At 33.1% G+C, this 72,089-nt stretch overlaps 1 protein-coding gene across 1 annotated transcript; it reads left to right on the forward strand.

The window, feature by feature from the left end:
* Positions 1 to 382: 382 nt before the first annotated feature.
* Positions 383 to 53,477, forward strand: LOC145263727 (NADH-ubiquinone oxidoreductase 75 kDa subunit, mitochondrial-like). Its single transcript, XM_080120700.1, has 20 exons — positions 383 to 471; positions 4,735 to 4,803; positions 13,932 to 14,026; positions 16,048 to 16,155; positions 17,375 to 17,451; positions 20,619 to 20,700; positions 22,178 to 22,242; positions 24,918 to 24,995; positions 26,316 to 26,501; positions 27,196 to 27,295; positions 30,420 to 30,569; positions 32,635 to 32,780; positions 34,229 to 34,357; positions 37,192 to 37,258; positions 38,208 to 38,270; positions 42,084 to 42,245; positions 46,829 to 46,982; positions 49,235 to 49,410; positions 50,585 to 50,719; positions 53,164 to 53,477. Exons 2-20 carry the CDS (start codon positions 4,743 to 4,745, stop codon positions 53,305 to 53,307), a joined length of 2,178 nt encoding a protein of 725 aa, XP_079976826.1. The 5' UTR covers positions 383 to 471; positions 4,735 to 4,742; the 3' UTR covers positions 53,308 to 53,477.
* The last annotated feature ends 18,612 nt before the right edge of the window (positions 53,478 to 72,089 follow it).

Raw genomic sequence — 72,089 nt, forward strand, 5'->3', positions numbered from 1 at the left:
ACAAGGTTAATGGTACAGCAAAGAGTTGTTTTCCATAAAATTTTATGAAAATTGTTGATGTTTCCAATATTACGAAGAAAAATGTTCAATTTCAGCATTGGAGTAAAATTTTACAGTTTTATAATACATCAATCATTATTTTTCATTTTTCATTATTTTATTATAAAATATATGTATATAAAATAATATTTTATATTTTAAAAATATTATTTCTAAACTTACTTGGCCTTATTGAATTTAAACCATTACCTTTAGCGAAAGTCATTTTTATTTAAATTGAATGTAAAATCAATATTTTTCTAATATTGATATTCATAATTTTGATATATATAGTTTTCTTTATTTATATTTTGTCAAATACGAAAATTAAAATGAATAATTACGTAACGATGTAAGAAAATTTAACTTATACGAAAATAAGACTACAAAAGTGGAATTCGTAAAACGTCAATTCTAAGGACGAATTCCGTGGTAAGTATTGAAAAAATGATTCAAGCGAAAGAAAGTTATTATTTATTAATATTTCTGTTTATTGTGTTATATTTGATTATTTCAACGAATATAAAAATGCATAAGTTCTTAATTCCGATAATTTAATAACGTCTTAATCAAGCTTTACATAGCCATAATTAGTGTTAGTTGTTTCTTAGTTCAAGGTGTCCTTTAACTGGTCTCATCAGAAATAACCTGACAGATTTATCATATTATTATTTTTTAAAATAGAATTTTTGAAAGTTAAATTTAATTATTGTTGTATTATTTTAGCATTAAATTATTAATTGAAAGAAATTGTTATAAAACTGTGACTAATTGATCTTAAGATGATGTTGTTTTAATCAATATTTATAAAGCTGTTGGATGCAAAAAGCTTGCAAAACTTCATCCATGAGGTTCTGCTACGAATGTTAAAGTCAGTTTAAATGACTTTCTATTCGACAGTTTAGTTTAAAGACCTCAACATCCCTTTCAAATTTCGTTGGGTAACGAAATAATTAATTTGCTTTTTTTTTTTTTTAAATTATTAACAAAAAATAAAATGGCTGACTTGTTTACGATGAAGCCGAAATGCATTCTTGTGGAGTTAATTTTTGGTTAGGATTTCTAAAATTTCATTTTACTTCACGCAGTTATATTTTTTATTTCAATAAATACTCGAATAATAGTTTTAAAAAACAACAAAAAAAAACTGCAAAATAACTTTGCTTGTAGATCGGTCTTTATGGTTGGGTACTTATGCAGGCAGAATACGGACTATGCGTTCTTTTGTTTTTTTTTTTAGTTTTTGTAGAATTTTCAAGTTAAATTTAAGTTTAACGGATCTTTTTATTAAATTAGGTGCAAGTACAGAATAGTTACAAAACGTCTCATCCCCATGCTAATAATGGGTTTCTAAATAACGCTATTAATTCAGCACGATCCGTATTTTGCATACGAACCCATGGCGGCCCATATTTCCTTGTTAAGCCCTGTCAGGTAATCAGTACACAGTATTTAACAGGCGAAAAATTGTAAAATAAACAAATAACGGGTTTGTATTACTGTACACATAGATTCGAAAAAGTTGTCAAAAAACAAATATATAACAAATAAATGTTATCAAAGGCAAGATAAGTTACTTTTCTACCAAACTGGATATATTTTTCGTGTTTTTATTCAATGTAACATGTTTATTCAGCTCGAAAACCATAGTGTTTACCGATGTATTGGAACATTCAAGATGGCGTCTTATTCTCTCTTTAACACGGTAAGTGTGGGAAAAGATGTTATAAATAAAAAACCGGATAAAATACTGTTAAAAACTCGCTCAATATATGTTACCGTGACATAGGTTGACATATATTCGGCGGGTTTTTAATAGTATTTTGTATAGTTTTTTTATTTATAACACCTTTTTCCATACTTACGGTGTTAAAGAGGGTGTGAGACGCCATCTTGAATGTTCCAATACATCGGTAAACACTGTATGTTTTTCGAGCTGAATAAATGTTACATTCAATAAAAGCACAAAAAATATATCCAATTTGGCAGAAAAGTAACTTCTCTTGCCTTTGATAACCTTTATTTGTTATATATTTGTTTTTTGACAACTTTTTCGAATCTATGTGTACAGTAATACAACCCCCAAATAACTTATAACAAATTCAGTATAATTTAATTCTTTACCGATCTGTATATTTTTACCGTGCTGAAATTATTTTTATTTTATTTCGTTTAAAAATGTCTCATGAAAAAACAAAAAAAAAAAAAACAAACAAACTGATGACTGCTTATTTAATTTTTGAGGGGATCGTGATACAAAAAAAAAAAAATGACTTTATCATTAACCATAAGTCCGAGTTCCACCCCCACAAACAATTATCTTAAAACTACACTTAATCTCCTAAGTTTAACGAAATCAACCTAAGTTAAACAATCATTTTGGTTTTAATGTGACAATAAGACATCCAAATATTAAAAACAAATCCTGAAAAAAATATACCTTTCATATATTTATACGAGACGCTAAAGAATTTAATTTCTTAATTTGCTATAAATTTTTTGATGCTTGTTAAGATAGTCGGCAGATCGATTTTTTTTAATATGTGGTTTAAAGCTACAACAACAGTACTTACTTGTCATGTCGAAAATAGTAATATATCCCAAAATTACGCAAATTCGAGTAAAAAATTATTTATAGTTAAAAGGGTACATTTTTACGACGTGCCCCGGCGTAAACACCTTAACCTTTCATGTTAAAAACGGCTTTCGGAATACCCCCCCCCCAACCTTGGAAGCTGTTCTTAACATGGGGAGGTTGGAGGGGGTATTTATTCCGAAAGCTGTTCTTAACATGGGGTGGTTGGGGTGTTTTATACTACGCTGGGGCAGGTCGTAAAAAAATACTGTTAAAAGTAATTTTTACGGAAAATTAGAGGAAATTGCATTTTCCCAGATGTACGAATACAGGAAACATACTTATCTCCCTTTTTGCCACTTTAATGGCAACGTTTTGTGATAGACTTTTTTGCCAATAGTGATAGACTTTTTTTTTTTTTTTTTTTTTTTACTAAAAACAATAAGTTGTTCTACACGATGAATTTTCGTAATTTTTGGATATATTACTATTTTCGCCATGACAATTAAGAAAGTATTGTTGTTTTTTGGTTAAAAATATATTTTTAAAAAATCGATCTGTCGACTCTATCTTAACAAGCACCATTATTTGTTTATGATTTGTCGACTGTTAACTATTCTGCACTTTAAGTACCTCTAACACGTGACAGATTTACCCCTCCCATATGTAACACGATGTAACTATAATCTAATTTAATATTATCATCATAACTTTTGTACTATTTAAAATGAGCTTCAAATAAACTATTAATATTTTTAAAACAAATTTTCAGCGTACGAAAATAATGAAAATGCAAGAATAAAATCGTGTTTACATTATTGAAACCTTGAAACAATGTTCTTATCTAGTGATCATTTTGAAAGCATAAATACACGTGTTTAAAAAAAAATATAGAAAAAAAAAAATCAACTAATTGTCAGATTTTCATTAAATTTTTTGATACTTATTCATTTTTTAATTAACTTATACAGGGTGTCCCAAAAAGATGTATACACACTCCTCAACTGTCTTTGCACTTGAACAGCGTTTTCATGCTTCCAGTAGCATTTTAAATTACTTTTTTTTTTTTCTTCAAAGGTTAGCCTGGCTGCTATCATTAAGATCGATGAGTTTAATCTGCAGCGAAAAAAAAACAAAAAACATCTGGTTTGAAATTATTTAAAGTAACTATGCATCTTTTTGGGACCCCCTGTATTTTAAAAGCAGTTTTTGGAAGTTTTTTTTTTTTTTTAAGATGCCCCCCCCCCCCATTTCATGTTACGAAAACTAAACAAAATTTCTCATCTATGTAACATATTGTGAAACTTTTTTTTTCCTGCAGATTGATATGGTCATCTTCCAGGGCTTTACATTGCAAGTGAAACGGTCGCATTTGCAACTGATTTTTTTTTTTTTTTTTTTTTTTTTTATTTATTCTCAAGTGGTGACTAGAAATAATAAAACCTTATCTTTTGACGATTGTATTTCTTTCACTGACAATCTTCCAAAGCTCATTACTGAGTGAAAAATATCTTTTCAACCTTTTATTTGCTTTTTTTTTTTTTTTTTTTAATATGAGCAAAGTCAAATTATTTAAACAATAAAAGACTTAATAGAATAATATAGTTTTTTTTTTTTTTTTTTTTTTTTTTTTTTTAAACAAACATTGTTTAAAAAAAACGCCTGAATAAATTTGAATGTTAATACCATCAAGTCTCAATATAAAATTTCGTGCATATTTAGAATTACACTTATTAAAAAATATATATATAGAAAATATTTTACAGTGTATGTACTTGTCACAGACCGAAGATTCCATTTTCTAAAAATCACGTAGGTTTGGCTAGTAACTTTTCTATTTGGTTAGTAAATGAAAATATTTAGTTGTCAAAGGTCAACTAAAGATAGATTTGTCTGTAGAGCCCTGACCGAGTACATAAAAGATGAAGTGTTGTATTGTAACAAATACTACACTTTACTCCTAGCCAAATGGCCAAGTAATCATTATTAATCAATTTTGGTAATTTGAGTCGCAAGTGTTTGTCAAATTTGAACATGTCTAAATTTAAGTAACATCGATTCATAATTAAATGTTTTTATGTTTTCATTTTTAATTATGGCTCATTTTAATTTTTTTTCAGCCATCGCCATGTTACGCCTCGTGTCTCTAAGGGCACTGCAGAGGCCAGGCAACTTTGTTGTTGCATCAAGTAAGTACACTTCTATTTCGATTGATGATGCCAGTTAGTATGACCTCACAATGCAATCAAAATCAATTGTTGATGCTGATGATAGCTACAAGTCCAGAATTCAACCTTAAAAAAAAAATACTGAAAAATCTTTGATGTATATACCCATCATGGAATGAAAATATTATATTCCAAAAATCATGTAAATTGATCATATAGTTTGTTTTTACTAAGAAAATCAAATTTTATAAGGGACTGAGATGTGGTCTTGATCCACCATGTTTAATAAACAAAGGGAGACAACTCAATTCGAACTACTGAGATCAAAATCAGCCTTGTAATGACTATGATTTACTATTACAATTGCTAAAAATCATTAAAAAATTATATATATATATATATATATATATATATATATATATATATTAATTTAGCAGTTTAGGTGATTTTTGGAATTTAACATCTTTGTTCTGTGATGGGTACGCACTTAATAAAGATTTTTCTGGATTTTTTTTTTTTTTTTTTTTTTTTAATTAGGTTGAACTCTGGACTTGTATCAAAAGGTGTATGTGGCTTGGTAACATTCATGAGAAGATGACACCAGCGCTGCCTGAGCAGCATCACTTCAGAAAAGCAAGAATAAGTTAAGGAATGTAAGTGCTGAAATTTGCAAAGTGGTTATTTTTGATGGTGTAATGCTGGATCTGGGAGTAGAGATGTCGGCTGTGAAGCTTTTTTTTTTTTTTTTTTTTTTTTTTTTTTTTTTTTTTTTTTTTACACGGTGGTCGCCACTTAGGGATAAGGGTTATTGCAAGTACAGTACGTTAGTGTGGAGATATAATAAAGAGTTTACTTAAGAGGGCGGTTCATTAGGAATTTGTTAACGTTTGACTTGAAGACATCCAAGTTGTAGTCAGGTGGGAAGGAGGCAGACTAAACAGAGTTCCACAGGCATGCAGTTCTAAGAAAGAAGCTTTGTTCATAGAATCCACGTTTTGATTTAGGCACAGATAAAGAGTGAGGGAAATTTTTCACAGTGGATTCAGCTAGACGGGTTTTTTGTGAAGGATTGACGAGGGGGGTATCAGAGATTGGAGTTCAGACGAGCACCTACCATGGAAATAACGATAAAACAAGGATAGGCTCGCAACGTCTCTTCTGTGGGAGAGAGGTTGCAGGGTAGAGAAAAGGGCATCCCCCACTAAGCCACGAAGTCTATTTTGTACTCTGTCAAGGCAGGATAGGCTATTTTTAGCAGCTCCTGCGCAGATATGGCAGCAGTATTCTATCCTTGGACGTACTTGGCTTTTATATAGATAGAGAATTGCATCAGTAGTGAGATATCTTCTGGGGCGGTAGAAGGATCCCACCATCTTTCCAGTGACCTTGGCAACAGACTTGATATACGTGTTCCATTTCAGATCAGGAGTAAAGGACAGACCCAGAAGCTTGTCAAAACACGGGGCTTCTCCTAGACAAGAGCCATCCATTTTAATTGATGCCAGATGAGGATCAGCTCCAAAAATTCCATCATTCATGTATAGGTAGGAGGAAAATAATCAGCAGGAAGAGTTCTACAAACCTACAGTTCTTGGAAAGAAGCTACTGTATAGGAAGCTATATTAGAATAAGGTATCAAAATGGTGAATTGATCGCAAAAACAACTAATGTAACTTAAGACTTTCTTTGAATATATTTCTGTCAAATTCTGGGAATCTGTACAAAATTTCAAACTGGACCTTTTATTTAATCCACAAGAATAGATTGTTTTTATATGATCCTATATGACTGACTAGAATACCGAAATAAAAATACAACACCATAACCTCTTTAAAGGTGACGTGTTGGACTATTAAAGTAGATATATTATTCCTAGGCATCATAAACCAACTAGGCTATGGTGTGAAAATTGGTATATATTGCAAAATTCCTTTCAATTTCAATCTGTGATAAAGCATTTATTTAGGTGTTAGGGTCTTTTCCAGAATTCTCCTTATATTAAATGGCAAAAATTAAAAAAAAAAAAAAAACTGTTTTATATACATACCCGTGACGCAACAAAAATATCATATTCCAAAAATTACATAAATTGATAAAGTAGTTTTACTAAGAAAATCAAATTTAATGAGTAAGAAAATTAGGACTGTTTCACGGTGCTCTTGAAGAAACAAGGGCAGATAACTCCACAATATTTAATACTTCAAACTTGTGAGATCAGCCTTGTAATCGTTAAAATTTCCCATTAATCACTTAAAATGCAACTACTTGATCAATTTATGTGATTTTTGGAATATAATGTTTTTATTTTGTCATGGATATGCACATCAAGATTTTTGTTCTTTAATATAGGAGAATTCTGGATAACCACTTGGGGTTATTGTGATAGAATTTGAATATAAATGAAATTTAATCTTTTTTATTCATAAATGTAAAATTCTTTCTCTTATGTCATTAATATTTTTTTAAAAATTAGTTTAAGTAAGATTATTATTTTCAATGATGAGCAGTTTATTGTTAATGTTTTTAAATAATGCACATGATATTGTGTATTTTTTATGCATATGAAATCAGTCCCATCTTAAAGAAAAAAGGGGCCACTTGTCAATATGGTTGGCTTAATATATGATTTTAAATTGTCTTTCAAAATAAAATGTCCAAATTAAAAACTTCATTGAATTAAATTTTTCTCCATTAAATTATGTTTCTATCTGTTTTGAAATAGTCCAAATCTGAGGGGTTTTTTTTTCTTTATTGATTTATTATTAAAAGACAAGTCATGCTTGATCTCTGTGCTATTAATCTAATATATAAAAGGCTATATGTCTGTTTGTTTTCATATTTTCAAACTCTATCTCCTCCAAAACTGAAAGTTGCAGCGTGGCACTAGGGGCCTCAAATGATTGAATTTTTTATGGACCGTTCTTTTATGGGTCTTTAGCTGGTTAAAATAGTCTTTAAGAGGGTCAAAAATGGGTCAAAATTGAAAAATCCTTATACATTTTGTACATTCATCTTAGTTCATATGCGTGTCATGTTGGTACAGTGGTAACGTCACCAGCTTTGAATGCCACATGTTTGGTTTCAATTCTAGCCGATGGCACTCAAATACTTTTTTTTTTTTTAACTTTTAAAATCATGACTCTATAATAATATCTACGAAATCTGGGCAAATTAAAATGTCATACTGAGTCATATTTTATGAGTGCCCCCCCCCCCGGTCATATTATAAAGTCTCAATACGTTAGTTGTTGAAATGAACCTTATATGAACACTGTTGCACTTTCATTATTTATGTTTGCATATTTAAAAATAACTTGTTTTTATTTATTTTTTTTGTTATTTTTTTATTTATTTATTTTATTTATTTTTTTTTGAGATCTTGAAATAAAAAATTTTACAGAATCTATAATTTATGCAAAATATTTGGAAAATTATAAAAGTCATAGTATTAGATTTCAGTTTCTTGTACATAAAATCCATTACAATTCAACTTTGAGTTCACTTTTTTAATGGATACATGGTATTTTTTTAAAAATATTTTAAATATATTGCAGTATTTACTACAGATTAATTGAAAACCGTTAATTTCTGGCATATTCTGATTCCTAGCACACAAAAAATATACTTATACAGAGTGTCCAAAAAGTCACTGAAGGATTTTAAACTTAGATAGATTCTTTATTTTTGATATCATTCTGTAAGTTTAACACAATTTGACTAAGACATTGGGAAAAAAAAAAAAAAAAATACAAAATTCAAACAATCTTTATTTATGTAAAATAATGTATTTTCAATGTTGCTCATTTTCAGCTTCGCATATTTGTGCTCTTTCCAAAACATTCATGTCAGATTGTAGAATCTTTGGATTGCGATTTAACTCCCTTATTTCGTTCCTGATGTTTTCCTTCAATTCTTGCAGGGTTTGGGTTTGTTAACATAGACTCTTACTTTAAGATATTCCCACAAGAAAAAGTCGGGGCTAGTCAAGTCTGGTGAATGTGATGGCCATTTGACATTACCATAGCAAGAGATAATGAGATGCTGAAAATGGGCAACATTTAAAAGACATGATGGTTTGAATTTTTTTTTTTTTTTTTTTTTTAAATAATTTCCCCATGTCTTAGTGGTCCTAGATATGACCTAAAACTATATCCGATGGTGAGGCCCCAGCTTGCGGGCTTTGGGGAGTGTGGAGCCACCCTTTAATTGCCATTACTCCCAGGTCCTCTCTGACCCGGAGTGGTACTACCTGTTAGGGTCCCAACTATGGGTTAAATAGAATCCGACTTAAAAAAACAAATATACTCCATTAAAAAATTGTTCCTCAAAATCAGTAGATTCGGCATTAAATAACCTGAAAAAGGTTGATATGCCGTAAAACAAAAACAACCAACCAACCAACCATGTCTTCGTCGGATTGTATTAAAATTACAGAAAGATATCATCATGAATAAAGAATTTAAGTTCAAAACCCTTCAGTGACTTTTTGGACACCCTGTATGACAAATTACATTGTTTAATCTTGTGTTTTAATAAAAATATATAACATTTTTACTGAAAAAGTAGTGCACGGTATAATCACTTTGACACACCAATTCCTGTTAGATTACTGAAGTTAAGCGATGCTGAGCTTTGTCAGTACTAAAATTATTTGGGTATAGCAGTTGTTGTATATGCTCTTCACTCATTTCGGCCAGGTATCTAGTTAACCTGGACTTCTTGCCACTGGAATCGGTCACTGTTGACCTAAGTGAGGTGTGGTTGGATATTGCACAACTTTTGTTTCACAATTACAGGCACAGCCATCCTTACCAGGGCTATCTATTATTATTCAAGGCTGAACAGAGGCTATGATGAGTATCAAAAATGTGACAAAACATATAGTCATAAAGATGGGGGGGAAAATATTTAAACCTGCAAAGCACAGAAATGGTCATAACTGCCTTTTATTAATCAGATTTTTAAAATCAAACAAAATAGTTTTTTTTTTTTCATCGTAAAACTCTTTCTATTTATGCCATTATTGAGATATTAGCAATATTTTCCATTTTTTTTTATAAACATTGCTAATTACGTCTTCGTGAAAGTTCATTAAATTTTTTAAAAAAACATTAAACAATAAACTGCTTGTCACTGAAAAGAGTAAACTAATTTAAAGTAACTTAGAAAAAAAAACAAGTGAAGCATTCATGGTCCCCCGTGAGTGCACAGTGAACGAGGCATATAAAAAATGACTAAGTTCAGCCCCCTCCCCCGATTTAGTCCCAAAAGTTCCCAGGGGACGTCAAATCCTGGTGAAAATGAGCAAACAGTGCAGTTTTAGGCATTAACATATGTAAATTTGAGTTTAGCACCATGCAAAACTGCTAAATAGACATACACAGAAAATTTTGGACAAATATAGTAAAATAGTCCTAAAAATGGAATGTTTTTATTAGCCCTAAAAGAGCTCCTGGGGCACCCCCAAGAGTTATTGCAAAGTATAGACAAACAAAATTATATAGAAATCGGTTAGTTACAACTTTTCAGAAAGTTTTATAAGAATCCAAGGCATCAATTTTTTTTTTTTTTTTGTAATAAGCACAAAAGTTTCACTTTTAGCCATTTTAACCCGAAAGGCATCCCTAGTGGGGGCAACTGGAGTTTTTCGGAAAATCCGTTCTGTTACGTTTTTACTCGTATCATGTTTAATGTTTATGCAAAATTTTAAAAAATCCAAGGCATAGTTATCGAAAAGTGTGGACGGACAAAGGTGAATTTACAGGTCCACCCTCCTTTTCTCTGGGGACCAAAAAACTAGAGAAAGATTTTTTCATATAGAAATAAAACCAGATTAAATTTCATTTACATTCAAACATTGACAAATTTTATTTATAAACAAGTAACATCATTTAATCTGTATAAAGAGTGAACTTTGGAAATAGTTTACTTAGTAAAAAAAAAATATATATATATATATATACAAATGCACAATTTTAATGTATATTTTTTATAACTACATAACACTCCAGAGTGAAAATTCAATATCAACATAAAAAATGAAGCCATTTAAAATGTTAATGAAAATAATTATTTTCAGTGATTGAAAAGAAATGCATCTTTTCTTTGTTTTGGAGCACAAATGTAACATAGCGTTTAGTTCTTTTCTTCTTTTTTTTTTTTTTTTTTTTATACATAGGCGTCACCACATTATCAAGGCTGAGGCCACTCAAGGATAAGGGTTAAAGAGTGTAGAGTAGTCAAAAGGACAATATAGTAATCGATAGTTATGGAAGTTCGGTAAATTTGTTAACTTAAGTATAACGGCTCATCAGAAACTTGTTCACGTTGGACTTGAAGACAACCATGTTATAGACGGCTGGAAAGCAGGAAAATGGAAGACAATTCCACAGGCGTGCAGTTCTAAGAAAGAAGCTTTGATCATGGAATCTACGTTTAGGTTTAAGCACAGATAAAGAGTGGGGGGAATTATTGATAGCGTTTTCAGCTAGGTGAGTGTTTCTTGTGGAAGTTTGGCGAGGGGGAACCATAGAACACTTACCATGAAAATAATGATAAAGCAGAGACAAACTCGCAACATCTCTTCTATGAGAAAGAGGTTGCAGCGAAGAGAAAAGGACATCTCCCACAAGACCACAAAGTCTATTTTGTATTCTATCAAGACAGTACAAGTCCTTTCTAGCAGCTCCTGCCCAGATGTGGCAACAGTATTCCATCCTTGGACGTACCTGGCTGTCATAGAGAATTGCATCAGCAGTGAGATATCTACTGGATTGATAGAAGGATCCGACGATTTTTCCAGCAGCCTTGGCAACAGATTTGATGTACGTATTCCATTTAAGGTCAGGAGTAAAGGTCAAGCCCAGAAGCTTGTCAAAACTTGAGGACTCCCCAAGACGAGAGCCATTCATTTTAATTGATGCCAGATGTTTTCATTTAAAACGATCTCGGCTAAATATACAAGGTAGAGAGCAAAGTAAAAATTGTAGGTTTTATATTTAAATTTTATTTTATTTTTTCAGTAAGATATAGAATTTTAAAAATGAAAATGTATTATTTGAACAAGGAATACACAACATTTAAAGTTCTTTCCTTAATTCATGGCTTTTCAATGTAAGGTTCATCTCTTCAGTAAAATATTTATTATGGATAAACATAATTTTGCTTTTCAGCACATAAAGAACATAAAAAAGGACATCATTTTAAGGTGATCCAACAGGAGAATTGGATTGAATAAGAAAAAAGATATGCATTTCAGGTACACAATTCAAATGGTGCCTGTGGAATTGAGATGAATGTTGTTTTTATGTTTCAAACTGGTTAATGATTCTAACATTGGAGGTAAAGCCCAAATTTGTGAAATCCAGAAGGAAAAACAAAGTTCCTTAGTGATAGTAGAAGCTTGGAGGTAATAAATCCCATTTGTTTTGGTATTATGCAGTCTGTTGAAAAAAGTTTTATTTTTATATGGCAAAATCCAACTGATCCATGTGAATTTTCAACTTGTAAAAATGGTCATCATGCATATGCAAATTTATATATAAATTTAAATTTAGGATAGTTGGATCAAAATTATTGTGTTTCTAAGAATGGGAATTAAAAAAAACTTTCATAAAACACAGCAAGCTGTTTTTTCTTTGCTTGGTGTTACAGCTTCTATCAAATGCAGTGAAAGTTATAATATTCCGATTTATAAACATGCTAAGCAAACAATTAAAAGATGAGAGGAGAAACGAAACCATAAAGGAGCAAAGTGGAAGTTCTTATTAGGGGGGGAAATCTGGCAAGGGGTAGAAGGACAACTGAGCAAATGAATATTAGGAGATGAACTTTACATCGAAAATACATGGATTAAGAAAAGAACTTTAAATGACATGAATTCCTTGTTCAAATAATAAATTTTTCTTTGAAAATTCTATATTTTACTGCAAAAAATTTAAATATAAGACCAATTTATTTATATATATATATAAACTCAATGTCTGTGCATTTCCTATAAAAGGCCTGCTACTACCAGATCAGGTTGTCTGACTTCTAAAATGCTGCATGCATAAAATGATTTAATGTTATTTTCCTTTTCGTTTGCAAAACTCAATCATGTTCTTCAGAAACAAAAACAATTTTTCTCTACAAAGCAACCAAACCAAACACCATGAATAAAAAACTTGAAGCATAGAACCTTTTCTGAAATTATTGGATTTGACATTAAATAACCTAAAAAGGGTTGATATGCCATAAAATAAAATTAATATCTAATATTTAAAATAAATTTATAAAGCAATTAACTTTTACCATTGGTAGTGATTGTGAATAAAGTAATCCAGTATCAAAATGTCTGAATACGGATTATTTTATTACGTCACTACTTATGCTAAAGTAAATTGCTTTAAACTTATTTTAAATATTCACATTTTTCTTTTAATACAAATAAATTATAAAAGAGTTGGTTAACCAATATAAATTGTTTTTTTATTAATTTACCAACTGTACTTATTTATTTATTTATTTTTTTTTTTAGTAATTTATATTACTAACAGTAATGCTTACTTCAATTCCTACTGGAATATGTCAAATTGAAACATGAATTCCGTAAATAAACATTCTATTATAGTTGTATTTTCCGTTTGATCGTTACCAGGAGTGGTGACGTCTCAAAATTGCCCATTCGTTTTTTTGTTATTCAGTATTTGTATTTTGAAACAGTTTATTGAAATAAAATGTAAAAAGCACATTATTGAAAATTATACAGATAAAAAATTTAAAAAATTAGTCTTTATTTGCATTTTTATGACAAAATTATAAAAAATAAGTTCGTTTTTTTTTTGTTTTTAATTTTAATGCTTTATGAAATTTTCTAATAAGTATGTTTATGAAATTATAGGAATAAAATAACAAAATTAATCTTTAGTGTTTTCAATAATCCTTAAAAGATGTTTTCACTAAAACTTTTAAAAAAAAAAAAAAATTTATGCACAAGGGCGATACAACAGATGTGAGAAAAAAAAAAAAAAAAAGGTGAAGTAACTATTTTTGGAGTAGTCACCGGTTCCAGTTATAGTAGCGCAGAAAATACAGGAAGGCTTTAGCTGACTATGACAAAACGTTTTCTTTACTTATATTATCTACTGTAATTTTACTTTCTTTGTTAGGTCGCTTCACCTCAACTAAACCTGCCCCTGAAAAAGTCGAACTGTTTGTTGATGACAAGCCAGTTTATGTAGATCCTGGAACTACTGTGTTGCAGGTAGGTATTTATGCGTTCTTTACTAACTTTATTATTTGCCTTACATTTATGATTTGATCTTTGTTTCTGAAAATTGCACCAGACAAGACATGAGGTTACTTGATGTAAGAAGCTAAAAATATACTACTTGACAGTTAAATCTAGCCAACAATAAGTGTTAGAGGAATTAAATTCCAACCCAGAAAACAGCAATTTTACCCCTCACATATTTCCTTTCACGGGGCTCTATAGATAAATTTATCTTAAGCTGACCTTTGACAACTAAATATTTTTGTTTACTAGCCAAAGCCACGTGAATTTTGGAATATGACATTTTTGTTCCATGACTAGTACATGCATCATAAAATTTTTCTCTATTTTTTTTAATAAGTGTAATTCTAACAATTCACCAAACTTTTATATTAAGATTAGAAGTTCTAAACATTTATATTTCTTCAGATGTTTTTTGAACAACCGTTATTAAAAAAAAAAAAAGAAAGAAAAAAGTATATTGTTCTGTTAACCCTTTTATTGTTTAAATAATTTGACTTTGTTCGATTTGCTAAAAAAAAAGTTGAAAGAAAAATTTTCACTCCGTAATGAGCTTTGGAAAATTGTTGGTGAAAAAAAAAAAAAAAGCGTTTTTATTATTATTTCTAGTCTGGTTGGAAAAATCAATCGCAAATGCGACTGTTTCACTCACAATGTAAAGCCCGGTTCAGAAATATTACTCATGAATGTGAAGATTAAAGGATAAAATAAGTGAAGCAAGTGTTAGTAGGATGTTGAAAGTAATCACAAGGTTTACTTTCTACTTTACTTTCTGAAAAAAAAAAAAAAAAACCTTTTTGAAGTCTTCATCTTGTGTCTTGGATGATTCTTAAGCAAGACCATTCCTATAACAGACCGAGATATCCAATATTTGGATTTTTACGACTGAAAATAAGATTTTCAGTCATTCAGCAGAAATCTATTTTTAACTGGTAAAAGTCCACTATTACTGCTCTGAGAAACATTCATTCTGAAAGGATATTCTAACACATCAAATTTATTTCAGCTGATATTCTATATTATATCGTAAAGTATATTTGAATTATAAGTTTATACTGTAAATAAATTGTTTATTCAAGAAATACCTTCTTTTTTTTCTGGCTGACAGGAAACCTCTTGGCCTGTTCTTTGTGACACTGTGATACTCCATTGGCAAGCCATTAAACCCAGACATTGTGTGCTGTGGATATCCTGGATATGACCTTAAACTATATCCAGTGGTGAGGCCCCAGCTTGCGGGCTTTGGGGAGTATGGAGCGCCCCCCCCCCTTTAATTACCATTGCTCTCGGATCCATTCTGACCCAGAGTGGTCGTACCTGTTAGGGTCCTAACTATAAGTTAAATAGAAACCGACTCGAAAACAACAATTATATTCTATTAAAAAAATTTTCTTCAGAATCTTTTGATTCGGCATTAAATAACCCGAAAAGGGGTTGATATACACACGTTAAAAAACATCAGTAAAGAGACTGAGACGAAAGATCAGAATGCTGAGTGGGTCGTCAGAATAGTATGAAAATCTTGAATGAAGCCTTAACATAAACAAAGGCAAATATATCTGTATGAAGTTGAAAGTTCCAGTATTGGGGGCACATGAAGGAAAATGAGAACCTGTGTGTAAAATAACGCACTTATAATAATGGCAATTTATTTCCATAAAATACTAACTTGACTTATCTGGCATTACCCAGGATGCGATGAAATCATTTTAGTTTTTAAAAATCTTTTACATAAGATAGTGAATTGTTACTAAATTCTTCAATCTAAAACATGCATTATTTCTCATTTTTTTTTTTTTTTGTTAATCTTTAGTTGATTACTAGCAAGCCACTGACGTTGCCTACTCTAATCTATCCTGCAAAGGATTCCACAGAAATTATCTTATATACACCCCAATTTGGATCTACCATTATTTTATATATTTTCCATTTATAAAAAATGTATTTAATTATTTTTTTATATGTACATTTTTTTTTTTTTCTTTTTTTAGGCTTGTGCAGCTGCTGGAGTTGAAATTCCTCGATTCTGCTTTCATGATCGTCTTTCGGTGGCTGGTAATTGTCGCATGTGTCTTGTAGAAGTGGAACGATCGCCTAAAGTGAGTTGGATTTTCTTAATTTCTTCAATTTTGTATAGAATTTTCAAATAAATTTTCATTGGGAAAATTCTCTAAAAAATTTTTAATAACTTTTACAAAAATATAATTTCATTGTTAGTTTTTTTTTTTTTTTTTTTTTGAACTGAAGCATAAAATGGTCCTACATTTTTATTAAAAATAATTATTTATAACACTGGAAAAGGAGTGATGCCATCCCCTATACTTTGGTGTAGTAACTAATGTAAAGGGAGCCTGTGGCTCACTCTAGACTATGGGTCTCCAAAGTTTTCAAAGGGAGGAGTCATATTGCTGATTTTTTTTTAGTTATGTGAACCAAAAAAAAAAAAATTACCTGAACATGTATTATACAGTTTTGCTCATTAATTTTGCTTTTTAGTGAAACTAGTTCTCAAAACTTCATTCTTTTAATCATTTTCTGAACAAAAAGAAAAACCACAACACTATTTTCAGATTTTCATTTAAAAAAAATTTTTCCTGACTATTTTTACATTTTCCATAAGAGCTCCACAGGCTGGATATCGCTTGTTTGGAGATTCCTGCTCTAGACTATGGTCGACCACTTTACATATTTAATAGTGGAAATGTTCTTATTTAATTTAATTGTGGATTGTTCATAGTTGAAGATGAGGATAACAGCCCGCAAATAAATAAATATATATACAGATTATTTATTCAAAGGAGTACAATAAAAAAAAAAATATGGAAATGTTCTGTTCAATGGTATTTTTTTATGTAATGGTTTCATTGAAACGACAGTGAAAAAGGAAGATGTCCTATAACAAATAACTGTACCCAATGTTTAACTTTATCTCCATCCAATAATCCATCCATCACGGCTGCAGCCGAGATTGAACTCACTACACAAATTTGTCGTGTAATTCAAATTTTGTCAGTAGCTGAATACTTGATGCTTCGCCAGGGCTATCAAGGGTATTTTTTAACGTGACGGGTTCCTACCACAGCTTAAGAGAGTCCCATCTACGCTCGAGAGAAGGATAGACCACGCCAGTTTCTGAACTTAGTATTTTACCTTGCGGTACATACAACACCTTGCTTTCCCAAATGGTCACCCATCTGGTACTGGCTAGGCTCAACATTGCTGCTTAACTTTGGTGATCTGGCAAGAACCGGTGTGTCAACGTGATTATGCCGTATAATTATATATAATTCTGAATCTATATTAATTTTCTGTTTGCAGCCGGTTGCATCATGTGCCATGCCAGTGATGAAAGGTATGAAAGTGAAAACAAACTCTCCTGTTTCCAGAAAAGCAAGGTGAGACCTTTTCGTTTCAATTTTATTAATTTACTTGTGCTGACACAAATGACAGTAACTTTTTTAGAAAAAAAGAATTTTTTTTTTTTTTTTTTTTTTTGTCATTGAACGTTCAATCTCTAGAAAAGTGTCACTTACCTAGTACTTTATCCGTTACACCACATATCGTTGTGGACAATTCTAATATGAATTTTTCTTTTACTCTTTCTGTTAGATAATAGCAGGGTTAAAAGTGTTAATTAACTATTATCTATCTATCGATAAGTGGACAAAATAGTTAGGCTAAGAATAGAAATATTGTTTTTGAAAAATAACTTTAGCTGAAAGTTAATCATGTAAAGAGTTAAGTGATATGTTTATAGATTTAGCTGCAGTTCGCTATAAACATAAGAATTTAGAAATCCAAAACAATAATTGATAAGCGACACTGTTCACGTCACATTTAGATAGGTGACCTGAGATCACGTTAAGGAGATGTATCCTTTAATCGGCTACGTCACCGGAACTGACACGTTAAAGACAAGAAGTTTAGTCAGTCTAGAAGTTTTCAGCAAACCAGTCGGAAGTGAGTGCCTGCTTTAGAACTCGGCCTAGAAGAAAGATGTAGAGACATGATGGCAGACTCCTGAGGAAACATGGGACAACTGGAATAAAATTTATATACAAAAAATATAAATGGTTGTCATGTGGTCCCTCAGAATCATTCAAGATTCCAGTGTGTTTCATGTTATGTTGTAAACCGTCGTATATGTATATTCCATTTCACACACAACAGTTGTGATCAACACAGAGAAAACGTGTCCTTATAAGAAAGGTATGGAGTCTTCTCTCAAATATTCTATCATCTAATATAAACCCCTATTCAACGTATACGTGTATTGATGCCCGCTATATAACAATTGTAGGTAACACTAAGAATACAATTGTGAATTACTTAAAACTTCTATATCACATGTCACATTTGGGTCGTCATCTAACCTTCAGCCTCTCTCCCATTGATGAAATGTTGCATCCCTCTGCCTGTTCTACAAGTGTTTTAATGGTCAATGCTCTTATCAACTACAAGCACTTGCACCCTTTCGACATAAATACCTCTGACAAACCCAACAAGCAGCTAAATCCCACCTCTACACAGTAGAGATCTCTAGGTGTAAGAAAGCCTTTTACTCCAATAGTTTCTTTCCCAGAACTGCTAGACTTTGGAACCCCCTTCTGGGATTCTGCTTCCCCAACTGTACTGACATGCAGAAGTTCAAGTACAATGTGAACAGACATCTTGCTGCTCATCTCCCTTCATTATGTCCCTGCAACTTATGTCCCCGATGGTAGCCCCCTACTTCAAAGTTACATTGTGCCTTGTTTGGGGTGAAAATTGAATCGTAAAAAATAAAAAAATAAATAAAAATGGTCATCGCTAATGAAATGAGAGCATGCTACTCTCGTAAATTAAATAAAGGGTCCTGTTTTAAATTCTGTCTGGATTGCAGTGTTCAGTAGAAAGTTTCTCGATCTCAACAAGATGCTCCTGAAGAAGGTTGGAGGTTACATTAGCTGAAATGTTGTATGAACACTACTCAAGCTGAGAACAGTAGTCCGAGTAATCAAAATATGCAAATTATCAGTCTTTATCTCAAAAGTTCAAAATCTGGAATATTTAAATTTTTAAATAGGAGGTTGTGCTCATATTATGTGTTTTAATAAACAAACACGTTAAAATACTCAAAGAAACTGAAATTTGAGGGATATTTAATAACTAGCAGAGTTACCTGGCATACCCTGGGCAGGAGTGTAACACATTTCTATTAAGATTTCTATCTATCTCTTTCTCTCTTTCCCCTCTCCCTTTTCTCACCCTCTTTCTTCTCAGACAACACGTTTTTACAGATTCCTCAAATTATGAGTAAGCTTAAGGAATTACAGTAATAAATAGTACCTAATCTGGATGGACCCCCCCCCCCTCCTTGAAGAAATCTGCACTAGTTTAGGGGCAAAGAATGAATTTTTTTTTTTCTAAATTTTAAATATTCATTCAGGGTAATGCCAACTAAGAAAATGCTAACTTTTTGGGTGCTTGTTTTGTCATTTTTTAGTTTTAGCTAGATATATACACAGACAACTGCCCTTTATATTATAGACTAGCGAGGGGTACCCGGCGTTGCCCTGGTGTTTTTCGGGGTATGTGAAAAAAACCCGAAGCGTTGACGACGCGCAGTTGGAAAATAGTAAAGTGTTATAAAACAAACAGGTGCACGTTTTTGATTGACGTGACGGCGATAGGTATTCAGCAGTAACGATTTTGTGCGGGACAGTTTTGAATAAATCGGTTTGTTTATTTTTAAAAACCCGCTCCCTGTTTATTAGGAGGAGCGAAATGAAAGCTACAGTCTGATATGACGAAGTCGACATTGAACAAACGTTACTTCGCTCTCTTAAAACAACTGGCTTTCGGCCTGTGGTTAGAGTCGAGTTTCGCTTTTTTTCATACTGAAAACCGAATGTAACGCGTGCCGATGCGGGGGAAATGTGGAATAATTAACGCTTGAAAGTCAATAAAATTAAATAGACAGGCGAGCTCCGTGGATAACTCTGAGATATTACAATTTATAGATGATATAAAAAGTTTTAAGAAGTTGTGAAGCGAGCAAGCGCTTCTCTGAAAGAAGCCTTTCGTGGACATCGAGGAAAAGCGAACATACATACACACATACATTTTCGCTTTTATATATATAGAAGATTGATGTCTAATTCTATTGTTAAAATTTCACAAAAATCTAAGGTACCTGAACTTTTTACCCCCCCCCCCCCTTTATTGTTCCCTTCAATTTCTTAAGTCCTCTTAAGCTTAAACTTTAAATTTTAGACATGTTCTATAATCAAAATGATGTAATGGATTTTAACTAGAATTGAAATAAAGATTCTAGATATGGTTCAGTAGCATTATATATTAATTTTAATCTTTGTAAGGCAACATGAAAGTAACGGTAAGCTGTTCTGTTTAGGGGATTAATTTTACCTGTCCTGGGGATGGGTATTTTTCCAGAATTTTATAAGTCTAAGTAGGATGTTTGTTCTATTGATTCCACAATTCTCGTTTGATCATTTATCAATGATAAAGCTTCCGTGAAGCAGTTATTAATCTTGTTTATATTTTTCATCATTCTTTTCAGGGAAGGTGTGATGGAGTTTTTGTTGGTCAATCATCCATTAGATTGTCCAATCTGTGATCAAGGAGGTGAATGTGATTTGCAGGTAAGAAATTTACCTTGTTCTCAAATTATTTAAACAATAAAAACTGTTAACAGTGCAATTTTATTTATTTTTTAATCTAAATGTTTTGGAAAAATCTATTCTTCAGAGATATTAACTCCTTCCATCAATGCTTTAAAATAATACTTTCATTGAAAAATTTCATTCATTTCAATGTCATGCTAGTCAAATGGTGTGCCTCTGCTGTAATGCATTTGAAAACGTGTCCACTAAATTTTTCTTTTCTTTTTTTTCCCTGATGGAAATCTCTCCACAAAAGGCATGTAGCCATTAAAAAGTATTACTTCAAGGTCAAAAACTGCTAATGATGACAGTTAAAGCGAATAGAATCTGACCTAAAAAAAGGAAAAAAAAACAGCAATTCCTCTTTTTGTCAGAGGAATGTGAGGACTAAAGGACAAAATTGGGCAGTACAACTATCATACTTGCATTACGAACAGCTTACTATTTACAAGCATATTTTAAAAAATGTCTGTTTGACTAGGGAACTGAAGGGGTTTTAAGAATTTTTCTGTCTTTTTTCCAGCTGTTATTGGCTGCAATGCCATATTCGAATATTTAATATTTGATTGAAACAAAACCAGAAGCACTTTTTTAGATTTCTCCGAAAAAAAAAAAACCTGGACAATATAAAATGTGTGTAAAATGAGATGTAATGTTGTTCTCTCTAACTGACCACCAGCTGGCCAGCTCTCAATATCCTATACCAGACACAGCTGCCAGGCCGGCTGGCTCACTTTCGAAGAGCTAAAAGGAAGAGACGTATGCTTGTCGAGTTTAGTTGAAGAAAGAGAGAAAGATGAAGATGGGGTGGATATAACAAGCAGAAAGTAACTAATTGTTTAATTAGGGAGGGGTGTTAAGCCAACGAAGGAAAAAAAGGATTGAAAAAAAAAATCAAATGTACAATAAATGAATGTATTATAGCCAATAAAATGTAACTTTTGTACTTACCGGGCACATTTCTTGTGTTTTAAAGTAATCTGAAATGTTTTTGTATTTCAAATATTCCACCAAAAATGGCTACCATCACATGTAAAATGTTGGTAGCCATCTTTGTTGGTTAACCCCTTGTAAAAATTGAATATATGAAATGATAAAAAGAGCATTTAAAACTACTTTAAAACACAAAAAAAATGAGTCGGGAGTCAGGTAGGTATAAAAGTAACTTTTATTGGCTATGATAACATTTATTGTATATTGATTTTTTTTTTTATTACTCTTTATTTTTTATATATTTTTCTTTGTGTTGCCTTAAACTAAACATATATATATTGAATTGATTTTGCAAATTCCCTTTTTCCTAATTCAAACAATCTAACCGCTGTTCAATGATTGACTTAATGGGTTTATTTTCTTCTTCTTTTTTTTAGTTATATAGATTTTTTTAAAAATATCTAACTAGAATTTTTTCTTCTAAATTAACAAAACATAAATTATCCTTTTTTGTTCTTTTTAGGATCAGTCAATGGTATTTGGAAGTGACCGCAGTAGGTTTACTGACATTGAATTTACTGGTAAACGGTAAGATTGTTGGCTGCTTTCAAAATGAATCCACTAAAATATTCACTTTTAAACTTAACCAAAACCTTTGTTTTTATATCTCCTTCAAACTCTACCGTGTTTGAATATATGGTTAAGTAACAGTTTTAGTCGTTTAGAACTGCTTTAAAGCTTCACTGCTCACTCATTTTTCGACCAAATTTCAAACAAGTATTACAGTTTATAGATCATCTTCTCGGCTATATTGTGAAAAAAGAAATTTTCAATTTTCGTTCAGTTAAACGAGTTATTTTGAATTTACTGGTGTTCAAAATCGCAAAAATATGTAAGGAGGTGAGCGATATTTTTATGGCTGGTTTCCATAGCAACTACGTCGTTTCAACGATTACTGTTGCTACTAATTCACTAATGAAAGCATGAAAGGGAGATAATTGGGGGGGTTCTTGAAAGCAGACAAGTGCTGTACATTGTTATTACATCTGCATTTATAGGGGTAATAAAATAAGACTGAAATTAAACAAAAAACAAGTGAATTTATTGGAAGCCTGGAAAAATCATGCGTTACAATAGAAAAATGTGAGCATGAAAAGTAATATGGAAAAGTAAAGGACTAGTTGTTAAAACTGGAAAAGAAAAGGACAAGATATTCTAGTAAAAAATATAATAAATTTATAACTTAAGATATTGCAGCATTCAGAATTGATTATATAATGTTATAAATTGAATATTTTTTTTTTTTTTAAATTTTTAATGCTGCAATATTTAAACTTATATTTTTTACTAGAATATCTTGTCCTTTTTCTTTTCAAGTTTTAACAACTAGTCCTTTATTTTTCCATATTTAAGCTTAATCATATTACTTTTCATGCTTGCATTTTTCTATTTTAATATATATATATATATATATATATATATTAGTATGATAAATTTCCAATTCTGTATTAATAACAAGAGCATCATTCAGTTGTGAGATTACATATCTCCACCTGGCAATGTAAGAATGAGCACAAAAGTCTTATCTGGAAATTTCTTTTTCCATATTGTATGAAACATTCCCAAAATTATGCCATGAAAACGTTGATAACTCAAAAGCTATCTAATCAGGTTGTAATTTTTTACATGTTTATTGCTATCAAATTTTGAAAAGCTGAAATTCTGTCAAAATTTCTTGAGTCCGGCCGAATTTTTCAGTGTCAATAAGATGCCCAGACACCATTGGCTACAATAATGAGCCAAGTAATGAATCTATATGATGAATAGAACCAAAATTATCATCAAAAGGTGTGACTTTCACTTTTTGTCACCTTGACCTTTGGCCTAGATGTTTCAAAATTGAACCAGTTCTATGTTAAACTATGACTGATATTTTGACTCATTTTGATGACAATGAGTCAAGTGGTGTGGAAGCTAATAAAATTAAAAAAAAAACAAAAAAACTGATGTCATAAAATTTTTTTTTTTTTTTTTTTTTTTTTTTTTTTTTTTTTGCTTCTATGTACTGCTGAAGGGAGCCTGCTGGGATATCCTTCAGCTCAGCTGTTATGGTTGGGTTATAGTCAACTAACGTACTTACTAGCTTCCAGTGTGACTGCTACTGGAAGCGATGACAAAGCCAATCTGTTCCTTTGCTTTTTTTCTCTCATGTATATATCTCCCCTGTGCATATACTCGTTTTTATTCCGATCATTTTTTTTTTGTTTTTTTAGTCTTGATTTATTTTCCTTATATATGAGAGTGAGCAAATTGGGAGATAATAAAATATATAATACGGACTGTGTCTAAAGAATAACGGATGAGTCATTTCTATAACTGACAAATAACTACACAGTTTCTCTTTCAAAGTAACTCCCCTCTCCTCGAAATAGCATGTGCATTTTTCCATTCTTTTTTGCTACATTTTAATGCACTGCTCAAAGATGGGTCACCTTGAGTTTGAGGAGTCACATGGTGCCAAACCAGTGAATAGGAAGGTTGTTCCAGTATGGTGATGATTTTCTTTGGCAGTAACTGCTACATGATCAGACTGCTGCAAGCCGATGCATATCAGAAGGAATCGTTTTTGGAAATTATGAATTAATGAGAAATAATTATTTTTCTACTTTATCATTTTCCTTAATTTTTGAATGTGTTACTATTTGCAACATGACAATTCTCGCTCCTAGACAAGGTTCAAAAGAGTCGCCAATCTGATAGGTCCTGAACTGTCCTCTAAACTTCAGCCTGTCCCATTGATGAAATGTTGCATCCCTCTGCCTGTTCTACAAGTACTTTAACGGTGAATGTTCTGACGAACTGCAAGCACTTGTGCCCCCTCGACGTAAATAAACCTGACAAGCAGCTAAATTCCACCCCTTCACAGTAGAGATCCCTAGATGTAAGAGAGCCTTCTATTCCAGTAGTTTCTTCCCCAGAACAGCTAGACTTTATAATTCCTTTCCGGGTCCCTGCTTCCCTAACTGTACTGACATGCAGAAGTTCAAGTGCAACGTGAACCGACATCTTGCTGCCCAACTCCCTACACAGTACCCCTGATGCCTATGTCCTTGATAGTATCCCCCTACAACAAAGTGGCAATGTGCCTTGTTTGGGGTGAAAATGTAATAAAAATTCAATATTTTTTTGTTATTATATAGAATCACCAATTTTTTATTATTAGATATTTATTTTTAAAATATCTTTCTTTGCTATTTTTCCAGAGCTGTCGAAGACAAGAATGTAGGGCCTCTTATCAAGACTATTATGACCCGTTGCATTCATTGTACCAGGTGTATCCGGTGAGTTATTTAATTTTTTTTCTCTTCATAGACACCATCATATTTGGTATAATGTTGATTTTATATGGTGGTATATGTTGGCAGGCTTAAAGAAATTGACTTTCAAACTAATTTATCTTTGACCAGATCTTTATTTATCCCTCTTAGGTCCAATTTTATCACTTTTTTTTATATATCCTCAACCCTTATTAGCTAGGTTTCAGTTCCATGCATCATTCTAGTACTTCCAGATCAGACTGTCTGAAGATACCGATTTCCTGACCTGGATTTTTTTCCCCTTTTCCTTTGCAGAACTCAATCATGTTCTGCAAAGCTAAAAAATAATTTTCTTCGACAAAACAACCAAATATCATGAATAAATAATTGAAGATATAAACGACTTTGAACACAAAATCTTGTACCCAAATGACTGGATTCAGCATTAAATAATTTGAAAAGGGTTAATATGCCGTAAAACAAAACGACCAAAATCTAACGCCATGTATAAATATTTAAAGATATTAAAACCTTAAAATATTCATGGAGTTTGATTTGATTGGATCTTAAGAACTTGAAGCACAAAAACTTGCATCAAAATTACTTCTGGATTAAATGGCCCGAAAAAGGGTTGATATGCCATAAAATAAAAGAACAAAAGCAAATCCATGCATTATTGCATGCACGTGCTTTATAGACTTTTTTGTCAATGTTGGTAACACTATGCAGATTCCTATTTACTTGCAGAGTCAGAAACAAGGTCGGTTTTTAATGTAGGGAAAATCCAGCTCCCCAAAATAAGGCACTCTGAATAGGAACAAAAATAAAAATTGGCTCAGTCATAAAGGATTTCTCCTTCATTAACTGAGGACAGAAAAGGTGCAGCATTAGAACAGATAATACACTGTGACCTTGTCCCGAAGGCCAAGCATGTAGAGTTGGTAACACTATGCTGGTTAGTAATGGTAGAATGTTCCACATTGTGTATATCACAAAAAACATGCGGTTAAATGATTTAATGTCCCCAATGCAAACAAAAATTATAGTGGTCTTACTGAGAGGCTTTTCTTTTTATCTCTCTCTCTCTCTCTCTCTCTTTCTCCCCACCCCTGCCCTCTCTTATGAAAACATTTTTGTAAATATTGAATAGAATTTGTGAAGAAGATTAATAACGTATTAATTTTCTAAATATACATTTTTGTTACTTTTAAAGATTGAATTAAGATAATTAAGAAAGGGAAATACCCCCCCCCTCTCCAACTCCAATTTTCTGACTGAATCAAATATCCATAAATATGCAATGTTTTATATGATTAAAAGATGTTTTTGTATTTAATCTTTTAGTTTTGCTAGTGAGATTGCTGGAGTTGATGATCTCGGCACCACTGGACGCGGTAGTACCATGCAAGTTGGAACCTATGTGGAAAAGATGTTCAAGTCTGAACTCTCAGGAAATATCATTGATCTTTGCCCTGTTGGGGCGCTTACATCCAAGCCTTATGCATTCACAGCACGGCCTTGGGAAACCAGGTAAATCTAAAACATTTTTTTTCTCTATATTTGTTTTTTTTTTTTTTTTTTTTTTTTTTTTCTTCAAAAAAATAACATCTGTTATTTTTCATGTTAAAACTGAATCCACAGCGAAATTTTACAAGTTTTACAAGAAAAAAAAAAATGAACGTCTTTAACTTTTCAAATCTCATCATCCTTAACTTTTTACAAATCTAGTATTAATTTGGGATCGTCTCTGTCAAGACAATAGATATCTATAATGGCAAAAATGTTTGAATGTATCCATTATTATTACACTTTTCTCTGATAGAAAGTCCATCTGACTCCAAAGCTGAATAAAAATGCAACAACAGGTGACATTGAAGGTTACATAGAAATACTTTCTTATTTTGAGCTGTGCTGAAAATGAGCGATTAAGAGTCGATCTTTACAAAGAGCGCCACATGCCTTGGTAGATTCATCATGTTGTTGTTGAGTTGGGAAAGCAAAGAACTTACAGCTTGTATCAACTGATTAGGCCTTGATAAACAGATTACATGGATGCTGCAAAAGTAGTGCAACAAATTAGTGTGTTTCTACACTAGCACATCTGATTGGCCAGTAATCCAAACACACAGTTGTAAAATTGTCTACAGCAAAGGCAAAACAGTACATCAAAATATCTAATTGCTATCGTGTGTTAAATTCCGTTTTCTTTTTATTAAATTTTCAGGAAAATTGAAAGTATTGATGTTATGGATGCGATTGGAAGCAACATTGTTATTACTACTCGTACCAATGAAGTGATGAGGATCGTACCCCGCATGAATGAGGTAAGTAAATGGTACTTGTTTAGTTTAGTTTAATCAAGACATTTAAAAAATGAAAATATTTAAAAAAAAAAAATATTGTACAGAGCTCTATGGAAAAATTTATCTTTAGTTGACCTTTAACAACTAAATATTTTCGTTCACTAGCCAAATAGAAAAGTTACTAGCCAAACCCTCATGATTTTTAGAATATGACATCTTCTGTGACGAGTATGTACATCATAAATATTTATTTATTTTTTTTTTTTTAACAAGTGTAATTCTAAATATACAACAAATTTTATGTTGATACTTGAAGGTATAAACATTCTAATTTCTTCAGATATTTTTTTTTAAACAGCCTTCGTTAAAAAAAAGAGTTTATTCTTCTATTAAAATTTTATTATTTAAATAATTTAACTTTGTTCGTTTTATTAAAAAAAAATGTTGAAAAGATTTTTCACTTGGTAGTGAGCCTGGAAGATTGTCAGTGAAAGAAATACAATAGGCAAAAGATAAGCATTTTATTATTCCTAGTCGCCACTTTGAAAAATCACTCTCAAATGAGACTATTTCACTCGCAATGTAGAGCCCTGTTGTACATGCTCGTTATGGAATAAAGTTGTCATTAAAAAAAATTACTTAATTTGATCAATTTTTTTTTTTGTTTTTTTTTTGAGAAAAATCAAATATTAATGAGATCGATCGTGTGGCAGCCATATTGCCTATTTCGCAGACATGGAGGGAAGTGCCAGGGGAGATAACTTCAATCATTGCTTAAAGTTTGTCAAAATTTTATGAGATTTGACATTATTTTTATGGCAAGTGCTCGCCTGAACTCGTATCTATGGTTCCCTCCTCTCCCAACATTCAGAGAAACACTCGTCTAGCTGAAAACACTATCAATAGTTTCCCCCACTCTTTATCTGTGCCTAGACGTAAATGTGGATTCCATGAATAGAGCTTCTTTCTTAGAACTGCACACTTGTGGAACTCTCTTCCGTTTGCCTGCTTTCTAGCTGACTACAATATGATCGTCTTCAAGTCCAATGTAAACAAGTTTTTGATGAGCCATTCCCCTTAAGTAATCCAATTTATCAAATTTAGACTTCTAACGATTACTATATTGTCCCTTTGACTACTGTACACTCGTTAACCCATATCCTCGAGTGGCTTTTGTAAACAAAAGATTATTTTGAAACATGGGGAGAAAAAATACCGAGATAAATATTTTAGTTTTTTTTCACTTATTTTAGAGTTTCTTTGTCCTTTTTTTAATCCCTTTTTCATTTCGTCTTTTGTTAACACTTTCGTTTAAAGACACCCCCCCCTCCTCATCTGTGAAATAGGCAAGATAGCCTCAACACGATCGATCTCATTAAAATTTGATTTTCCTCTGTAAAAAAAAAAAAAACTACTTGATCAAATTAAGTGATTTCTTCTTTTATGAAAACTTTATTCTATAACTAGTACGTACAATATAATTTTCAGTATTTTCATTTTTTAATGTCTTGATTAAACTAAACAAGTACCAAGTTTTAAAGTCAGATTCCTTTTCTATTAAAAGAACAAAAAAATCTGCTCATTTATATCGAGATACATGTGAAATATGGCAGTTCAAAATCAAATAAAAGGAAAACTTATGAATATACTTATTAGTCATTACCATAGTGTATGAATCTGCAAATTCTATTGTTGGCATTGGTTTCCCTGATATTTTTCTAGAGAGAATCAGGTACTTACAGGAAGGATCATGTGTAGGTTGCCAACATCCTAAATGAAAGTGATTTTTGTGGAACGAACTTGATTAGAATTTGGGACATCCGGGTCACCAGTCTGTTTTGTTAACCACTATGAGTGAAAAATATTGATGTACATTAAAAAAAATTATGCAAAATAAGCAAATATAAAAACAAAAAAACTATTTGAATTCAACAAACTTTGAGAAACAAGACCATACGGCATCTTCATATGAGAAGAAGGGAGATAATCTTCTACAACGTACTCGACGCAAATATCTCAGAGTTTGATGATTTCTAATAGTAAATTAATTTTATCTATATATTAATACCGTAGTATCTTTTAACTTATATATGTACATGTGTTATGGTTTCCAGATTATAAATTATTCGATCGGGAGGTCTTATTTATTAAAAAGGAGGATAGAAGGTGATAACATACTACGAATATTAAACTAGTATGTAAATTCGCTAATTTAATGTTTGTAGTATGTTATCATCTATCATCCTTTTTGATATTAGGTTGGGACAAAAATAATGTCGTTTTTTATCAGATATATATATATGTCAAAAACGACATTATTTTTGCACCAACCTAATTAATAGAATCTCCTGATCACCAAAGACACAATGTAAAAATAAAAAATGATTTTGCTTTTGGGCCATACATGAAACTACAATTCAGTTATAACTAACATTCTTTGGCAGCCTTGTAACTCCTGCTTCCCTTTTGAGTAATCTTGAAAAGTCACATTGCTAAGTAACCTAATTAAAAATCATACTAGACTGTCCTGCCAACGGGGTTGTGAATTCACCAGTTGTAGTCCTGTGAAAAGAGGTTAACTCCCTTCCTTGAAAACAGGGGAAACCTGCTTATCCAATTAGACTAGAGTAGGCAATCATCAATTTGATTGAAAAATGGACAATTTCACCGATTTCGATGACAATAAAAATATGGGAGTGTGAAACATTTGTTGATCATCATTTAATCCTGGGCAATGTCTAGTCTCCCTGCTAGGCAGGTCCTGGATATGACCTAAAACTATATCCGATGGTGAAGCCCCACCTTGCGGGCCTTGGGGAGTGTGGAGCCACCCTTTAATTGCCATTGCTCCCAAGTCCACTCTGACCCAGAGTAGTAGTACCTGTTAGGGTCCTAACTATGCTTTAAATAGAATCTGACCTAAAAAAAAAAAATATACTCCATAAAAATCGTTCCTCAAAATAACTAGATTCGGCATTAAATAACCTGAAAAAGGTTGATATGCCGTAAAACAACCAACCAACCCTGCTAGGCAGGTTATGTATAAATTATTATTTTGCAGTTTAATGTAATCAACTCTTAGAAACAAAGTTTATTCTCTTGAAATCTTATCGATGTTGAATTAAAAACATTTTTTCTTTTTTAGGAAATTAACGAAGAATGGTTATCTGATAAGAGTCGATTTGCATATGACGGTCTGAAGAGACAGCGACTGACAACGCCATACATGAAGAATTCTAAAGGTGAATTGGTAAAAACAGATTGGGAAAATGCTTTCATAACAGCAGCACAAAAGGTAAGAATTCATTTTAAATGTGATTGGAAAATAATAATTTCAACTTCTCGACTCAAAAGCTAAAATGGTTAATTATTATTAGTATAGGGACAATTAATCGGAAAATCAGAACTGTAAGCGATATTTTAACTGGAAAAATTTGTGCTTATTCTCCAATGCAAAAATAATTCTTTTGTTTTCTTTGTTGTTTTTTTTTTTAAACATAATTTCTTATTGTTACTACTAATCTCTACATATATAAAAGGCACTTTGTGTGCCTGAGTTCCCTATGGACTCTAAAAAGGCTGGGTCATTTTTCTAACATTTTACACAAATGTACGTGTTTGGGAGTGTTTTAAGTAGTTTTGTATCAAAATGCTTCTGATAAGTATTAGTAATCGAAAAAATCTGATTAAAAAAGGGAACAGTCCAATTTTTACTAAAGTTAACACCCTTATACAACCTAACATCACAAGTGCATTTAAGAAGTTTATCATCACACAAGCAGAATGGCCCAATGTATAAAATCAACAGTAGGTTCTTTGTCAGGCAATTAATCGATTTGATTGAAAAATGGATGATATCACAGAGTTTGATGACAATAAAAATATTGGAATTGTGGAACATTTGTTAATCTTCATTCTGGCAGGGTCAGGTCTCCTTGCTAGTGATAAATATTTATTGATTTTAAACTACCAGTAAAACTAAAATCCCCCTCCAAGTGTATTTTTGCATTTGTGAAAATCTGTGCATATAAAAAACAATACAACTAAATATTTAGAGATTTAAGAAGAATTGGAATCTGGAATTGTATCGGAATTAGGAAATATATTGGAATCGTCTCATCACTAATTATTGTAAAATAGATAATTTATCTGCTTTGAAAAATGATTCAACATAATATAAGAGTACGTTTCTCTGGTTCTTGTCCAGAATTCTCCCTATATTAAAATACCAGAATAAAAGAAAAATTTGTATGATGTACGCACCCTTGATGCCATGAAAGCATTTATATTCCAAAAATCACCTAAATTGATCAAGTAATCTTATTTTTAAATAAGAAAATCAGATTTTATGAGTAATCAAGGCGTTACTACGTTGTCTACCATTTTGAAAACAATCTGATGAAACAAAAGGAGATAACTCGAGAATTCAAACTTGCCAAATTTTATGCTGTAATGTCTACAAATTTTCATTTTGATCAATTTATGTGATTTTTAGAATGTGATATTTTTGTTTTACCATGGATCATACTGATGTTTCGGTTCCTGTCCAGTATTCCCCTATATTAAAAAAATAAATAAATCTATATAATGTATGCAATTATGATGAAACAAAAATATATTTCAAAAAGTCTTCTAAATTGATCAAGTAGTTTTATTTTTAACTAAGAAAATCAAATTTTATGAGCAAGCAAAAAAGGGTCGTCTTGCATCACCATTTTAAAGAAACAAGGGCAGATAACTCCAGAGTAACTCAAACTTGTGAGATCAGCCTTGTAATGCCTAGGATTTCCTATTAATCACTTAAAATTGTTTAAAAATGATTTTCTTCATAAAAATAAAACTACTTGATCAGTTTATGATTTTTGAAATATGCTATTTTTGTTTCGTCACATGTATGTACATTATACAGAATTTTCTTTATTTTTGTTATTTTAATACACAAAAATGCATTGCTTTTATAATTAAACATTCTGGTGATGATACCATAATGAAAACACTGGGTAGACTTTTTTGTCAGCCAATCTTGCAACTCTTTCATCCCCTCAAGGGCTTAGTTTTTGTCCAGTGTTTGGAGTCCAGGGGATTGAACGTTGGTGGTGGGGTCTCTTTCAGGCTTAGTTTGTCATAAAGTTATTCTACCTTCATCTCTCTTTTTTTGTTATTATTTCCTTACATCAAGTGGCTTCATGCCTTGTCTAAAGTGACTTTGATAAAAAAATTAACGATAAAAAAAACAAAATGATGTCTATTTAAACCATTATTTAAAACTTTTTTAATTGTTTTAATTCATTCAATTATTTTCTTTGGTTTAATTTAATGGTGTTTTAATTCATCCAATTATTTTCTGGTGTTTCTTTCAGATTACAGCTGTCAAAAATGACGAAATTGCTGCCGTTGTTGGAGGCTTGGTTGATGCTGAATCCATGATGGCACTGAAGGACTTTCTAAATCGGTTAGGCAGTGAGGCTTTGTGCACAGAGGAAATTTTCCCCATGTCGGGAGCTGGGTAAGTTCCGAGTAAGACATAAAAAAAAAAGAGTCTTCGGTTAGAGATGAAAACCATGAAGGGGCCAGAACCCTCACCCTCAAAAAAGAACTCCTTGCTACAAAAGCATCTACAAAGTTGTAGATGACCTTTGTCCCTCCATGGGCTGAAGGCTGTAGATGGAAGTAGTAAAAACGCTCGTCTGTTGGCACATGTCACAAGAGATTTTGGGACGATTTCAAAATAAACTCTACAAGATGAAAACTAACCATCAGAAAATTTCTGGCAATTTACAGAATAAAAAAAAAACAAGTAGAAGAGTAATTTTGAAAAGTTACATTGCTAAGTGACCGAATTAAAAATCAAACTAGACTGTCCTGCTGATGAGGTCACGAATTCACCAGTTGTAGTCCTGTGAATAGCAGGTAACTCCCTCCTTTGAGAAAAGGGAAACCTGCTTTTCCAATTAATTATTGGGGCCCCCCCCCCCCCCGACAAAGAAGGGATTGGACCTAGTAATTTATTCTCGTTCGTTTGTTCGCACTTTTCTCAATAACCACACCTTGAATATTTTGAAATTTTGCACAAATATTGGTCATTGTGAAAAGCAAATTTTTCACTTGTGGAGGGGCACCCTGCGTGCTCGGCTTGTTTTCAATTATTGATTTGATCTGAGAAATTTTTTCCACTTACCAGAAGAATCTAAAAAAAAAAACAAAATATGGTGGATTGTCAAAAGTAAAATAATTGATTGAAACCCCATGAAAAGTTAGTAATTGAAGAAAACACCCCATCAGTGAACAAAATGCTATCTATGGGAGCTGGCTACATTAACAATGATGTTTTACATTAGGCATTTGTAAGGGGTCACAAATTATTGTGTAACAACACAGTAATTGATATTAGTTGGTTGGCGATTTGGGACTTCAGAAAATCCGGTTGTCCACACTTCTTCACTGCCACCGACAATAAAGATGTCGGTATATTTTTATATATCAACTAGCAGGGAGACCTAACATTGCCCGGGATTTAATGAGAATCGACAAATGTTTTACTCTTTCAATACTTTTATTATCAAAATCAATAGAATTGCCCATTTTTCAATCAAATTGCCCGCTCTCGTCGTAGTTCGCTGTTTGAATATACAAAAGACTTGAAGCATAAACTTTTCTTGAAGTGAGTGAATTCGGCATTAAATAACCTAAAAAAAGTTGATATGCCATAAACAAAACAACCAAATCAAACCATGATATCATTCTCATGTCATTTCTCTTTGTGCAACATGTCCTCAGTCCTCACTGGCAAGGTTTCAATTTCTACACATCACACCAACAAAATTTAAGTAGATGACACTTTTTGTTTCCGATTTCTTGTGATATTTTCATAATCTGATATTTTCATGATTTGGATAATTTGAAAATTGTTTTTTATAATTGAAATGTTTGTTTTGTATGGTTCTTGTTTAACAGCACAGATCTACGTTCCAATTATTTGCTGAACACGAAAATAGCTGGCGTTGAAGAAGCCGATTTAGTGCTTCTGGTTGGCACTAACCCACGTTATGAAGCTCCTCTCTTCAATGCTAGACTTCGGAAATGGTAATCCAATTTAAAGCATTTTCTCTTTTAAGCATGTTTGAACGATTGCTTAAATTCTCTTTTTCAGCCAAAAACAAACTAAATCACAACGAAAGCAATTGTCGTCCCTTAGGAGCATGAAACATGGTATAATGTTCGATCTGTAAGAGAATTTGTAACTTTATTATTTATATGAAGGATAATGTAATAACTGTTCTGGCATTACCTCTTTCTTTTGACTTGTAGCGGCGTTTGCTCGAGATGGGTTGAGCTGGCTGCAATGGAGTTAACTGCATCACGTGCATCAATGCTGCACACCCTTTATGATCAGCAGCAGATCTAGCCATTTGTGATTCCAGCATCAGACACCAAAAACATTAGGACTGTATACAAGTTCTATGTCTACCTTTACCTCTTTTTATGGAAAGGGAGGGGGGGGGGTCCTCTTGGGTATTACCTTTTTTTTTTTTCTTTATTAGGTAATACACTCCTCATATTTCCTATTTTGTTATATCATTCTCGTGGTTATTACCTCCTTCTTTCTAGTATATGTTTACTTGCTGTTATCCTTCCAAGTTCACAAAACTACAATTGGAAAAAGCATTTGCTTGTACGTAATAAAAACAGCATACAAATATGAATATTGTATACAAGCGATTTGTCTGACATGGGTGCATTGTTGGGGTCCTATTGCTAGTCTTTACATTTGAGCTAAGCCTTCTATCTCTGAATCTCAGTGAAGACTAAATGTGATCCTTCTCTGCCGGTTTCTATCACCATTCTCTCAACAGCCAGCATTTCCTGAATATCTTAACTTTCCACTGAAAATCTGACATGTCTGACCATATCTCAGCTTATTGTCAGAAGCTGGTCACATCCATCCTTACTCAACTCCCTTTCGTCATTGATATCTGACTACCCAGAAAGTCAACTACTGTCATGACATTGCTGGTCTGTTGTTCAATGAATCAGTTGTTTTTTTTTTTCTTTTTTCATTATTATTGTCATTCATTTCCTAGCTAATCTTTCCCAGTGTAGTCCTAGTTGTGGAAGTATTAAGGTATCATATGTTTAATTATTGTCATACGAGATTTTCATGAATTTGAGCAAAATCTTTCAGCGTATTTTACAACTCTGGTATCTTTTAGCATTTAATGTATACTAGCCTGGGTGTTTGGCGATGTGTGTTAAGCAAAAAAAAAGTGGTATTAGGCAGGCTTGAACCCGTGACGTAAAGGCGGAAAAGAAAGTGAAAGAAAATCTGACGGCTTACCACTACTTCATGATCTTGAAGTTTGGAACATTAAAAATAGGCAAAGTCAATCCAACCAGTACGATGACTTGCAAAAATGGCTTGCAAAAAAATCGATCTTTCCTTGTAGAAAACAGCCAGTTGAAGGTGAAGGAATTAATGTTTTTTGGTAAATTTTTTTGATATTTGTCGACAGATGTTGAGCTTCAAAATGAAACCAATCTTGTGAAAACCATTGCCTCTGTCGAAAGTTTTAGGCATACATACATACATACATTTAAACAGACAGGTGAGATTTATATTATAGATGGATATGATAATAGAAGTAAACAGACCCCCACCCCACCCTACCCACAAGAATAATTTATACATTGTAAAAATTTCTAGTGTTTTCTTAGTTGATGTATAGCATTTAGAGCGATATAAAACAGGAGTAAAATTTTGAATGCTAATATTTTAATGCTGATTTACATTTTTGGTAGTTCAAATATCAGTCTATCATATGGTACCCTTTGTGTGTGATGCGGGCTGAAAGTAAGCATTAGAATTGTCAGTTTTGGAGGAGCCATATTATAGTTTAATCTGAAGCTAGATCGAATCGGTGTCAAATTGCTGTAAGCCTTGGTATTCCACTTTCCATTGTTAACCAAGTGATTGTGCAATTTATCAGAGGGAATATAGCTAATATAATCTAATCTAGGTCAATTAGAAGCCTCTGATATCGGTCTTCCTTATTAACGGTCCTGGATATGACCTTAAACTATATCCGATGGTGAGGCCCCAGCTTGCAGGCTTTGGGGAGTGTGGAGCCACCCTTTAATTGGCATTGCTTCCAGGTCCACTCTGACCCAGAGTAGTAGTACCTGTTAGGGTCTCAACTATGGGTTAAATAGAAACTGACTTGAAAACAACAAATATATATTCTATTAAAACATGTTTCTTCAAAATCTTTGGATTCGGCATTAAATAACCTGAAAAGGGTTGATATGCCGTAAAATAAAAACAACCAACCAATCCTTATTAAAAGTGGAAAAGACTTGTTCGTATGTCTGTATATTTCACATTTTTATGAACTAAAAATGCTTTATTTAAACAAAAAGATGAAATAAGTATATTAAAATATGTGTAGAAGCTTCTGATATTTTAAAGCAAAAGGACAAAAAAATGTTTCATTTTCTTTTGTTATTTTTCATCAAGACTTATTAGTTGCAGGATGTTGTCAAAATGGACATAGTGTTACTTCGGATGATAGCTCGGAAGATGAACTGGAATATCCAATCAATCTCTTGGGACTCATTCCTGCAAGTGACTATCGTTCGTCTAATGTCTCATCTGAATTGTTTTGTATCGTGATCAGGGACAACTGGGGTTGAAAAATGAAACAGTCGATTAAGGAGATGTATTTGTCTTGTTTTCTTTGTTTAAGTAAACTGAGCTAGGGTTGACCTCAGATTTTGCAGTTCTTAACAGCATGAAAGGGTTAGAACAAGTATCATGTTGTATCTAACTTAATTTAGGCTGATCTTATCCTGTATTGTTCACAATTTATTTGTTTTAATTGTTGTCAAAGATTACAGCTTTAACCATTTTTTTTTTTTTTCAGTTGGATCCATAATGACCTTGAAATCGCCCTTGTCGGAACGCCGGTAGATCTTACCTATGAATATGAAGTAAGTTCAATTATCAAAAATAATAAAAAATGAAAACAATTAGTGCTTGTTTACATTGGTCATCTTTTAAACTAACGCATTTCAGGTGAAAACATTATTATGTACTTAAATAAAAATTATTACCATCTGTAGAATTGTTGTATGTTCTAAAGAAATACAATTTATTTGAAAAAATAATTTTTTTTTTGTTCACTTTCTTAATTTTAATTATTATTGTGAAATTAGTATAATTTACAATGATCCACTAGAAGTATTTTAAATAGAAAATCAGCTACAATTATGCTGATATTGTGTTTAAATATAGCAGACTCTTAATGTAAGTCAAGGGTGTCTCCCATGTTTGTTATATTGAATTGATCGCACATATTACATCCATATTAAAACGTATGATAAAACTTGATAATTCAAAAAATTCTAATTTTACTTGTAATTATTTTCTACTGGATCATTTTTTTATTTTATTTTTTTGTTTTTTTTTTGGGGGGGGGCGATTTTTGGAATTTATGCTGATTTTGAAATCTCATTTTACGATGTAATGTTTTCACCTGAAATGTGTTGGTTTAAAAGTAATGTATACAAGCACCAAGTTTTTTTTGTTTTACTCAATTTTTGCATTTACAAAACTGTTTTAGGTAGCACTTGCTATACTGTCAATGTTTCATTTATTTCTATTTTCATACGCATGCATACTTATGTATATAATATCCTTCATTTTCTTCCTTTACTAAAGCATAAGATTTATACTCCATTTAAATGTTGGTATGGTTCTTGGCTGTACTCAAAGATGGTATCGTCATCTTAAATACCTGGGACCACGCCACAATATCATTGTTTAAGGAAAAAATGCGTTGTTTGAAAATTAAAATTTTATCAAATTCTTCCATGAATGTATGATTTATAAATCCAAACAGCAAACACATTTTCAATGTCGTTTTTAAATTTCTTTTAGCATCTTGGAGACTCTCCTCTTGTCCTGCAAGAAATTGCAAATGGAACCCATCCTTTTGCAGAGGTAAGAAATGTTCAAAGATATTTAAACTACACACACACACACACACACACATGGATATAATTAAAACCAACATACATGGTGGAACAATAAATTTGTCGCCCTAAAGAAAACAACACTATAGCTTTATTTTAAAACTTTTATTGAAAAAATCAATTCAGGTAAACTTGATTATGGAGTAGAGCTGACATCTATTCAATGTAGCCGCCTTCAGCCTCAACCACCGTCTTGATACGGGTCCAGAACTGGGAACATGCCTTTTCCACAAGCACCGACGGGAGCTCAACAAGTACTCGGCGGATGATCAGCGATCAGACTGGCTTTGGTGTTGTGGGAAGTCATGTTGGTGATGTTCTCAACATATGACCAAACAAAGTAGTCCAGCAGGTTCAGGTTGGGGGGGGGGGGGCAATGAGAGAAGGGAACAAAGTCGTAGCACTCTTTTTGAAGCCAAGCCTGGGTCTCTTTGGACTTCAGTCCTACTAACATACCCAGGGTTTACCAGTGGCCACCTGATTACACCAGGGGATCACCACACTTCAGTACATCCAGGTACACTTTGATATTAACTTTCAAGTCAACTTCGAAGATGTGAGGTGGCATGATGTGGCCCCCACTTGAAACCACACCAAAAGTCATAACCGTGGCCGGAAACCTCGTTGAGCTCTGCCTTCAAGTGTTGAACCATCCAGATTTGCATTTTGAAGGTGCTGGCAATAGTCGTAACTTGGATCGGTAGAGAGCAGGAGTTGTACAGCGGCGCATCTCCAATCTCGCTCATTGAGCATTGTGTCCTCTTCAGACATGATAGAAAGTTCCTATCACTTTTGGGATTTGTACACAACTGGCCAACTATTTAGATTGTTTGCAACAAAAAAAGAAAAAGTAGTTTTCATCAAATGGAAATGGAATCATGTCTTTTCTATGGAAATAATTTTATTGTTCCATCTTGTAATGCTACTAAACCTTATGTTTAGAATATTAATTCAAATTCGGATCAAAATCCATTACATTATTTTGAGTCTAGAAAATATCTAAAATTTTAGGCTTAAGGTTTCTTAAGAAGAAATTGAAATTTAAGAATCTTTGCATAATTGGTTTTTAATGACTATGGATCAAATTCAATGCAAATCTTTTAGACTTGAATTTTCAAATGAGAGGTTGTGCACGTATTATGTCCTACAATAACGCTTTAAAATATTTTTTTTAATTGAAATTTTGTAATACTTATTATGCTGTTTAATCTTGCAAAAATCGTAGATATTTGAATTTTCAAAAAAATTTCACTTTTTTTACTGTTTGATTGAAACTAATTAAAAATAAATATGACCTACATTACACACCCGTATGTTTAGCAGCAGTGTTCCAAAATTCATAATGATTGGTTAATTTGTTTGGGAGTGATTTCTGTACATACAAAAATATAATCATATTAGTGTTGGGATGATTAATTAGGAATAAAAAAACAAAACTTTTGATTCTAAAACGATTTAATTATCAGACTGAGCCATTTTTCCATTTCCGTTTTTTTTTTTTTTTTTTTTTTTTTTTTTTTTTGTCTTGGCCCCAAAATCATTAGTCTAGATTTTTTTCTCTGACTGTGGTATGAAGCTATAGACATATATATATATCCCCGACAAACCCGCTTAGCAACAAAATCATTCACTGTTGATGTCCCTAAATGCCAGAAAGCTTTCTATTCTAATAGTTTCTTCCGTCGTACAGCTAGACTTTGGAATTCCCTTCCTGCTACCTGCTTCCCTGGCTGTACTGAGATGCAGAGCAGAAATTTAAATGTAACATAAACCAACATGTTGTTGATCTTTCCTAGGCATGGTCTCAAATGGTAACTCTTACGTCCAAGTGACAATATGCCTTGTTAGGGGTGAACAGGAGTTGAAAAAAAAAGGGAGGGAGAAATACCTTCAGCTCTTACTTCACCTAGACAGATCAGAGAGGCTTAATCCAATTAATCGGTTGGTCATGTCATGCGCTAGTATATATATATATAATTTCATTTTTAAAAACTCTAAACCTTTTTTATTTTCTTTATAAATTAATATGAGAATTCAAATGTATTGCTAACAAAGGTTACAAATGTCAAGAAGTAATATTTTTAAAGAACGTTTTCAAAGAGTAAACCACTACAAGTATCTATTAGGCTTTGGCTTCATTTAAAAATTCATAATTTATTATCTTTTAAGACAATCTTACCAATAATAAGTCTTTACTTCTATATTTTTATCATTATTATTATGGACTCACAAGGAGCTTTCACACAGGTTATCAAAGATCCCATTGAATACAGCCTGTGGTGTTCCCTGGGAGCTGAGTGACAACAAGTCTCCTCAGATTTTCCAGTACTCTCCACCTCTTTTGATACCATTTGCATTATCACAACAGCTGCTTTACCATTGATTTCTCATTGGCGGTGGCCATTGGTCTTTACCGGAATTTGAGTGGCAATAAGCCTCCCCAAGGTCCCAGTTCTCTTTGCACTTATACAGTGGAGGTGTGGTCAGTGCTCACTCCTCTGTCTTTTCTTCTTCCTTGACTAATTTGGTTTCACTCTATTTTTTTTTGGGGGGGGGGGCAGTGATGTGGTAATGGGAGGATGGGGGTGGGGTTAGAGAACTTATAAGTATGAAGCTTCAATGTTCTTGGTTCCATGTAGCGCTTCATGTTTTTGTCTCTGTAGCAGTTTGTCTGGCCTGCGCTTATGGTTCATGCGTGTTAGTCTCCACATTCCAGATTTTCCTTAATATTTCAGCTGTTTTCATTATTGTTGTTCGTTGTATTTTTCCAGTCATTCCTCTGATTCCAATTTCTCCCATTCTTTTTTCAAAGTTTTTCGGGATTGTTCCTAAATACCCTACTATTATAAGTATTATTTTGATTTTCTTCATCTTCCATATCCCTTTCAGCTCTCTGGCTAGCTCTGTGTATTGGCTCTGTTTCTCATTTTCTTTGATATTCACCCTGTGGTCAGCTGGAACAGCAAAGTCTACGATTTGACAGGATTTTTCTTTCTTGTTAATTATTACGACATCTGGTCTTCTTGCTTGGATGGGTTTGTCAGTTTGTATGTCCATGTCCCATAGGATTTTGTAATTCTTGTTTTCAAGTACTGTTGCTTATATTTGTACCACTTGTCTGTGTGTTCGAGATGTAGTTGTTTGCATAATTCTAAGTATACTGCCCTTCCCACTTGGTTGTGTCTGTTTTTGTATTCCTTTTGGGCCAGTTTGCTGCGTCGTTGTCGTCGTACTAGTAGTAATAATAATAATAATAATTATTATTATAATACAGAATTGTCTAATTGATTCCTGGTTTCCTTTGTCCCAGCTCATTTGACTCGTTGGTCTAGTGTTTTGTTTTTCTCCTAGCTTGGGGTTTTTATTTTTTAAGACCAAGGCCAGTAGGCATTTCCTGTCTCTGTGGTAATCATCTTTCCTTCTTGTTACCTTTTTGACATCAAGTGACTTCATGCCTTGTCTGGAGCGATTTCCATAAAAAATTTTTTTTAATTCACTATTTTTTTTTTTTTTGTTTAATAAAAGTAAAGTCACGATTATTTTGCCATTTAAATTTGTTTCCAACAAATTGAAAAAGAATCCCTCTTTCTTTATATTAGTCACCATTTATCAAGAGTAAAGGTCACCGATTATTTTACTCGCAACCAATATTTATGCCAAATAAATATGCTCATTTTTTTTAACAAGTAGATTACTAATGAGTAGATAAATCAATTGTTTTTGACTAATTTCCTAAATAATTTGTCACCATTTATTTATTTATTTATTTATTTATTTACAGGCTCTTAAATCTGCAAAGAAGCCAGTTGTAGTTATTGGCAGTGGATCACTTCAACGGGAAGATGCTGCAGCAATTCACGCTGCCGTCTCAACCATTGCTCAGAATGCTCGTGTCACATCAGAATGTGGCGATGACTGGAAAATTCTTAGTGTTTTGCACAGGGTGAGTTGTTGATTTCTCAACTTTGTCATGCATGCGACAATCAAGCTACCAAAATCATTACGGTAATATTAAAGTTTGCAAATACTTTTTGTTGATTGTTTTTGTATGCACTTTTGTGCGCCCCTTCTAGACTGAGGATTTGCTGTCCTATAATCAAATCTCTTATACCCATAAAAAGGACTTAACTCCATACAAAACTTATAAAAGCAGGGGATATTTATTCAACTTGATCTTCATTCCAAATCACTGACTAATGAGGAGAGACATAATCACTGTTTAATCATATGTTGTCAGCCTATTTCATTTACATGTCCAAATGGGCAACATGCTTCCCCAGGCTTCCTTCATCGCTACCACTCTCTCTCAAAGCCATGAGATGTAATATCCACTAGTTCAGCTAATTTCATTCCTGGGTTAGTAAATTCAACTCTGACATTTTTACTTCCTGTTATTTTCGAAACACATTAACCTGGTCGTAACTAAAATATACATTAGTTCTGGCTATATCTGGACTGGTGCACTGCTAGTCTCTCCCTTTTTAGACAAAACGAAAAAGGAATTTCTAACCTAATAGTCCCCACACTGTGTACTAAGCTCAAGCCCGTGTCCCATCACCACAATTTTACATCCCTTTTCTTGTATAGCAGATTGCGTATGAGCTTGTGAGAAAATATCAGCAGGGACTGTAGGATAGATGGTTTGCGAACGTATTAGCAGCAGCATTTGAGCACATATGCAAATTAGGAAGTGTGCGTGGGCTTGTGTTAAAAGAAAAAATAACTCCATGTGGTCGGAGACAGAAAGAAAAACTTGTGTCTGTTGAGATGGATGTGTGGCGATGAGAGACTTTGAAGCTGGTGTCGAGATGGCAGGGTTTTGTTAATCTCATAGCAGACAAAATGAACAGTTAGAAAAAAATATTAAAGGCCTTCGATAAGGTTTGGCATAAGGGCCTACTTCACAAGATTTCCAGCTACGGTATAACTGGAAATGTTTTCTCAATAATGAAATCATTTCTCTCGATAGCTTCATAAGAGTAGTGGTTGATGGGCAGAAATCTGAGGCCCACAGTATTAATGCTGGAGTCCCCCAGGGGTCCATCCTGGGCCCAACTCTCTTCCTGATCTACATTAATGATCTCCCAAAACACATACTAAATTCATTCATTGACATCTATCCTGATGACACGACCATCTATGGCAACATATCAAAGGCCGTAAATGACAAAGCTCTCTCTGATTCCCTTTCCTCTGATCTTGAGCGCGTCGTTCAGTGGGGGAAGAGATGGCTGGTTACTTTTAATGCATCTAAAACCAAGCTCCTAACTTTACATCATCAATGCTCTGTTCCTCATCTAGTATCAATTGAAATGGATGGCTCTCGTCTTTGGGGAGGCTTCATGTTTTGACAAGCTCCTTTACTCCTGAAATGGAACACATATATAAAGTCTGTAGCCCGGGCCGCTGGAAAAATGGTGGGATCCTTCTACCGCTCCAGAAGACATCTCACTACTGATGCAATTCTCTATCTGTATAAAAGCCAAGTACGTCCAAAGATGGAGTACTGCTGCCACATCTGGGCTGAAGCTTCAAAAAACAGCCTATCCTGCCTTGACAGAGTACAAAATTGGCTTAGTGGGGGATGCTCTCTTCTCTTCCCTGCAACCTCGCTCCCACAGAAGAGACGTTGCGAGCCTGTCTTTGTTTTATCGTTATTTCCATGGCAAGTGCTTGTCCGAGCTCCAATCTCTGCCCCCCCCCCTCGCCAATCTTTCATGATAAACACCCATCTAGCTAAAACCACTGTAAATAATTTCCCCCACTATTTATCTGTGCCTAAATCAAAACGTAGATTCCATAAACATAGCTTTTTTCTGAGAAGTGCACGCCTGTGGAATTCTCTTCCGTTTGCCTGTTTCCCACCTGACTACAACTTTGACGTCTTCAAGTCCAATATAAACAAATTCCTGATTAATCGCCCCCTTAAGTAAGACGCTTTATCAAATCTCCAACACCAACTATTACTACAATATTATCCCATTGATTATTGTACACAAAATAACCCTCATCCCCGAGTGGCTTATGGGCCTTGATAAGTGGTGATCCCCATGTAAAAAAAAAACAAAAAAAAACAGGCATTGTTTGGAAAGTAATGGTAATAAATACCTTTAAAAAAAAAAGCAGAGTTGAATTTATTTTTGTTTGATTGTTCCTTTTCAATGGTACCAGACAGTGTGGGTTCCGAGAGAGGTTTGAACTGTAGTTTGAGTGGAATGGCTATGTTACACTTGTTTTACAAGTACTTTCACAGAATGTGCTTTCATAAAACCAATCTCCATTTATACTTCCAAAAAGATTAAACTTTGAGACAAAACTGATGGAAGACAGAAGACATTTCTTCAACTTGATCTTTATTCCAAATCAGAAAGAGAGAGATATAGTCGCTGTTAAATAAAGTGTTGTTAGCCTATTTCCTTTACACATCTGAACATGTTGTATACTTCCCATGAGAATAGGTTATTCTCATTCTGTCAGCCATGATTATGTGGAAGTCCAAAGTAATTTTTAATTGTATTCTTGGTATCACTTGTACTGAGAATTGAATCTTTTAATCTCGAAAAATGTTACAATGAACTGATTATCAGTGAACATTTTATCTGTTATAGCAAAAGAAAGATTCTGTTCAATGGTTAATAAAATGATAAAGTTTATGGTGAATGATCGTATAACTTGAGGTTTGTGTTCATATGCATATATTTGCTTCAAAAAAATTTAATTGATTTAATGTGCATATAATTCTACATCATTTTTATATATTTTAAATTTTTTTCTCTTATATATATATATATATATATATATATATACTTGTATTTTTTTGTAGAAAAGGAATCCCATACAGTGCTCTATTATTAGGGAAAAAAAACCTTTCTCGAAATAAGAGCAATATATATTTTTTTTTTGTATAATATACAGGAATTTACATTTATATCGGTAGTCGGTACCGACGGTTTCAAGCCCGGTAGTTGAGGACTGCTCTTAATGTCCGCCTCAGGCTCTCTTCAGCCGACTCTCATAAGAGAGCCTGAGGATGACATTAAGAGCAGTCCTCAACTACCGGGCTTGAAACCGTTGGTACCGACTACCGATATAAATGTAAATTCCTGTATATATTATACAAAAAAAATAAATATATATATATATATATATATATGAAAATAAAAGCAGGAATGATTTTATAAAATATGTGTGTGTGTGTATATATATATATGTGTGTGTGTGTGTATATATATATATATATATATATATATATATATAAAAGCAGGGATGATTTTATAACATTATGGGAAAAAAAATACCCTGTGGCCTTTTTAGAAAATTTTCAACATTTCGTCCCCATTTTCAGGAGACTTCCTCAGGAGAATGATAAGGATGATTGAGGAAAAATAAAATATACTAAAGATGAGAGGAGAGAATCCTATGAAAAGTGAGGTATTTATATTCATAGTTTATCCTCTCATCTTTGGTATATTTTATTTTCTTCAATCATCCTTATCATTCTCCTGAGGAAGTCCCCTGAACATGGGGACGAAACATTGACAATTTTCTAAAAAGGCCACAGATTTTCTTTCCCTTTTTTCCATGTGTGTGTTGGGACAATTAATCAGAATCGGAAAAATTGTAACTCTTTGAGGGTATTGGGATCAGAAAAATTGTGCCCATTTTATGATGCCAAAAACGATTTTTATTGTTTTTATTTCTGTGTTTGTTTAAAATTTAATTTTGCATGGCTCATATTAATAGTGAGATGATAAATATTTATTGGTTTTAAACTACTAGTAAAACTAAAATTTATAGGTCCTCTCTACATGTCTATTCTTACGTTTGCAAAAATCTATGCACTAATTACATAGTTTTTTGTTTTTTTAACTGTAATATGACCCTTCACCCAAACAAAACAATTCTATATTTAAAAATTTTAAAGAATTGGAATCTGGAATTCAAAACAATCAGTAATTGTGTTCAAATCCAGCAAAAAATATTGGAATCATCCCATCATTTATATATTCCGTAATAAAGTTTTTAATTCTTATAAAGTCACAGAAACAAGAGTCGACAAATGTCTGATTTACGTCCGCCTACTTTGGCTAGGTAATATTAGTGACAAGTTTGCCAAACAAATAAATCAAATCATTGTGTTGTTTTTTCACTCTATGGAAATGATTTATTTTTTATTTTTTATTTTTTTACTAAAAAATAAATGCAGTGTAAAGCACGTTAAATTAGAAAAAAAAAATAATGGCACTGCTCTTCCCTTAACACTAGTTTGGAGCCTCAATAATCACTCCAAAATCAAAAATTAAACAAAATACTAGTGAAATCACATCCGATAAATGTTACCAATTGTGCAAAAATTTAATGTGGAGATTTTTTAAAATTACTTTTTTTTTTTTTTCATTGCATCTTTAGTGATTGGGTGATTCTCTTTAAAGAAAAAAGGGGGGGGGGTGAAAGGTGATAACATACGTATGAACATGAAATTGCCTAAGCGTATTATTATGTAGATTAACTTTTGTTGATTTACAGGTGGCAAACCAAGTTGCTGCTCTTGATCTCGGTTATAAAGCTGGCGTCTCTGACATCCGCGAAAATAAACCAAAAGTACTTTTCATGTTGGGAGCCGACGAAGGTGCCATCACCAAAGCCGATATTCCCTCGGATTGTTTTGTTATTTATCAAGGTTTGTACATTCCAATCTTTAATTGACCTTGTGTGGTTTTTATTGTTTTTTTTTTTTTGTTTGTTTTTTTGTTTTTTTTTCATTTCATGATTTTCTACTTAAAAGCCACTAAAGGATAAAGGTTAATGAGATGGATAGATTGTCAGTTGAATAATGAAGAATATTATGAGAGGATTGAACTTGATGGATTGTGGAATATGCAAAGAAATATTTTAGAATTTATTATTTTTAAGCTTGTTCATTTTTTATTTATTTTTTTTTTTTAAATAATGCAAGATCAGCAAAGAGAAATAATTCACATTTAATTTAAACAGATAAAGTTGTCTCTCTTACGACTAATTTTTAATTTTTTTTTGTATAAGTTTGAAAAATGTGCAAACAAACGAAAATTTAAACTGAAATAACTTTATAGTACAGCTAAGGTGTAACAATTGTTTGACAGTATATCAATCTTTCTGGTTATTTAATGCTAGGAACCATTTTATAAAGAAATGTTAATTTTTTTTTTTTTTCCCCCCAAACAAGGCACAGTGCCACTTTGACAAGGGGTTACTATTTGGGATCATATCTGCAGGAACGCTATGTAGGGAGTTGAGCAGCAATTAAAATTGAACTTGCATGGCAATACATTCAGGGAAGTAGGAGATGAAGAGAGAATTCCAAAGTGTAGCAGTTTAGGGGAAGAAACTATCAGAGTAGAAGGCTTTCTGGCCTCTACGGATTTCTACAATGAATGGATGAGATTTTGCTATTTGTTGGGTTAGTTGGGGGTATTTACATTGAAGGGACACAAGTGCTAGGAGTTCATCAGAGCATATTCCATTAATTGTTAAAAGAATAAGAATAGTAATTGTGATTTGTCCATAAATGAGCAGAATGAAAAAATTCATATTTTTCTAAGTTTTATTAATGAACTTTATTGAATTACAATACAAAAATCTGAACATGAAAAGTAATATGGTTAAGCTTAAACATGGAAAAGTAAAGGACTAGTTGTTAAAACTGGAAAAGAAAAGGACAAGATATTATAGTAAAAAATATAATAAATTTATAACTTAAAATATTGCAGCATTAAGAATTGATTATATAATGTTATAAATTGAATTAAAAAAAAAAATTCTTAATGCTGCAATATTTTAAGTTATAAATATATTTTTTACTTGAATATCTTGTCCTTTACTTTTCCATGTTTAAGCTTAACCATATTATTTTTCATGTTTGCATTTTTCTATAATCCCATGACTTATTCCAGGCTTCCAATAAATTCACTTGTTCTTTGTTTAATTTCAGTCTTATTTTTTTGCCCCATAAAAACATGTTATAACAATGTACGGCACTCGTCCGCTTTCAATAAAATCCCCCAAATTATCTCTCTTTCATGCTTTCATTCTCTCTGTTTCACTTGTTACTTCTCTTTCTGCGACAGCAGTGAATTCGTAGCAACAGTAGTCACTGAAGCAATGTGGTTGCTATGGACACCAGTCATAAAAAGCGTTGCTCACCTCCTTACATATTTTTATGATTTTGGACACCAGAAAAGTTTTGTTTTTACTGAACGAAAATTGAAAATGTTTTTTCGCAATATAGCTGAGAAGGTGATCTATAAACTGTAAAAATTGTTTGAAATTTGGTCAAAAAATAAGTGAGCGGTGAAGCTTTAAAGCAGTTCTAAATGACTAAAACTACCACTTAACCATATATTCAAGTACTACCGTCTGTGAATGATAAAAAAAAAAAAAAAAAGATTAAAATTTTATTTTATTTATTTATTTATTTATTCCAACTAGAAAAGTGGATTCTCACTTAAATCATTAAAACCTCTAATATGGATATGAGCTCTTTTTTTTTTTCTTTTCTCTCGCATTATTTTTTTAGGAAAATGCTAGATTTTATTTCTCTTTATTCTTTTCTCTTGCTTCATCTATCAATCTCTTTTCCTCTTCTTGTCATGTTATGTCTTGCCTACTTCACCTCGTTTTCACCTCTTTCTCTCTTAAAGTATTAATTTTGCCTTTAAAAGATTTGTTTCATGGTTAGAAGAGGTAGAGGACATTTGTTTCATCAAAGAATGTTCCTAAAAAAAGGATGATATGCCATAAAACAAAATAACCAGTATATATATTCCTGTTGTAAGGTATTTATTTTATCACTTTATCATGGAATATTATAAAAAAGAACGTTGCTTTTTTTTTTTTTTTCCTCGTTTGATTGTAAATATATTTTTCACAGAAACTAATTTTGTTCCTATTCAGGTCACCATGGTGATGCAGGAGCACAAATGGCTGATGTTATCTTCCCTGGTGCTGCCTACACTGAGAAAGACGCAACTTATGTAAATACGGAAGGCAGAGCCCAACAAACAAGACTTGCTGTCACACCCCCAGGGATGGCACGACAAGACTGGAAAATTATCAGAGCGTTATCAGAAGTAATTTATATTTTTTAACCTTTTTTTCCCATTGTCAATTTAATACATTTGCTACCTTGTTTTTTTTTTGTTTTTTTTTATATATATATATTAACACTAATTAATGAAAATGGTTTATTGTCCTATTTGCAATAAGATTTCTTTTGTATTTAACATTAAAATGATTGACACTTGTGTGTAGGTACAACATTTTTGGTTTTCAATTGAGACAATTGAAGGGTGCATAGCAGGGGCAAACAAATGCAATTTTGCAATTTCAGGACTGGATTGAAAAGATTTTTTTTTTTTCATAACAAAGCCAGAATTCTGAAATTTTTGAGTGCATGTTTTTTGAGAAAGTTTTTATTTAAATATTTAAATAAATGTAAGAAACTTATAAAAAGTTTTTTTTTTTTTTTTTTTTTTTTTTTTTAATCAAAATAGTTTTTTTAATAAAAACATTGAAATCTGGATTTTGATAAAATTATTTTTTTTTCTTTCAAATTTTTGGATTTTCGTAATAAAGTCCAAACTTTTTTTGTTTGTAATGAACGAATGAAAGTTTTCAAAATAAAACTTTTAGTAATCAATCGTGAGTTTTTATTTACAGGGGAAACATGCATTAAAAAATTTCAGAATTCTGTCTTTGTTATGAAAAAAAAAATCTTTTCGATATGGTCTTGAAATTGCATTTGTCTGTCCTTGCTATGCACTCTCCAAATGTCTTAAGTGAAAATCAAAAAAGTTGTTGCTATGCACAAGTGCAAAATGTATTAATGAGAAAAAGGATAAATTATTAAAATCTCCCTTAAAATATCCTGTTCCTTAATTTTCAGGGGAGGTAATTTAAATGAAAACTTATTGAATGTTACAATAGATTTAGATTAAATACATGTAATGTAAATTATACCTTTAAAAGCAGGATGCTTCTATAATATTAGTCAGAATTTAAAATCGCATTTCAAGTAAAAACACTTTGATGTATCACTTATGCTGAAATAAGTATCCTCACCAAAAATTAGAAGAAAAAAATGAGCATAAGATCACCTAGAACTTTATATTAAAAATAAACATCAGCATTTTTCTTGATCCACCATTGATAAGAGTGGAAGTACCGGAATTTAGTAAATCTCTATAAAGAATTTCATTTTGAAGATTCAAATTTAAAATTTCAATTGTATGCTTTTTATTGCAGATCTGTGGAATTGGACTTCCTTATGATAAAATTAGTGAACTTCGACAACGCCTTTATGACGTTTCGCCAAATTTGGTTTATTATGGAGAGGCTGAAAGTGCCAATTTTTTTAAAGAAGCTCAAGAACTTTCAAGTGTAAGTAAAAGCAGCTTTCTTTTTGTGACTCTGCGAATCTCTTACAATATGGTTGCTGACATAATGTAGAGTGCGCATGCATGCACAAACATTCTGCTAGAAAGCATGCACTCTTTATACAGTTAAAGGATCTAATATACTATAGGCACTCCCAATATAAGTAAATTTTAAAAAATGTTCACTTTTGCTTTTGAACTCTGTTTTAGATTTTTATTAGTTTATTTGGAAATAAAATGTCACAAAATGCGTGTGCATGCACATATATATATTACTAGCAGGGAGACCCAATGTTGCCTGGGTTGAATGATGATCAATGAACATTTCACACTTCCATATTTTTATTATCATTGAAATCTGTAAAATCGCCTTTTTTCAAGCAAATTGATTGATTGCCTGCTCTAGTTGGGGACTCAATGCGGTACATCAGGAGGAAGCTTTATGAGCCTCCTCAGTGACTTAGTCCACAATACATTGTAGTAAACCTTGCACTGTAGAGAACATACTGTTCATTTCATAAACTTATTTTATATAAAATGTCTTGAATTAAAGTTTAAAATACAAAAGTCAAGTATCATGCTTCAATTGTGCTCTAAACAAACATTTCTAATGCGCCCTTGTCCTATCAAATAACCTACTGTTAATTTTATATGTCAGCCCTTTCAGCTTGTGTGGTAATAAAACTTCTCAAATGTGCTTGTGATGTTAGGCAGTGTTTGGTCAAAATTGCTTATTCCTTCTTTCATTGAATTATTTCCATTATCCATACTTATCGAAGACATTCTGGTACAAAATCTATCTAAGAACACTCCCAGACATATAAGATACATTTGTGTGAAATTTCATAAAAATCAGCCTAGCTGTTTTCGAGTTCATAGGGAATGAACTCTGACACACAAAGTTCTTTTTATGTAATAGTAGATATATAAATACAAAGGTACTTAAATAATACAAAATAAAAATTTACAAAAAATTTTTCTAAAACAAGGAATATATTCAGTGTTTTTTAACAATAAATTTGTAAATTTTTTATTTTATATCATTTAAATACGTTTTATATGTTGATGCTGTATCTATCACAAATATTAATTATTTTTTAGGATAAGATTGAATCTGTAAATATTCATGTTTAAGAGATATAATGTTTAGGTCATGTTTGAAGAGGAGATTACAATGCAAAAAGGTTTTAATACTGAAGTTAAATCGTCTATTGGGTTCATGACTGGGCAGATCTCTTCTTTCAAACGGTTATAAAAGAGTGATTGTGGTGACTGAATCAATCAGATTGTAAAATTTTTGGGTTGAACGATATAAAAGTGAAAGATTTCTTTTTAAATTAAGAAATAAACATTGTCTGAGGCAGTTTAGTAGAAAATCAAAGATGGCTTTTAGACTTAGATAGGATTCAGATAAATATCGTAGGAGTATAGAGTTCTCATTCAGAATTTGCCTTTTATTAAAAAACAAAAATAAAGAAAAATTTGTATAATGTCCATACTCCTGCTGAAATGAAAATATCATATTCCAAAAATCACATTAATTGATCATGTAGTTTTATTTTTAAAAAGAAAATCATTTTTAAGCAATTAATGAGAATTTGTAGGCATTACAACATTTAGTAGGTATGAATTATTATAATATTAAATTCTATAATACAATTATATTATTATAATTAATTATTATTATACAACATTCTAGTAAGTATGAATTATTGAGTTATCTTTTTTTTTTCTTTTTTTTTTTTTTTTTTTTGAAAATGGCAGGCGAGTAAGTCACTTCTTGGATACTCATAAAATTTGATTTTTCTTTTATAAAAATAAACCTGATCAATTCATGTGATTTTTAGAATATGATATTTTCATTTCATTTTCATCATACAGATTAGTGTTTATTTTCATTTTTTAATATAGGGAGAATTCTGAACACAATCTGAGTATAATATCCAAATTATTATTTTCATTTTTTTTTATCTTGTCTCAATCTGAGATTAGACATTTCGTGAATTACTTCCAAACTTGTTACTATTTCACTTGTGTCCTTCATCAGGATTAAGTCATCATCAACTGATCCATTTCGTGTGGCTTTATTCCAATCAGCATCAATATGAGACACTATGGAGCATTTTAGATGACTGACTACAGGTGTGGTGACCGTACGAGTCGAGACATTGAGCGATATACTTTCTCATGGATGTTTGCAGAGTGAGATGGACAATTTTCCCATCTGATCCACTACAATCGGTATTGTGTTGTTTTAACGTTTCATGGTCGACTATGTGAGTCGTATGATGCCACTCTAGCACACAAAGGGATCCTTGTGTTTTTAGAATTGTCAACCACTTTTTTATCTAAAAAAAAAAAAAAAGAATCTCATTCTGGAATGCTTATTGTATCATTCTTTTTGCTATAAAAAATATATATTTTAACTTGTCTTATTTTTTATTCCAGTTGGTCCAATCTGAGCTGTTAAATGAACCCTTCAAGTCGGCCCAAACTCAACTGAGTGAGTTCTACATGACAAACTCTGTAACTCGTGCATCTCAAACGATGGCTAAATGTGTAAAAGCTACTTCCGAATCCACCGATAATTGATGGTAATTGACTTTTTAACGCAATAAAACTTGATTGGCTTTCAACATTTTGTTTTAGCCAATCATAAAATTAGTTTCTACCTAGATGAACTTTGTTTATCACTTTCTGAGTTTTTACTTAAAGAAATTTTTTTTTTTTACATTAAAAAAGGATTAAACAGAATTCTTACAGTTGCTTTCTTTGGATTTTATTCTACCTGATAATTTATCTGTTGTCGTTGGGTTCCAGGGATGTGAGTTCTCTGCTTTTTAACAAAATTTTGCAGTATTTTTTTTATTCCAAAAAATAAGTAGATTTCCTCTTAAAGCACTGCTTTGGTCAAAATCTCTCGTTTTTATAATAAAAATCTGATTTCTGCTAAATTGCTAGGGTCTTATTTCCTTATTTTTTGCCATTGGTTAGATTTTATTACCCTTTTCTCTCTCAAATCAGTTTTGTGCAATATATATATATATATATATATATATATATATAAAAATATAACACGGAAATTACATAATTGTCGATGCAATAATTTATTTCAACCTTATGGTATTTTCAAGCATCTAAACTAGACAATTACATTTTTGATACTGTAATTGTCTAGCTTAGATGCTTGAAAATACCATAAGGTTGAAATAAATTATTGCATCGACAATTATGTAATTTCCGTGTTATATTTTTATGTTATTGCTCTGTTTACCACATTGAGCTCTCATACCCGGATTTCCTCCTGGAACTATTCCATTATAACACTATATATATATATATATATATATATTAGTCTTAGAAATTTTTTTTACCTTTTTAAAACTATATAAAAAAAATTATTTGATTTTCATACTTTTTTAACATTTGTTAGAAAACTATTTAGTCAGTAAGTCATTTAATCACCTGCAATCAATGCATCACTTCGCTCTCTCGAATTTACTATAGTTTTAATATTAATTTAAGGGATCATCAATTGTTTACCATGAAACACTGTTTCAGAGATTTAAAAACAAAACAGTATATTAAATCATGCAGTGTTGATCAAACACCACCTCACTTAATCACAAGAACAAAAAAATGTTGCGGATATTATATGTAGTTTCCTACTCTTGATTAATTTGGCTAGCCTATTCATATTATATATATGTGTATATATATATATATATATATATATATATATATATATATATATATATATATTATTATTATTTTTAAAATATAATTATCCACTGACATGTGTTTCGTCATCTACGACTTATCAGAGTGGCTGAATCTAGCGAGATTCAAAATTGGCACCCACTAGATTCAGCCACTCTGAGTCATAGATGCCGAAACACATATCAGTGGATAATTATATTTTAAAAATAATATATATATATCGCTCCCCATGTTGGGGTACCAAATTGGTTAAAGAGAAAATTATTACCAACTTGCATTTAGGTAAAAATGCACTTTTGTAAATAATTGAATTCATTCAAGACGTAATGGTTGATTAGTCATATAATCTAAAGAGTCCAATTAAAATTGTTTATAAAATGTATATCTGTTGAAAATTTATAATTTGTTAAATATATTGATGTGTTAAAGATATGAACTTGTTGGAATTGCTGTTTACTTTTTGTTCAACTTTTATAAAATGAGTCGGTGTTAAATGACCCAAAATGGGTTGATATGTCGGAAAACAACTAACCAACCTTTCTCTCTTTTTTTCTTCTTCCTCTCTTTATCTTTTCTTGCATTATCTTTCTTTTTCTTCTGAAAATTAAAAATATTAAATCAGTGATGATGGGCATCGGGGAGTTAAGTAACTAACTTTTGTTTCATTAAAGAATGACATCCTGTCTCTTTCCCCCTCAAATGGCATTAATTTTTCTCTTAATCTTCACTTTGTTGAAACATATTGAAGTCGTTTAGGAAAAAAGTTGTTTATGCTTCTTCCTCTTTCTCTCACTATACACACACACATACTCAAAAGAGAGGCCCATGGTTGGGAAATTCATCTTGCATTCAGATTTTTTGACCACTGAAAACTCACATCCCTGGGATTCACAGAAGATGCTGTGGGCCTACGAACAAGAAAAATATCTGTGTGTGTTGTATTTCTGCTGTTTTTAAAAGAATGAAAAACACTCATGTATAAAAATACAATTGTACATCTTTAATGTCGATGAACGAGTGAGGGTAATTGAGAAAGAGCATACAAGCAAATTGACGGAATGGTTTTTCTCAGATCAACATGTCTTCTGGGATGCCACCTTCGCTGTCAATGTAGTCATGCTCCTAGGATGTTTACTCAGCAACAGTGTATTCCTACCTGCCGCTAACCTTTGTGGATAAGGATTATCATTGCAGGTGTTTTTTTAGTCGATTATTTTATTACTGAAGAATTATGCTTCTCTGTCAATCATCCATGTTTTGTTTCTTCCAGCCAGGTGCATGTTTGAGTCAAGTAGATTTTATTCCTTGTAGGTGACATGTTGGTGCTTCTTTTGTTATTAGAGCGAAAATCGAAATATTGAAGTTTTAGTAAAACCAATGGTATCTACTTGTCATATTGCAGTAATAAAATATCCCAAAATTATAAAAAACGATAAGGTAGAAAAAATAATTAATGAAAACAGTTTTTGAAGACAATTAGCGAAAAATTGAGTTTTGCTAACTTGGCCTAAGATTTTCAAAATTTTGCAAAAAATAATTACCTGTTTTGAACTCTCTTGTTTGTTTATTTAAATTTTTTTTTTTTTTTTTTTTTTTTTTTTTTTTTTAGCAAAACTCAATTTTTGTTAAATTTGATATTCAACAAATGTACAAAAAAAAAATGTTTCTCTTATTGGAGAGAAGAGAAAAGTTGAAGAAAAATTAACATCCAGTTAAAGAACTTTTGATGTTGGTTCAACTTATTGGAGCACAGTTGTGTATAAAAATGTTGTATTTTTGCTGTACTTAAGAGAATGGTGTATAAAAATACAATGATGTATCTTTATTAACAAAGTGCTTTTCTCAAACTCAATCGTCAGTCGACTCTTGAATTTTGGGTTAGTTTATATAATAAATTAGGAAACACCTACACATTGACCGATACACACCCATTCTATGATTTTGCATTTACTGTCAACGTAGTCAACATTCTTGGGCCGTTTATTTGATAATGGAGTATTCCCGTCTGCGGCTAACCTTTGTGGATGCTAACATTTGCAGGTCGTTTTGAATCGACCAATTTATTTCTGAAGAGTTGTTTTTCTGTGAATTAGCTAGATTTTTTCTTCTGGCCAGGTGCATGTCTGTATCAAGTATGGTTTATCCTGCAAAATGATTTTTCCTTTGCAGCTGATCTGATGTTCAACATGTGGAAGGTGTATATCTGGCCTATAACTCCTCTATTGTTCAGAAGCATGGACACTTTTTGAAAAGTTGGAAACTTGTTTGACTGATACATATTAGCTGCCTTGTCATGAGAGCCAAAAATCTTTCATGGAAGACCTATCCAACCAAACAACAAATCTATGATGAACTTCCATTTACATCATCTATTATCAAAGCAAGACTTGTTCAGTTTACAGGCCATTGTTCTAGAGCAGTAAATAATTCCTTTTCTATTTCTGTGGAACCTTACAACCCACTCCAGAAGTAGAATGTTCACATACCCAGATGTCATTATAAGGGATGCCAATGTTGAGAGGTTGACCTAGAAGCTGTTAAGTGGGATCAGGATATCTAGCGTGAGCATGTAAATTCCATCTCGACTCCGGTCGAAAGATGATCATGGTGATGATATTCATTTTATTGTTTTGTTAAGTATTTTATACTTAGGAATTATCACGTATCAAGACCTGAAGGCCATTCGAGGATAAGTGTTAATGAATGTACGGTGGTGGTGTAGTAATCATTAATAGTGTAAATTGGGAAGAATTTGATTATTTGTAGAGATGGTTCAACAAGAACTTGTTTACATTGGATTTGAAGGCTACCATGTTGTATTCAATCAGGAAGCAGGCCAGTTGAACAGTGTTCCACAGGTGGACAGTTCTGGGAAAGTAGATTTGTTCATGGATTTAGCGTTTAGATTTAAGCAGAGAGTGGGAGGAAATTGTATATAGTGGTTGTAGCTAGTCGAGTGTTTTTTTGTGAAAGTTTAGCAAGGGTGACCATAGATTGGAGTTCAGTCAAGCACTTGCTATGAAAATAATGATAGAGCAGAGAAAGGCTCGCAACCTCTCTTCTGTGGAAAAGAGGTTGCAGGGAAGAGAAATGGGCATCCTCTACTAGGTTTTGAAGTTGGTTTTGAAGCATATCAAGGTGGGATAGAGCGTGCTGAGCAGCTCCTGTCTAGATATGGCAACAGTACCCTATTTTAGGGTGTACCTAGCTTTTATACAGGTAGGATTGTATCGATAGTGGAACGGTAGAGTGATTTGTTTTTTCCAGCAATCTTTGCAACAACTATTGGTTTAGCTATTGCATAAAAACCTGACTTGTAGTTTAATATGGAATTTTAATTCATGTTTTATTAATAATTTTAATTCATATTTTATAATAATTTTAATTCATATTTTATAATAATTTTAATTCATATTTTATTAATCATTTTAATTCTTGTTTTATTAATCATTTTAATTCATGTTTTATTAATCATTTAAAAAAACAAAAAATTAGTTAAAAGTTGTCTAGTTACTCCTTGTTCATAATCCGGATGACACATAACTCCCGAGATGCTGCCATTTCGTGTATGTCTCAGTGTTCTCTTGGAATCCTCCATTACATGTTTCTGAGACCTCATTTTTTAAATGACCTGCATGTTCGCCAGACGAACTTCCATTTGCATCATCTTTTGTCAAAGCAAGAATGTTCAATTTGCAGGCCATTGTTCTAGAGCAGTAAATGCAATTATTCCTTCCTTATTACCCACTCTAGTAGAACGCAATGCTTACATACCCAAATGTCATTGCAAGGTGAGACTGGGATATCTGGCATGAGCGTGTGAACTCCATCATCTCGACTGCAGTCGAAAAATGATGAGGGAAGGTACTGTTCAGCCAATTTTTCTGTAGATGGTCTGCAGAAATTGCAAGTTGTGAACTCCTTTTTGCTGTCTTGATGTTATGATCTGTCGGTGGGTTGGGGGGTGTTATTTCAATCTTGCATGTATGAACTGTATGAGGCAAGCTTTATGAGCGTTTTCCCAGCTTAACATGTCTTTCATTTTCATTTGTCATTCAAGCTTGAGTTTACAAAAGCTATGTTCAGCTAGGTTCAATCTTTTTGAGAATACAGAGGAATGACTTGGCCAAAGTTCGGTGGATTTGTGGTGAGTGCTTTGATGACAGTTCTTCCTGGTATTTAGGCTGAAGGTGTCCAAACAGAGTGAGCTTTGCATTGCAGTCACCTATAGTGATGTGGACATATTGAACGAATCTCTGGTTGAATAAAGAGCTGAACACACATCCTAGTTGAAGGAAAGGTAGGACAAAAATATTTGGGATGACTCTGTTAAAGTTAAAGAAATCAGAAGGTGGTATATTTATGATTTTGCATGGACGTTTGTCGATGAGAAAGTTGTGTTCAAAGTGGATGCTGCATTTGTTCACAGCCAATCAAAATGTGTCAAAGATTCAGAGCATTGTTTACAACTGTTTCAATACAACAAAAAGTAGTTTGTGCATCAATATGTGACAATGGATGAAACCTGGATTCATCACTTTTCGCTGAGTAAACAGCAGCAGATGAAAGCTATCTAAAGTTACTAAAAACACAAACATTAGCGGGCAGAGTTTTGGCCTCCATATTTGGGAATGTGCAAAGCATTTTGTTCATAGACTACCTTGAGAAAGTAGGAATTATTAAGAGAAAATATATAGCATTATTGGTGCGTTTGAAAGAAAAAAAATCTGCGTAAAAATTGCTACAAATGAAGAAAAAATGCTCTTTTATCAAGACTATACACAATTTAAAAAAAAAATTTTTTTTTTTAATTCAATTTTTACCCCAAACAAGACATAGTGCCACTTTGAAGTAGGGGGCTATTATTGGGGTATAAGTTGCAGGGATACTATGTAAGGAGTTGAGCAGCAAGATGTCTGTTCACATTACACTTGAATTTCTGCATGTCAGTACAGTTGGAAAAGCAGAATCCCGGAAGAGAATTCCAAAGTCTAGCAGCAGTTTTGGGAAAGAAACTATTGGAGTAGAAGGATCTCTACTGTGTAGGAGTGAGATTTTGCTGCTTGTGTCCGAGGTACAAGTGCTTGTAGTTCGTCAGAGGGTGATCACATAAGCAAAACGATGTGAAATACACTTTGAATTACTTTTGCACCCACTCTATTCTTCACATCTAGTTCTCAGCAACTACTGGCCGCCTGCAAACCTCAGAAGGATACTTCAGGGAAAGAAATGCAATTCCAACAAACAAAGACATGATATTGAAAAAAGGCGTCTTTTGAGGCAAAAGAGAAATAGTTCTATGAAAAAGCCATCTAAGGTGATACATTTCTATATTGATGAACAGTGGAATTCTGGCTAAAAAAATTTTTTTATTATTTAGATCCAGGACTGTTAGTTTTAAAGATCTATGAAGTCCGTTCTAAAAGTAATGCATCCTATTTGTTAACTAAAAAAAAAAAAAAAAAAAAAAAGTTGAAAAGTTATTTTTTTTATTTATTTATTTTATTTTATTTTTTTTTATAGATATTCATACTTTTCCTCTTTGGACATTCATTATATTCTTTTTGTATGTATGCATTTACTGAAGCGCAATTATTTAATCATGTGATTATTTAGAAACCCATTACAAACGTGAGAAGGGGATACGGTTTTACAACCATTGCATACTTTCACTTAATAAATTAATAACAGATGCTGTGTTAAAGAAAAAAAAAAAAAAAATACAAACATAATAATCGCTCAAAATCAGAAAATTAAATACTGGTAACCTTAAGGTTATCCTAATGTTTCATAAATACTGGCAACTTATTTTTAACAATTAAGCACGTTAACATACATGTATCAGTAAAAAAAAAAATATATACATAATGTCTTTTAACTCTCCATAATTGCACAGACATATCAAATTAAATTAACTTCTAAACATGATGCATATTATATATGACAATTTCCAACCGCTTGAGAGCGATCGGAAAGACAAAAAAGTTTGATAAATGAGTGCCTTGAACGACAACCAAAAGAAACGCTGTTAGGAAGTATTATTTTTCCTTCTTTTACACAACATGAATCACCCATATCTCGACCGGGTTGTGACTTGTGATGAAAATGGGTTTCGTTACGAGAACCAGTGACCAGCTCAGTGGTTAGATGCTGATGAAGCTCCACGACACTTCCTGAAGCAAGAGTTGCATCAAAAGAAGGCCATGCTGTTTGGTGGTCTGCGACCGGTCTCATTGATTAGTTTTCTGAATGCAGGTGAAACCATGACACCGATGAAGTAGTGTCAACAAATGGATGAAATGCATTAGAAACTTCGACAACAATACCCAACATTCGTCAACAGAAAAGGCCCAATTCTCCTCCACGGCAATACCCAACCATATGTTACTAAACTGACCCTGCAGAATTTGAATGAATTAGGTTACAAAATTCTGCCTCATCCATCATACTCTCCAGATGTCTCACCTACTGACTACCACTTTTTCAAGCATCTCGACAACTTCCTGCGTGAGAAATGCTTAAAAAACCTAAGCATTATCAAAAACGCCTTTAGCGACTTAATTTCCACCAGAACGCAAGATTTTTGTTACTGGCATAAATAGGCTTGTTTTGCGTTGACAAAAGTGTGTGGATTCTGATGGTGCTTATTTCGATCAATAAATTTTTGTTTGAGCCAAGATATGTTGATCTGAATTTAAAAGTTAAAAATGTCAATAACTTTGTCAACCTGATAGAAACATGTTTGACAAAAAAAAAAAAAAATTGAGTGAATAGGCAGAATATACATTACTAAGGCAGTAGTTTTTATGAGTTTGAATCTAAAGGATTTTTCTTTAACTGAATACGTTTTATGACTTTAGATAGATTAACATTAATCATTGCATAAATCAATTTAAAAAAATTCAAGTGACATTTTTTGTTTTTGATGATTTGTATTAGCTATCTATATATATTTATCTATTATGTAAAAGGAACTTTGTGTGTGCAAGTTCGTTCCTATGGACTCCTAAATGGCTAGGCTGATTTTTACAAAATTTCACACAAATGTACTTTATGTGCCTGGTAGTGTTCTTAGATAGGTTTTGTATTGGAATATATTCTATAAATATCGATAGTCAGTAATCGAAAAAAAATCCGATAAAAGAAGGAACAGGCTATTTTGACTAAAGTTAACTCCTTATGCAGCCTAACATCACAAGTACATTTGAGAAGTTTTATTACCGCACAAGCAGAAAGTCTCGGCATATAAAATCAATAGTAGGTTCTTTGATATGACAGGGGCGCTTCTGAAATTAATGTTTCTGTTTAGAGCACAAGTGAACTGTGATACTTGACTTTTGCATTTTCAAACTATAAGTGAAGCCATTATCACCGTACAAGTAGAGAGGCCCAGCATATAAAATTAACAGTAGATTCTTTGATATGACAGGGGTGCATTCGAAATGGATATTTCTGTTTAGAGCAAAATTGAACCATGATTCTTGAACCATTTTAAACTTTAATTCAAGTCGTTATACAAAAATAATTTTATAAAATCAACAGTAGGTTCGCTACAGTGCAGTGTAAACTACAAGGGGGAGGCATGTGAAACATCCTTCTGCTGCACTATGGTGGGTTCCCCACTAGAGCAGGCAACTAATCAACTTGATTGAAAAATGGGTGACTTCACCGATTTCGATGACAATAAAATATGGGAAGATGCAACATTTGTAATACCCATTTGATCCTGGGTAACGTCGGTTACCCTGCTATTATATATAGCATATATATTATATATTAGAGGCATGGTAAGGCCACCGGGGGCGGGGGATTAAGCAAAATTCATCCCAAATTATCAAAACTGAAGCTGGCCTGCCAGGACACTATATATATATAAATGTAGGCAAATTTAGGCATATTTTATTGGTTTGAAAATATAAGTTCTTTTTTACCAATTATCATGAAATTTTAACCATAGAATAGTATCATAATCTTCAAAAAGCCTGAAATTTTTTACTTGGTTGTGTCCCATAGAACCAAACATATGAACATTTCAATATTCAATTTGGCTACGAGGTTATATATATATATATATATATATATACCACTTTTTTTTTGGCAATTTTATAAGGTCGAAATCTTGGCGACTATCAGAATTTAACAAACCTGACTTGTGTAGTGGGCTATGTGATATTTGCCCCCTAAGGTCGCACATTATTGTTTAAACAAATGGGGATCACTTTTATATATTAATTTAATGTAAAATGACACCTACTTTATGCCCACTTTGGCTATAAAGTGAGTTTATTTTATGTTAAATTTATATAGAAATGTGATCCCCATTTGTTTAAACACTTTTTTAAACTTTCATATCATTGAAATTACTTATTTCCTGGGATTTTAACCGTTGCTTTCGTTTTCAGCACCCTCAAAAACCTATAATAGTGGTAATCTTAAAGAATTTTTTTGTAGGTGGAAAAATACTGCACCTTTACCAATGTTTCAATCAATCATTTGTTTTTCTAGTTTTGCATATGAATTACAAAATATCTGATATTTTGTTAAAACCTCTGGCCTTGATGAAGGGGAGCCTGAAACTTGATGCTATTTTTTCAAATGATTTGAAATAACAGCAAGGGAAGACTCGATTCCAAATATTTCTCATATCTTATATCTCCCCTCTTTTGTTTTCATACAAAAAGTAAATTTCACAGTGTATACAGATTATTTGATACTGGAGATATTCATAATCGTACCCTATTTCCAAAAGAGGGGAGATATAACATATGAGAAATATTTGGAATCAAGTCTCCTCTTGCTGTTATTTCAAATCATTTGAAACCATAGCAGCAAGTTTTAGTCTTCCCTCCATCAAGGCCAGAGGTTTCAGGGAAATATATATATATATATAAAAAGAACCTTGTTTGTCTGTGTGAGGAATGGTTTCTACCAAACTCCTCTGTCAATTCTTGGTCTACAGACTTGAAACTCGATATATAAAAATATGTAAATACATTCATTGTAGTTATTCTTTTTCTGATACTACTTAAATTTCAAATATTTTCTTCATACTAACTATAAAAAGTAAAGACGATAATTGACATGCTGTATAATATTGAATATTATATAATATTCAGTTGATTATATATATATATATATATATATATATATATAGTATTGATTTCAAATTTTAAAAAAATTGACTTGGGTGCCATCAGCTATAATCGAAACCAAAACATTTAGTGCTCCAGCCTGTTCCCTACCGTTTAAGCTATCAACAGATAGATAAGAAAGATTTAAAATTTAACCATTTCAAAGTATGAATGAATTTGCACACACGCAAAAATAATAGAAATATGTTGGTAAGTTGCAATGCTGTTGGCAATTTAGCATTTCAACTTGCCAACATGTTTCTGTACGTGTTATTCATCCATCCAAACAAAGATTTTACTCATTATGATTACTACTTCCTGTTAATTTTAGTGTTATATGGACAGTAATTTGAGTTTATTGAGCCAATTCTCTATTGAATATTAATATTTATATACACACGCATATATAAAACAGTAGATGTATGTATAAGATATAAATAGAAATTGAAAGTCTTTTTGTTTTTTAAACTTATGTTCACTCCTCCTCCTTCTCCTCATCAAAACAAGGAGTAGCAACCAGGACAGGGAGTTTGACAGCAGGATGTTTGTTGACATTACATTAAAATCTTTGCGTGTTGGTATGGTAGAGAAAAACTGAGAGGGAATTTTAAAGAAAAGCAGTCTGAGGAAAGACTCTATTTGAGTAGAAAGTTTTTTTGACAGTGAAGAGGTGGGATCTTGTTGCTGTGTTTCTGAATTTTTGTGATGAGTATTGATTATTTGGACTACAGTTCTCAATTTGGGTATTATTCTCACGAGCAAAGCGTGAAAATGAAATAATACTCAAGATGAGAATGGTAGTCCGAAGGATCTAAATAATATGAATTTTGCTGCTAGCCGACTGGGTCAGCGATATTTGTGTTGAGGGAGTACAAGTGCATTAAGTTAATTGAAGCACATTCAGTGGGAGTATTTGTCGCGGTTTTCCTGCTAACCACTCGCATGTTTGTCAACAAAAACACCATCGGCTGAAACCCGACACTTCTGAAAATACGGCACAACCATGCGTCTTCAACTCAACATCTTTGTTTCTCATCCTCTTTACTGTTGCCGTCATTTTCCTTTGCCTTGTGTCTACTTTATTAGTTTTACCGTTAATTCGCACTTTCACACCCTTTCAGCTCCTCTGCAGCAAACTTATAAAACAATATCTCAAAATTAGGATGAAGATCTTTTTGGAATCTCTTCCAAAAACCAAAGTGATACTTTTTAATTACCGTATATTTCAGCGTATAAGACGACCTTTAAAGTTAAAAAATCACATCTTTACTTGAACAAACCAACAATAAACGAAAACTTGAAATACAAGAAGCATTAATAATAACAACAAGGCCGATAGCCATTAGTCGCGTGCTCTCATGTAATGAATGAATGCGTGAATGTAGGATTGACATGAAATTCTTAAAGATAAACTAAAATGACCGAAAAATGGGCTGAAATGACTTAAATAAATAAAAAGTAAATGACTCATCTTGTGGAGCAGGGGCTCTAAAGCCAGGACATAGAGCAGGAGCGACAGCGGACAGCCCTGACGAACCGACCGAGAAATAAATGGTTTTGAGCGCTTTCTGTTGACTTGCACGACAGCTGTGGGCCATCGATACATCACGGAGATCCACTTGCAGAATTTTGGTTTAAAACCGGCGGCCTCTAAGACAGATGCTAAGAAACGATGGTCGACCCTATCAAAAGCTTTGGACTGATCTAAGTTGATCAGCGTGGCTTCCATGTCGTCATCTATCCCTCCCTCTAGGATCGTGCGGATCAGGTGCAAGTTGTTCTGAATCGATCTCCCCTTCACAGCGTAGTTCTGTTCCGGTTCAACCAATTCGCCAATAACAACCTGCAGCTGATTCGACAGGACCATGGTCAAAATCTTCAACTCTGTGTTTAGCAGAGTTATGGGCCTGTAATCGTCTAACTCGTCCCCACCATGCTCATCACTTTCCTCAGTAATGTGATCACTCCCTTGGTGACTTGCCCCGGGATGGATCCCTGAGCAAATTAATGGTTGAACACATCCGTCAGAAGAGGCCCTACTTATGATAGGTATTACCGCCCGTCTATGTTGACCTCCAAGTCTATTTATTCTCCAGTCAACCATTCTTGACTGAGACCTCCCGGCTTTTCTGCCGAATTTTATTCACTTCCTTCTTTCAGGAGTTCAAATTGTTCGATAGTGGTGTTCACTGCCACTCGATTTTCGGTTACTGCCCTTCTCGTTATGCTGAGTATGGAGAGCCCTTCTTTATTCACTTGGGCTAATGTCTTCTGCCCGTTTTCCACGGCTCTCAATCCTTGTCGGATACTTTCGACATTTTCCTCAGCAACCACCAGAGTTCTCAGGGCCCTACCTGTCATAGGTATTATCGCCCACTCTATTGACCTCCGAGTCTACTTATTCTCCAGTCAACCATTCTTGACTGAGACCTCCCGGCTTTTCTGCCGAATATTATAGTTTCTCCCGTCAACAATTATGACGGCTACAGAAGGTTGTCTCCGCCCGTGCACATCGCCACAGACACGTGTTTCGTCGTCTACGACTCATCAGAGTGGCTGCATCTAGCGAGATTCGAAATCGGGACCCAACGATAATGAGCCTAAACCTTTACCCCTGGACCATCTCGCTAGCTATATCGCGATTTACTTAGGTGTCATTTTGGTTTTTTGGCTCCAGCGATATGTTTTTGAACGAATTCAATCACTCACGAAAGTGCATCCTTTACCTAAATGCAAGTTGGGAACAATTTTCCCTTTTAACCAATTTGGTACCCCCACATGGGGAGCGGTATATATATTATTTTTAGAATGTAATTATCCGCTCCAGCCCATGCCCATTACACCTCATTTCGCACCCTGCAAGTTAAAGAGAAGATATTCTGATAAAAAGTGCGTTATTTTTTTCTAAAATGAATTCATACTTATTATTAATTTCTCTTGACGCTATTAAATGAAAAAAACTGGCATTTAACTAAGCGACCGATACTCGTGCTCACAGAGTTGGCGGGTCGAATTCCCGTCGCCCCCAACTCCCTTCCCGACACTGGCTTCGTGATGCACTGCCAGTAGTGCCCTCAGCCAGTGGGCACCCTCTTATCAGAGGTCCCCCCTGTATCCTGCCACCGCCGCGGACATAGGGGCCGGCAACAATAGGCCTCCTTGAGATCCGTCCGTTCTCGGCACATTCTCTCTGGGGTCCGCCCTGGGCGGCTCCCCCTTCCTGGTGGGACATCCTTTCGTTATGTGCCCATCAGGGTAGTAAGTGGAACAATACCACTCACCTTCATCAGGGGTCGGTTGACAGCGGCCGGATTGGGGCCCCTTGTTGGCCCTCGTACCTCTTTCCTGGGGCTGCAGCGCTCCCCAACTCTCTTATGTTGGGATCAGCTTCCGCCTCTGTCTCCCAATCCTCCTCGATCCCCCAAAGTTGGACATCCGAGACCTTCCTCTCTCGAACTTCCTCAACTTCGGGCTGGGGCGGGGTTTGTCGGGTCCGCTTGGCCGAGCGCCCCCTCCTCCGAGGTGGTCCTTGTGTGCTCGCCTCTCCCGATAATGTGGCGTGGATCAGTGTCCATTCTCGGCCGTTTGATAGGGCTCTGTCTGCCCTTATCTTCCCTTCTGTGCTATCCTTCTCTAGCACCTTGGCCGGCCTAGCCTGGATGGCCCCTTTTTCTTCCAGGGTACCCTCCGACAACACCTTAGTTGCCCTCTCAGCCAGTTCCGCCACTTCCTCAGCTGCCTCCTGTAACAGTCTGAGTAACTCCCTCGCCCAATCTCTCTCAGTCCCAGTCTCCGTCACCACCCTCTCTACTCCCCCTAAAGCCTTGCTCTTATGTTCCACCGGCTCCGTCATTCTTGTCAAACGGGGATTCGCCTGTCTATCCCTTTCTCACTATTTCCACAAGTAATGCCTCCAGGCGCCCCCAAACCACTGCGGAAAAAAATACCCAAGTCAAAAAATCACAAAAAAAAATAAGAGGGTCTCACCTATATCCCGCTTCGCTTCAGGTTCTGAGAGTCGAGTTCCCGTAGTTTGGGGTTGCACGCTCACTCACAGAGCGCAAAAAAAAAGTTTATACTGTTCAGTTTGTGATTTCTTTTTCTTCTTTCAAATGACGCGTTGTCATAGTTTCTTGTTGTTGGTTGGTCTCTTCAATGACGTTGTGCCGTGGTAGTGTTTGTTGTCGATTGGTTCTTCAATGCAAGCAGCCGTTGCAGTTTTTGGTGGCTGGTTGGTTTTCTCCTTCAATTCAATAACGCTGCGCTGTAGTTTATGATTTCCTTCAAAAACGTTGTGCTGTGGTTTTTCTTTTGAGTTTTTCCTCCCGGTTGATGTGCCGTAGAAGCCTTTCAGGGTCCAAATCCTGGTCGCGGTCACCAGATGTGACCTTTCAACGTGTCCTTACACGCCCTAGACCCCTGATCGCGGCCCAGTTATGATCTGCACCCTGGTCGGTACAGTTATATGTCGACTGGGCAACCAGGTCTGCCAACCGTTAGTACGTTGCGTCACCCAGTGAGTTCTTCGTTAAGGCGTTGGGGATTCTTCTCGGATGCTCGGTCCTCAAGGCCTGTTCTCCGTGGATCGTCTAGTTATTCTGGGTGTTCGTTGACGGATACGGTGTCACAATTGGCAAATAAAGAATGTACATATATAGGGATCAACGCACATCAGCAACAAAACTCCGGAGGTTGGTTAATATAATATATATTTCGGAAATTCATAAAAGAAGTATTTACAGCATATACATATAGTTGACAATTAATTCAAGCAAGCAGTTAGTTCTACAACTGAGCTTCTGTTGTTGAAATACCTGGTCAGTATCGCGGACTTTGCGTAATTCTCGTTAAATAATCGACACGTTATAAGCATTGAGTTATCAAGCAACAAGCGAGGGGGAGAGAGAGAGAGGTGATTCTGCCGAGACTCTGATTCCGAACTCTCTCTTCTCTTCTGTTCTGTTCTCTTACTCTTCTCTCACTCTGTTCTTCTTAATCTCTGATTTTTCATTTCTTTTATAATACAATTATGAAATGATGACACCCATGTTCGTCATCGACCAATCAAATTGCTTGATTATAATTCGACGGGGCCTTTTCTCATTGGTTGATTATACTTCGACAGGGCCCTTTTTCATTGGTTCATTTCCAAAATTGGATTGACTCCTCCCTTAATTAACGCCCAACTTACACGTTGTATTAATTAACTCCTCTCTGGCTTACTAATGGAATTTCCCCATATCCAGGAAAATTATTTTTCCTTTAACTTAAAGCAAATCATGCGATTTTATTTGTTTTAAAATTATCTTTTCGCTTTGATAATTCAAAGGAATTTTAGCTTATCTTTGAATTAAGTTCTGGTTGTCGGCCATTCTATTATATCAGACATTTTGTTTACGTCAAAAGACCAAGAATGCATTTGTCGCTTTGAACTTATCGGACAACGCATTTTCCCATCCGAGCAAAAATATTTCATAACTTACATTTTCGGTCGACCTGATTCACCAAATGACAATTCTCGATACGTTATCTTATTGTTTTGAAATTTCGGACAATTCATTTTTTCCTATCCTTTGTTCTAAACCATAATGCCGAGTCACTGCGTGTGTTTCTCTTAGATCAAAAACAACCCGACTTTTTTCAACTTGTCAAAACTCACAGATCAACCTTGGCTCATAGTTTTGCCAATTGCGGGTGTGAAATCCCCACCCCTCCGGCTACTGTACCACTATGATTTCGGCCATTGGAGATCAAACGCCTGTGTATTTTGGCTAAAATATTTTATGCATTCTTTTTTCGCTTTTGAAGTCTAGAATGTGATTTAACCTCTCGCTACAAAGGCACTCTTGCCGCCGCCATTTCAACAACAGACTTAGCTCAGAATTTATTCACAAAAAAAAATTAATAATAATTTTTATTCCTTCAACCCGATCATCGTCCGGGAACAAAAAATTACTTTTAACCAAAAGAAACGTCACATCAACCCTACAGGTCTGATGTGACCTCTCTTTAGTGTTACATCACTACCCTGCTCCATTCCTCTCCCTTGGCCTCCTGGGTGGTTTGGGTTTTCCTTGGAGCTGGGGTTGGTGCCGCGGTTGCAGGGGTTGCTGACGCCTGTTTTGGTGCGGGCGCTATCTCAGGGGTTGTTACCGCCTTTTGGGTCGTTTGATTAGGGGCAGCTCCTAGCCATGTGGCCCTGCTTTTGGCAGAACCAGCAGTGCGGACGATGCCCCTCCACCACTACTGTTATGCTGGCATCCTTGTATGTTAGCAGCGCTGGTATCGCCCGAACACCCTCCCTCTTCAGCCTCATTGCTATTGTGTAGCAGCCCAGGTGAGTCCCAGTTTTTGACCGTACTGATGAGGAAGTCAGTCCGAAAATCTCAATAAATGAAAACACCTCATCTCAAAAATACAGACAAATATACCATATATTTCGGCATATAAGACTACCCTTAAAGTTAAAAAAATCATCTTTTAAAAAACTGATATTTCATAAGATACCGGGTGTTGCAATCTCTAGCCTAGGCTAAACAAACATGGTTTCATGATTTAGCAGTCGTCTTATACAACGAATATATCATAAATTAGGTTTGTATTGAAGGTGATCTATAAACTGTAATAATTGTTTGAAATTTGGTCAAAAAATGAGTGAGCGGTTATTCTTTAAAGCAGTTCAAAATGACTAAAACTGCCACTTAACCATATATTCAAACACGGTAGTGTTTGAATGATATGATATATTTCGGAGTATAAGACGATCCTTAAAATTAAAAAAAAAAGCATCTTTAAAAACCAATATTTCATTAGATAACGGGTGTTGCAATCTTTAGCCTAGGGGGAACGAACATGATTTCATGATTTAGCAGTCGTCTTATACAACCGATATATGATAAATTTAATAAAATTTGCTCCAATTTTGTACCTCGTCTTATCTGACGGTTGCCTTATACGCATATAGTGATAAAAATAAAATGAATTCAGAGTTGTTTTATAGAGCATTTTTTTTTTTTTATTTTTATTTACAGCCATTAAAAGTGTATATAAATATTTTATAACACAGAAAACTTTGTATTTGTACATTCTTATTTCAAAGCAGCGCAGGTAAACCATACTTAAAAGTCAATATGACTCATCCAGTCGTGATTGGATAAAAAAAAAAAAAAAAAAAAAAAAAACATTCAAATTCACAAATTGAAAATGTTCCATTGACTAAATTTAGTACAGAAATTCAGACTACAATTTTTTATTTTATTTTTTTTTTGTTTCTCACAGCAATTCCTTTCATTTTTTATTGAGTTTTCTTCTTTTGATTACTTTTCAAAATTATGTAGGAATATCAAAGTATTTGGTACACCGAAAAAAAAAAAACATGTCCGTTCAAAATAAAATAACATGAAAACTTATGGGTATATTTACTTATCATTAAAAAAACACAGGATAAGTCACGGGAAACGGATGTTTTTAAAGAAAAGCAAATATTTCAAACATTTTATAACGTAAAAGATAAACGAATAGCCACAAACTAAACGGCATCTTAAGCAGGTTTAAAGAGTACCTTCATTACGCCTTATCCCTTACTCAAGGAGAGTAAGGAGCGTTCTAAAAACATTTGTTTCCCGTAACTCATCCTGTTTTAATGTACACTAAAAATTACAGAAAATTATCGATTACAATTTTAATTTAAAAAAAAAAAAAAAAAAAAAAGTCCACAAACAGTACGTCATCTTTATTTTAGACTACCAAAGGGCGTCCAGCCTTGCTCGCTCATATAATACGTTTAAATATATTTAAATCTATGTAGATTTTGTATTTATTATTACAGAGCTAATTCTCTATTGAATATTATATTGTACCTAAGATATAGTAGTGATTTCAAAAGTTAAAAATTGGCTTTGGTGCCATCAACTAGATTTGAAACCAAAACATTTCACGCTCATGCCATGTTCCATACCATTTAAGCTATCGACAGATAGATAAGAAAGATTTGAAATTAAAGTACTTTAAGCTATGAATGAATTTGCGCATGCATAAAAGTAATAGAAATATGTCGGCAAGTTGAAATGAACATTTTGCATTTCAACTTGCCAATTATGCGTTATTCATCCATTCAAACAAAGATTTTACGCATTATAAACCATCCTTGGTGTATGATTACTATTTCCTGTTATTTCAGTGTTATGTGACCAGGAGTTTATCAGTTAAATACACATATGCAATCTATTGTTTTTATATACATAGAAAAAGGAAGATAATCTTGACTTGACACAAATGTCATTCTGAATAGTAATTATGTTTTTATTAAATTCTACTCGATTATTTTCCATAATTTTTTCATGTAACACAAATGCTTTTCAGTCTTTCATTTTTTTTTTTTTACATAAGTAAATATATTCATAAATTTTCCTGTTGAACTGCCATATTTCATTGGTATCTCCATAAAAATAAGCACCAAACATTCAAATGAAGAAAAAGATGGTCCTTTTATAGCTTGAATTAAAAATAAAACAAAAAAAAAAC

The sequence above is a fragment of the Euprymna scolopes genome, chromosome 39, assembly GCF_053919585.1.
Source record: "Euprymna scolopes isolate OS-2025 chromosome 39, ASM5391958v1, whole genome shotgun sequence".
Lineage (NCBI taxonomy): Eukaryota > Metazoa > Mollusca > Cephalopoda > Sepiida > Sepiolidae > Euprymna > Euprymna scolopes.

Coding starts and splice junctions, on each gene's coding strand:
- LOC145263727 (XM_080120700.1), top strand. CDS start 4,743: ATGTTACGCCTCGTGTCTCTAAGGGCACTGCAGAGGCCAGGCAACTTT. Junction 34,358..37,191: donor AATGCTAGACTTCGGAAATG/GTAATCCAATTT, acceptor TTTTTTTTTCAG/TTGGATCCATAATGACCTTG. Junction 49,411..50,584: donor TTATCAGAGCGTTATCAGAA/GTAATTTATATT, acceptor TTTTTATTGCAG/ATCTGTGGAATTGGACTTCC.